Here is a 62305-nt window from a genome sequence, read left to right as displayed (position 1 = left end):
CCATATTTTTGTGGCACTGCCGCTTGGGTCATATTGGTGTAAAGCGCATGAAGAAACTCCATGCTGATGGACTTTTGGAGTCACTTGACTTTGATTCACTTGACACGTGCGAACCATGCCTCATGGGCAAGATGACTAAGACTCCGTTCTCCGGAACAATGGAGCGTGCAAGTGACTTGTTGGAAATCATACATACCGATGTGTGTGGCCCAAAGAGCGTGGAGGCACGCGGCGGATATCGTTATTTCCTCACCTTCACTGACGATTTAAGTAGATATGGTTATGTCTACTTGATGAAGCACAAGTCTGAAACATTTGAAAAGTTCAAGCAATTTCAGAGTGAAGTGGAAAATCATCGTAACAAGAAGATCAAGTTCCTACGGTCTGATCGTGGGGGTGAATATCTGAGTTTCGAGTTTGGTGCTCACTTAAGACAATGTGGAATTGTTTCACAGTTAACACCGCCTGGAACACCACAGCGTAATGGTGTGTCCGAACGTCGTAATCGTACTTTATTAGAGATGGTGCGATCTATGATGTCTCTTACTGATTTGCCGTTGTCATTTTGGGGTTATGCATTAGAAACAATTGCATTCACTTTAAATAGGGCACCATCAAAATCCGTTGAGACGACACCATACGAACTGTGGTATGGCAAAAGACCAAAGTTGTCGTTTCTTAAAGTTTGGGGATGTGATGCTTATGTCAAAAAGCTTCAGCCTGAAAAGCTGGAACCCAAAGCGGAAAAGTGCGTCTTCATAGGTTACCCAAAGGAGATAGTTGGGTACACCTTCTATCTCAAATCCGAGGGCAAAGTGTTTGTTGCTAAAAACGGAACTTTTCTCGAGAAGGAGTTTCTCTCGAGAGAATTGAGTGGGAGGAAGATAGAACTTGACGAGGTTGTCGAACCTCTCATCCCTCTGGATGGTGGCGCAGGGCAAGGGGAAACCTCTGTCGTTGCGACGCCGGTTGAGGAGGAAGTTAATGATGATGATCATGAAACTCCAGTTCAAGTTTCTGTTGAACCACGCAGGTCGACGAGATCACGCGCTGCTCCAGAGTGGTACGGTAATCCCGTCTTGTCAATCATGTTGTTAGACAACAATGAACCTGCAAATTATGAAGAAGCAATGGTGGGCCCAGATTCCAACAAATGGCTAGAAGCCATGAAATCCGAGATAGGATCCATGTATGAGAACAAAGTGTGGACTTTAGAGATACTGCCTGAAGGCCACAAGGCTATTCAGAACAAATGGATCTTTAAGAAGAAAACGGACGCTGACGGTAATGTGACCGTTTATAAAGCTCGACTTGTGGCAAAGGGTTTTTCACAAGTTCCAGGAGTTGACTACGATGAGACCTTCTCACCCGTAGCGATGCTTAAGTCCGTCAGAATCATGTTAGCAATAGCTGCATTTTTCGATTATGAAATCTGGCAGATGGATGTCAAAACGGCATTTCTTAATGGTTTCCTTAAGGAAGAGTTGTATATGATGCAACCCGAAGGTTTTGTCGATCCTAAAAATGCTGACAAGGTGTGCAAGCTCCAGCGATCCATTTATGGACTGGTGCAAGCATCTCGGAGTTGGAACAAGCGCTTTGATGAGGTGATCAAAGCATTTGGGTTTATACAAGTGGTTGGAGAATCTTGTATTTACAAGAAAGTGAGTGGGAGCTCTGTGGCGTTTCTAATATTATATGTGGATGACATATTACTGATTGGAAACAACGTAGAGCTTTTGGAGAGCATAAAAGGTTACTTGAATAAAAGTTTCTCTATGAAGGACCTAGGAGAAGCTGCTTACATTCTAGGTATTAAGATCTATAGGGATAGATCAAAACGCCTGATAGGACTTTCACAAAGCACATACCTTGATAAAGTTTTGAAGAGGTTCAAAATGGAACAGTCCAAGAAAGGGTTCTTGCCGGTGTTACAAGGTACGAGATTGAGTAAGACTCAGTGCCCAGCAACTGATGAAGATAGAGAGCATATGCGCTCCGTCCCCTATGCTTCAGCCGTAGGCTCTATCATGTATGCAATGCTGTGCACTAGACCGGATGTTAGCCTGGCCATAAGCATGGCAGGTAGGTTCCAGAGTAATCCAGGAGTGGATCACTGGACGGCGGTCAAGAATATCCTAAAGTACCTGAAAAGGACTAAGGAGATGTTTCTCGTGTATGGAGGTGACGAAGAGCTCGCCGTAAAAGGTTACGTCGATGCAAGCTTTGACACAGATCCGGACGACTCTAAGTCGCAAACCGGATACGTATTTATTCTTAATGGGGGTGCAGTAAGCTGGTGCAGTTCCAAGCAAAGTGTCGTAGCAGATTCTACATGTGAAGCGGAGTACATGGCTGCCTCGGAGGCGGCTAAGGAGGGTGTCTGGATGATGCAGTTCATGACGGATCTTGGATTGGTGCCAAGTGCACTGGATCCAATAACCTTGTTCTGTGACAACACTGGTGCCATTGCCTTAGCAAAGGAACCAAGGTTTCACAAGAAGACCAGACACATCAAACGACGCTTCAACCTCATCCGCGACTACGTCGAGGAGGAGGACATAAATATATGCAAAGTGCACACGGATCTGAATGTAGCAGACCCGCTGACTAAACCTCTTCCACGGCCAAAACATGTTAGATTTATTACAATGTAATTCACATGGTGATGTGAGGGCTAGATTATTGACTCTAGTGCAAGTGGGAGACTGTTGGAATTATGCCCTAGAGGCAATAATAAATGTATAGTTATTATTATAATTCCTGTATCAAGATAATAGTTTATTATCCATGCTATAATTGTATTGAATGAAGACTCATTTACATGTGTGGATACATAGACAAAACACCGTCCCTAGCATGCCTCTAGTTGGCTAGCCAGTTGATCGATGATAGTCAGTGTCTTCTGATTATGAACAAAGTGTTGTTGCTTGATAACTGGATCACGTCATTGGGAGAATCACGTGATGGACTAGACCCAAACTAATAGACGTAGCATGTTGATCGTGTCATTTTGTTGCTACTCTTTTCTGCGTGTCAAGTATTTATTCCTATGACCATGAGATCATATAACTCACTGACACCGGAGGAATGCTTTATGTGTATCAAACGTCGCAACGTAACTGGGTGACTATAAATATGCTCTACAGGTATCTCCGAAGGTGTTAGTTGAGTTAGTATGGATCAAGACTGGGATTTGTCACTCCGTGTGACGGAGAGGTATCTCAGGGCCCACTCGGTAATACAACATCACACACAAGCCTTGCAAGCAATGTAACTTAGTGTAAGTTGCGGGATCTTGTATTACGGAACGAGTAAAGAGACTTGCCGGTAAACGAGATTGAAATAGGTATGCGGATACTGACGATCGAATCTCGGGCAAGTAACATACCGAAGGACAAAGGGAATGACATACGGGATTATACGAATCCTTGGCACTGAGGTTCAAACGATAAAGATCTTCGTAGAATATGTAGGATCCAATATGGGCATCCAGGTCCCGCTATTGGATATTGACCGAGGAGTCTCTCGGGTCATGTCTACATAGTTCTCGAACCCGCAGGGTCTGCACACTTAAGGTTCGACGTTGTTTTATGCGTATTTGAGTTATATGGTTGGTTACCGAATGTTGTTCGGAGTCCCGGATGAGATCACGGACGTCACGAGGGTTTCCGGAATGGTCCGGAAACGAAGATTGATATATAGGATGACCTCATTTGATTACCGGAAGGTTTTCGGAGTTACCGGGAATGTACCGGGAATGACGAATGGGTTCCGGGAGTTCACCGGAGGGGGGCAACCCACTCCGGGGAAGCCCATAGGCTTTTGGGGGACACACCAGCCCTTAGTGGGCTGGTGGGACAGCCCCAAGGGAGCCTATGCGCCAAGATAAGAAAATCAAAGGAAAAGAAAAAAAAAGAGGGAAGAAGTGGGAAGGGAGGGGGACTCCTCCCACCAAACCAAGTCCAACTCGGTTTGGGGGGGGGGGGGAGAGTCCTCCCCCCTGGCTCGGCCGACCCCTTGGGGATCCCTTGGACCCCAAGGCAAGGTCCCCCTCCCTCCTCCTATATATATGGGGCTTTTAGGGCAGATTTGGGACGACTTTCTCACGGCTGCCCGACCACATACCTCCATAGTTTTTCCTCTAGATCGTGTTTCTGCGGAGCTCGGGCGGAGCCCTGCTGAGACAAGATCATCACCAACCTCCGGAGCGCCGTCACGCTGCCGGAGAACTCTTCTACCTCTCCGTCTCTCTTGCTGGATCAAGAAGGCCGAGATCATCGTCGAGTTGTACGTGTGCTGAACGCGGAGGTGCCGTCCGTTCGGTACTAGATCGTGGGACTGATCGCGGGATTGTTCGCGGGGCAGATCGAGGGACGTGAGGACGTTCCACTACATCAACCGCGTTCTCTAACGCTTCTGCTGTACGATCTACAAGGGTACGTAGATCACTCATCCCCTCTCGTATATGGACATCACCATGATAGGTCTTCGTGCGCGTAGGAAAATTTTTGTTTCCCATGCGACGTTCCCCAACAGAAACTGCTCCTGATCCAGCTGCTTCATCAAAGCAGGCTGATGACTCTGTTCCAGCTGGTTCCTCACAGCCAGCTGAAGAATCTGTTGAGAAAACACCTTCACCAAAAGCTTCAAAGGTGAAGAAATTAATCCCGTGTGCATCAGACGCTAAAAAGACAAGAGCTGCTGAGAAGGAAGCAAAGAAGAGAAAAGCTTCCTCAGCAGAAGAAAAGATTGAGGCAAAACGCCTCAAGGAAACTGAAGAATCTGCCCCTCTGGACCCGGTGCCTCTTAATGTTGCACCCTCATATGAAATGGTCGTCATTGGTGACCACACTACAAGGGCAGATGAGGAAATGAAGGATGCTGCCTCTGAGGAGCATACTGATGAGGAAATACAAATTGATGATAGTCCTCAACCTCATATTCCTCAGAAAGAGACTACTCAAGCTTCAGCTGCAGCAGCTGATGAATCTGCTTCTGCCACAAAGTCAGTTGATGAAAATCAAGCTGAAGAAAATGTCCAGTCTGAGCAGGCTCCTCTCACTGAACAGGCTGACCAAACTCCTCAAGCTGAGAAGGAAGAAGAAATTCCTCAGCCTGATGCTCAGCCAGAGCAAGAAATTCCTCAAACTGAGGAAACTGCTGAAGAAAATGTTCCCGCCCCTGACAATGAATTCATTGTGCTCAACCCAGCGACTGCCATGGTTGTTTCCCCTCCCATTCCTCAGTACAATCTCAATCCAGTTCAACGCCTGCCATTCTCAAAGCAGCCAAAGTTTCAGTGTACTACATGGAACCAGTCCTCAGTGTACTACATGATGCAGGTTTGCTCCCTATGTGCTCCGACATATCAGATTGGAATAGTGAGCTAATTCTTCAGTTCTATTCAACTCTGCACATCTCGGGCAATGCTGATGACATCAACACTTGGGTGTTCGACTGGATGACCCAAAATACTCACTACAAGGCTCCAGCGTCTGAACTCCTCAGAGAACTGCCCGTACCAATTCCTTCAGAAGGGGCAGTGAAGCTTTATGGTGAGCGTGAGCTGCCAAATGGAATGATGGAAGTCCTCATGAAGCCTTTAGCTGCAGGAAAACCCTCAAGAACCACATTCCTCGTCCATGAGCTCAAGTACACACCCCGGTCTGTCTACCGCATTCTCTGCAGTGTGCTAGCGCCAATCAAAGGCCATGATGATGACGAAGATGTCGTCGGCCTCATGAAGAATATCCTCTTCAACATCATTCACGGTATCCCCATGAATATCCATGATTTCTTCTTGAGGACTTTAGCTGACAATGCAATGTGCCCATATGATCACAAAATTTATGCACCATGGATCATGAGATTCCTCAGGACAAGGACAGGCATCAACTTTCACGCAGATTTCCAGAACCATGTTGGTTATATGCCTCCTATCCGGGTCAACAAGAAGACTTTCGAGCCCATTGAGGGAAAAGGAAAGTCTGTAATTGATGAAGGAAGCAGGCCTCTTGATGGTCAATTTAAAGAGCCAGATGCATATTCCTCATGGGACGATACTGAGACTCGTCCGCCAAGCCCAGTTCCTCCTCGCGTGCTAAACACCAGAGAGCTTCTTCTCAGTCTTCATCAGAAGGTGGATCACAACCACAAATGGGTCAAACGCCAGTTTGGTGCCATTGTGAAAACCCTCACTGAGACACAGAACAGTGTGAAGCTTAATCATCACTATCTGCATGAGGTTTTGATCGCACCTGGGCTACCCTTGCACATCTGAAGACCCAGACTGAGCTTGAAGAATTGAACTTTGAGCAGGACTTTGACTGGTCGTGGCCTCCCAAGAAGAAGTTCAGGCCCATTCCTGTGCCATATCTTGAAGACAGCTCCTTCTCGTCCTTCCGCACCGCCGAATCTGATGAGGAACAGCTCGACACCGCAACAGGCCCAAGGAAGAAGACTACACCCAAGAAGCACCAAGGATCTTCATCCACCGCCAAGAAATGAAGTCTTCACGGGCGTTAGTCTTCAGTTTGTCCCTTTTTGTCACTTGATGACAAAGGGGGAGAAACTTGAGAGTTAGTCTTCAAACGGGATTTATTTTTGGGGCTTATGAACTATATTTAAGTTACAAACTCTTGGCTCTTCTGAAGTTTTTATGTAATGAGTTGTAACTTAAGCCCGATGGTACTCTGACGCTTTTTGAACGTTTGTCTTCGCATGCTTATTCCTCAAGTTTTAATGCACGCATGCTGGAATTCGTCAGATACCATTTGCCATCATGCATCTTCATTTTCTTCATGTGATATGTTATATATATGCATGATTTACAAGATTCAGGGGGAGATCTCCATGATATAAATCATCAATGTGCATATGCTATAAAAGCAAAATCCTCAAGGTATGCACATCTTCAGGGGGAGTCTCTGTGAATCTTGTTTTCAAATTCCTCAAATGAGTATTTATACTTCATATTTTTGATCCCTGTTGAAGACTTAACCTAATTGTCATCAACCACCAAAAAGGGGGAGATTGTAAGTGCATCTAGTGCCCCTTAGTGATTTTGGTGGTTTAAAGACTTATAGGTTAAGTATCTATTGTGTTTATAAGTGTACACATGATCTATAAGTCATTGAGGAGTTTGAGATATTTGATGAATATCGATCCCTAAAAATATATGTCTTCGGTTGAAGAAATTGGTCTGAACATGAAGAAATGAATCGCGAAGAATTTGCGATGAAATTGATATTCCTCATGAAGATATTGATATTGAGAAGATCGGTGGTTCCTGAAGAAAATCATTCTGAAGAAATTGAAGCGTGAAGATTTACGTTTTCTGTTTTACTTTCTTCGCATTTGATGAATAGGAACACCGTACTGTTAAAGGGGGTCAAAGTAACGCTATGGAATGAATTTCCTCATGATGCTCAACCCAAGCCAAATCCTACCAAAAGCCTCAAGTGAGGAATATGAGTGTCATGAGGACTCTCACAGTTGAGAGTCCCGACCGTTTCGATAAGCCATGCCAAGTCACTGATCTTATCCACTCCAACGGTCATATTATTTAAGGGCATTAATGTCAAATCATGTCGGGATGCTCCCAGGCTATAAATAGCCGCCCCCCACAACCACTAGCTGGTTGGCTGCTCCGTTAGAAACTGACACTTGTCATAAGAGTAACCCAAACTCCTCAGAGCTTTCGAGAGTAAATCATCAGTGAGGAAATACACCACCCACCGAAACCACAAACCAAACCTAGTGATTGAGCATCAGTGAAGAAGTTGTTCCTGTGTGGGACTGAAGCCTTTGACCTTTGAGGACTGTGCATCCTCCAGACGGTTAGGCGTCGTGGTCTAAAGCAATCCAGCAGTCAATTGTGGATCGCCGGGTGACCGAGTTTGTGAGGGTTTGGAAGTCTGCCCTAAAGACTTACCACGAGTGTTGGGCGAGGACTGTGTGTCCTTAGCTCAAGGAGAATACGGTAGGGACTGTGTGTCCCGGGACTGGGTGTCCTTTGGTTTCAATACCAAGCCGCTCCAAACCAGATGTACAACTGTCACAGTAGTTGGAACTGGGTCATCAACAACAGTCTTCACCAAGAATCGGGTTCTAATTCCTCAACTCTTTACTTTCTCTGTATTATGTGTTGATGACTTTCACTGTGACTGTTTGAAGAATTTGCTGAAGACTTTCTCTGAATTTCCTCAACCCCAAATTATTCACTTGAGTTAATCATCATCTGTATTCTGCGTGCCTGCTTACTGTGCAATCTGTTTTCATAATCTTCACTCTGTAATACTGCTGTTGTGAACGATTGCACGACTGATCCTTAACTGTTTCCGCTGTAAGTTAGTCATCAGTGAGGAATTTCCTCAAAAGGAATTTCCTCAGTGATGAAATTCTAAAAATCTCCTATTCACCCCCCCTCTAGTCGATATAACGCACTTTCAAGTTTCAGCAAGAAGTCAAGAGAAATCAAATGAACGTTTAGGCTGGTTCCAACTTACAAGTATGAATTTTGGTCTTTTATTTTCATCGAAAATATGACATTTTCCTCTCTTTTTTTGGCTGACACCGAAAATCCAGCCGCCAGATAGCCTCACAGAGACCGATTGAGAAAAGTGGTGCCCCCCAGGCCCCCACGTCGCCCTCCCCGAGCGAGGCGACCGAGGCTGTTCCCCCCTCCTCCCACTTCCCGCGAGTTGTCGCCCCCTTCCCCCTCGCCGCTAACGTCGGCGAGCGCGGCCAGGCGTTGCCCGTGCGGCGCCCCACAGTCCCGCGGTGGCGGCTCCCCCTTCTTCCCCCGTTGCTGGACCCTGGCTTGGGCGAGTGGTCTTGGCGGCGGAGCCCTTCGGCTGGCGGCGTTCCGACGCGGATCTGGACGGCGGCGGTGCGGAGGCGTTGCCCCTTGGCGGCGGTGACGGCCCATGGCTTGCGGCGGCCGGGGACGCGTGACTGGCTTAGATTTAGGCCCTATGGGCCCGATCTGGGTTGGGGCGGACCTGCTGGGGGGCTGCGGTGGGTTGTTCTCCGATGGTTCTAGCTATGCCGCGACTGCTGCAGCTTGGGGGCAGAGCTTCATGGGCCCGTTCTGGGCTCGGCCGGACATTTGGTCTGGGGTGCCTCTGCTGCTATGCCCGGTCTGCTACTGCCTAAGCCGGTGGAGGTTGTTTCCTCCCTCGTGGCAGTCATGCTGTCGGTTCTTGTCTACGGGTGTCTCGTTTGGATCCGAGCGGCCTCGCTTCGTTGGTCATGGTGAGATGACGGCGGTGTCCTCGTGACTGTGTTGGCGCATGTTGGTGGAAAGCGGGTGTGGTTGAGACGAAGGTTGGTCCTGGGTGGCGGGTGCGAGGGGTCGGGAGAAATCCATGTCGAGTCTTGCCGGCACCAACGCGGTGACGCATGCGGGCGCCGCCATCCTTCTTGAAGGGCGTCGGGTGACCCTCTCCCCCCACTACCCTCCGTGTACCGGGAGAATTCCTAGGATTCGTTCGGGCAGCTGCGTTGTCATCGTCGCATTCTTTCTTAAAGATGGTGCTTGGTACACGGCAACTCGGTGGCTTTGGAGCGTGGTGGTTATTTTCGGTGGGCACAACGGTCGCGGGGTGCCGTAGCTTTCGTTGATCCGGCGTTGTTGACATTTTTTTCTCTGATTTTCTCTTGTATTTTTTTTGGGCGTGCTTGTGCTGTTAGTCCCAACGTTGATCGGAATATTGTATCACTTGGTTGCTATATCCATATAGCGGGACAAAAGACCATTTCGAGTAAAATCCAGCCACGACACATGAAATTGCTTCGCTCCAAGTCCTTTGAGGCGTAGAATGGCGGCGGCTAGGATGCAAAGCGATGTCGTGCGAGGGATGGCGGTGTGGTATCCTGAAAAGGGGAGTTATCAATTCAGGCTAGAACTCGGTTAAAACAAGTGTGGGAGGCGATGTTTGCGTTTTTAGTTACTAGCAAAAGAGCCCGTGCGTTGCAACGGAAGAAAAAGAATACCATTCATTCTAACTCTATAAATTAAATCAATGACGTCACAATAATTTCATTTTCTTTGAAACCAGTTGATTGCTTTTTAGTTAGCTAGATTTGGTATATCCACCTTGTTGCGGGTATCACGACCAGACGAATTAATACAACATGTAGCCAGTACCTGGGCTCACATATGTATTTTCATGTACAAGGTTTAACCAGCAGCAAACAAAGCCGAGGAGCAGCAAACAAAACCGAGCAACACAAAAGGCAGCAGCATCATGCAACACACACAGAAATCAGCATTGCTATCTGACCATCTTACCGTATGGAGAAAATATGCTTAAATGGATGGGGACAGATGATATTCCCTTTCCATTGCCGGTTTGTGTGTCAGTTTCATTAGCAATCTCCTTCCCCACCATGGCTGCAACGATACAGATTTCATCTTGTGCCAAGTAGCATCAAGATAAACTATAAGAAAATGAATTAAAAGAAGCGTGAAGGGCACTACACTTAGTCGCTCGGAGCTCACAACATTCTTTTCAGCACGTCAGTTAGTCCTTTTTGCACACCAGTTAGTTGACCAGATGACAAAGATAACACCAGAAGAACAACCTCTATCCTAATCATCGTCAAGCTACATATTGTCGAAGATTGTCGTGCTAGAGTGCTGATTTAATTTGACATACACCCTAATGTATGTTCAAAACCACTTTCGAAATGGATCCGAACGATTCTTCAGAAGTGCTTGAACTGTAGATATCTGACCTGCAAGTCTGATCAGAATTTTGAGTTACTTCCCCTGAACTTATGGTACTGAATGTTCAATTTTGTCATGGGACTTGTGTGTGAACCTTCATAGTCCAATTGACTGCAAAATCATAAATGACCTAGTGTAAAATGGAGTACATCCAAGATTGCTTGGAACTATGAATGCTCATGCATTTCACATTCAGAATCATGTGTAATTGGTACTGTTCCAAAATAAAATGTGTAGTTTCTATTGAAAACCATATGACCAAACCTATACGTACCAGGTTTCTGTTTTCTGTCAGCAGCTCTTCACACTGTTAACACAACGGGGAACCAGTGCACCAACACCATTTTCTTTCAGTCTTTCTTGAGAAGAGAGGCTGCACCTCGTGAACATCTTAACTGCGGCACAATTTTGCGGCAGAACATGATCTCGACGGACAAAAGAATTAACATTGCTCGATCAAACCAACATTACAAATTGAAGAGGAGAAAAAAACATCACGGAAGCAGCCATTACAAATTGAAGAGGAGAAAAAACCATCACGGAAGCAGCACGAATCCGTTGCTGCTACCCGCAAGAACTGCTCTCCTAAATCAGCAAGTAACCATTTTTTCTTGCTTCGGTGTCCGTTCCTCCAGAACAGGAACGACACCTTCACATCGCATGACCTGGACACCACCTTGGCGCTGGCGGCGAGCCTGTCCACCGCCATGGCGCACCGCACCGTCACCGGCAGGGCCCACATCCTCACCTCGCCGAGCTGCAGCCGCACGGGAACCGTGATATCCACGTCGAACGGCACCGACTTGAGCCGCTCCGCCGCGGCCATCTGCCCGCGCTCGCGCTCCGAGAACCGTATTCCGACGCCCTTGGCCCTCGCCACGAACACCGTCACGTTCCCAGGCGCCTGGTAGAAGGCCGGCCACGCGCCGTCCGCCAGGCTCACACCCTCGTACGACACGGCGACGCGGCTCCCGGCGCCGTCGTAGTGCACGCCGACCTTGCCGTTGGCGCTGTTGTCGGCGCGGACGATCGCGACGAACCCCGGCGAGATCGCGCCGGGGGCCGAGGCGTTGCCGACGCCGGCGAGGCCCGACACGGCGAGGGACACAACCGAGTACGCCGGCTGCCTGGGCTTGAACGCGAGGTACACGGCCCCGACGGCGGCGGCGAGGAGGACGGCGAGGGAGAGGAGCGCGACGGCGAGGTAGAGGCACGCGCGGAGGCAGGAGCAGCCGGCGCGGCGCTTGGCCTGGCGGCCAGGAGCGGTGTCTTCCCGGCCTCGTTGGCCTCCGCGGCGACGCCCTGGGCGTCGAGGTGCCGGAGCAGCTCCACCACCACCTCGAGGCGGCCCTTCTCCACGACAGCCAGGAGCGGCGTCTCCCGGGCCTCGTTGGCCTCCGCGGCCACGGCGCAGCAGACCGCCTCCAGCCCCTCTCCTACCTCCCCCGCCGCCACGACTAGCGCCGCCTCGTCCAGCGCGCGACGCAGCACTGCGGCGTCCCCGACCGGCGCCGCCATGTGGATCCGAACTTCCTTGCCCTCCTCGCCACGCCGGAGCCCTGCTGCGAAGCTCACATCGTCGGCCAGATCCGCGAGCTCTCTGTTTCTGCACGCGCGTAGGCAGACGAGCCCCAGGTTTAGGGAGGACTGCGGGTTGATTTCGATAAACCTCAGGGGCTTTTTTGCAAAAACGCCGCGACGTACGACAGAAGCCGTCGGTGCTTTATTAGTAGGGAAGATTCGAGTGAGATCAGAATCATCAGATGATGATGCATGACCTTTAGTAATGTATTAGGTTTTTGTACTACATGCAGCTGTTGTTGTTTTATTGGTGGCGTGATTGTGCATATGCAGTTTTTCTCTTTTTTCTTTGAAGATAATTCAAACAAATATAACTATGGTTATTAAATACTTCTTATATTGACGGCAATTGCTCCCTCTGTTTTTAAATATAAGACTTTTTAAAGTTTTAAAACAGACTACATACAAATGTATATAGACATATTTTAAAATATACATTCATTTATTCTTCTTCATATATAGTTTATATTAAAATATTTAAATGGTTTTATATTTAGAAACGGAGGAAGTAGTAAGTTTTAATGATAACTATAAGCAGTATTTAGGATGAATTATAGTCACATACCCTTTTTTAAGGATGTTTGTACATGAAAAATCCTAGTTATATATCATAGATATAACCACGTAACATTGCCTGTCATAAAAAATGCTATCAAATTCTTCACACAGTCAAATGCTATCAAATTCTTCATACAGTCTTGTTGGAAAAAAACTCCACAAACTACTGGCGCTCGCGCGCTGCTGCTGCGGCGCCGCCGCGGCGAGCTCCTTCTGCGGCAGGGAGAGCACGGGTGAGAAGCTTGAGGGGGGAGAGGAGAGGGAAGGGGAGGGGAGGGGAGGGAGGAGGAAGGGAACCTTGTGGGCGAAGGCGACAGAGGTGGCCTTAGCGGCGGCGGAGATGGAGGCCATGGCGACGGCGCGCGGTCGAACACCTTGAGGTCAATAGAGGGATTGTGAGAGGGGGGGGGGGGGTAGTGCGGCCGATGGCGAGCACGAGTCGGGTGTGTGGGCGAAGGGGGGTCACATGCGGAAGGTAATATAAAGGTGTGTGTAGTTACGTGTTCGATTTGGACCGTCCGATTGGGATTGGACGGTGGCGCCTGGGGTTTGAGGTGTCTGTAGCACAACGGGGATTTTGCATTCTATGCGTCGAGTGTCACAAAAAGCCAAATGAGAAATCGAATGAACGTTTAGTGGTTTGTTTGGATTACAAATATTAGCGTTGGGTTTATTGTAAACGAGTTTTTACCTGATTTTAGGGCAGTTCCAATGAAGAATTTTGGCCTTTTTTTACCGGTAATATTCTTTTCTCTTATTTTGAGTTGGCACCAAAAATTCAGTCGCCTAAGGTGAAATTGCGTTGCTCCATGTCCTTTGAGAAATGTGTCAAGAATTATTAATTTTGCGAAGAATCGAAGCTATTAAAAAAGTCACTATAATTATAGGTACAAAACATCTCAAACATAACAAAATTCGAGTACATCGAAATTCCGAGACCAAGGAACGAACATGCTTCTACCGGGGCAGGCTTGACCTTTTAGGTGACAGCCTGACCTTTTAGGTGACAGCCGGAAAGTTTTCGTGCACGTGTCTCTAATGGCTAGTGCTTTGGAACTGCAATCGTCGTCGTTAAACCCTTGAATTGGTTTGAAGCGTTTGGCATCAAATCTCGCCACATGACGACAAATGCTAACATCACTACCTCAAGAAGACGTCAGGAGTTTACACCGGAGCTCCATCGACTACATCCAGACGGAAGTACTCTAAAAGGAGTGGAGCCCAGAAGACAACATCGAAGAAGAAGCGCCGTCATCCGCCCGAACATCGCACCTGCGAGGAGTAAAACCCCTAACCTGAACTACTAACAGAAGTGGAGGCACGGGGCCGCCAGGCAGAGGGGAGGCGAATCCATGGGCTCGACGGAGTAGCAGGTAGAGAGGAGGCGAATCCACGAGCTCGTCGGTGAATTTTGGAGGAGAGAGCTTGCTCTAGTCGTCTAGGTTTAGGGAGGAAGTGTTGGAAATATGCCCCAGAGACAATAATAAATTGTTTATTATTATATTTCTTTGTTCATGATAATTGTTTATTATTCATGCTAGAATTGTATTGATTGGAAATTCAAATACATGTGTAGACACATAGGCAACACACTGTCCCTAGTGATCCTCTAGTTGACTAGCTCGTTGATCAAAGATGGTCAAGGTTTCCTGGCTATAGACAAGGGTTGTCACTTGATAATGGAATCACATCATTAGGAGAATGATGTGATGGACAGGACCCAAACTATGAACGTAGCATATGATCGTGTCAGTTTGTTGCTACTGTTTTATGCATGTCAATGTATTTGTTCCTATGACCATGAGATCATGCAACTCCCAGACACCGGAGGAATACCTTGTGTACAAAATGTCGCAACGTAACTGGGTGACTATAAAGATGCTCTACAGGTATCTCCAAAGGTGTCTGTTGGGTTGGCGTGAATCGAAACTGGGATTTGTCACTCCGTATGACTAAAGAGTTAGAAACGAGATCTTGTATTACGGAACGAGTAAAGAGACTTGTTGGTAACGAGATTGAACTAGGTATGGAGATACCGACGATCAAATCTCGGGCAAGTAACATATCGATGGACAAAGGGAATATCATACAAGATTAACTGAATCCTTGACATAGAGGTTCAAGCGATAAAGATCTTTGTAGAATATGTAGGAGCCAATATGGGCATCCAGGTCCCGGTATTGGTTATTGATGGGAGAGTGTCTCAGGTGATGTCTGCATGGTTCTCGAACCTGCAGGGTCTGCACACTTAAGGTTTGGTGACGTATCTGTATAGTTGAATTATTGATGTTGGTAACTGCTACTTCTTGAGCTTGCGTTGGTTTTCTCTTGAAGAGGAAAGAGTGATGCAGCAAAGTAGATAAGTATTTCCCTTAGTTTGTTGAAAACCAAGGTATAAATCTAGTAGGAGGAACAAGCAAGGCCCTAATCGTAGTACGTACACAAACAATCAAACACTTGCACCAACACTAAAAAGGGGTTGCTAATCCCTTGAGAGTTATTTACAAGGATGATATCTAATAGAGATAGATATAAAAGATTGCGGAAACAAAAGTAAATCAATTGCAACAAGATATTTGTGGTATTTTTAGTTTATCGATGTGGAAGTATAATATGAAAATAGACCCGGGGGCCATAGGTTTCACTAGAGGCTTCTCGCATGTAGGAAAATAATACGGTGGGTAAAAAAATTACTGTCGAGCAATTGGTGAATAATTATGAAGATATGCAAGGCAATGATTATGCATATAGGCATCACGTCGGTGTCAAGTAGACCGAAACGATTCTGCATCTACTACTATTACTCCACACATCGACCGACTCGTGCCTGCATCTAGAGTATTAAGTTCATGAAGAACAGAGTAACACATGAAGTAAGATGACATGATGTAGAGGGATAAACTCAAGCAATATGATGAAAACCTCATCTTTTTATCCTCGATGGCAACAATATAATATGTGCCTCACTACCCCTAGTTTGTCACTCGGTGAGGAAACCGCAAGATTGAACCTAAAACTAAGCACTTCTCCCATTGCAAGAATTACAATCTAGTTGGCCAAACGAAACCAATAACTCGAAAAGACTTGCTAAGATATGAAATCATGCATATAAGAATTCAGAAGAGATTCAAATAATATTCATGGATAATATGAACATAAACTCACAATTCATCGGATCTCAAGAAACACACTGCAAAAGAGTATTACATCGGATATATCTCCATGAAGATTATGAAGAACATGGTATTGAATATCAAAGAGAGAAAAGAAGCCATCTAGCTACTAGCTATGGACCCGTAGGTTTGTGGTGAACTACTCACGCATCATCGGAGGGGCAATGGAGTTGATGTAGATGCCCTCCATGATCAATTCCCTCTCCGACAGATTACCGGAAAAGGCTCCCAGATTGGATCTCACTGGAACAGAGGCTCTCGGCGGCAGAAAAGTATTTTCGTGGCTCCCTTTTGCAATGGGGAACATTTGGGAATTTATAGGCCGAAGAATAGGGTTAGGAGACCTACAGGGGACCCACAAGCCAGGGGTCCACCTCCTTTGTGGGAAGGTGGACTACTTTGAAAGGACTCATCCTTTCCCTTCCTTTTATAAGTTCTTTGCCTTTTATCTCTTCTCCAAGCCGCATGGGTCCTTGAGAGAGGCTTTGGCCAACCCACCAGGGGTTGTTCCACCTCTTCTCGCAGCCCACAAGGCTCTTGGGTCGTCACACCCCTCCCTGTGGTCCCCCGGCACCCTCCCGGCACTCCTGGAACACTACCGATGAGCCCGAAACTTTTTCGGTGATCAAAATAGAAATTCCTATATATCGGTCTTTACCTCTGGACCATTCTGTAGCTCCTTGTGACGTCCAGGATCTCATCCGAGACTCCGAACAACCTTCGGTCACCAACACTTATAACTCAACTATACTGAAACGTCACCGAACCTTAAGTGTGCAGACCCTGCGGGTTCGAGAACTATAAAGACATGACCGAGACACTCTCCCGCCAATATCCAATAGTGGGACATGGACGTCCATATTGGATCCTACATATTTTACGAAGATCTTATCGGTTGAACCTCTATGTCAGGGATTCACACAATCCCGTATATCATTCCCTTTGTCCTTCGGTATGTTACTTGCCCGAGATTCGATCGTCGGTATCAACATACCTATTTCAATCTCATTACCAGCAAGTCTCTTTACTCGTTCTGTAATATAAGATCCCGTGGCTAACTCTTTAGTCACATTGCTTGCAAGGCTTGTTTGTGATGTTGTATTACCGAGTGGGCCCCGAGATACCTCTCCCGGAGTGACAAATCCCAGTCTTGATCCATGCTAACTCAACGGACATCTTCGGAGATACATGTAGTGCACCTTTATAGTCACCCAGTAACGTTGCGACGTTTGATACACGCAAGGCATTCCTCCGGTGTCAGTGAGTTACATGATCTCATGGTCATAGGAATGTATACTTGACATGTAGAAAACAATAGCAACAAAATGACACAATCATATGCTATGTTTATAGTTTGGGTCTTGTCTGTCACATCATTCTCCTAATGATGTGATCTCGTCATCAAGTGACAACACTTGTCTATGGCCAGAAAACCTTAACCATCCTTGATCAACGAGCTAGTCAACTAGAGGCTCACTTGGCTGATATGGATCCGCGTCAACAAACAAACAGAGCGTCGCGTCGCGCCCTCATGGAGCCGCGTAGGCTGATATGGATGCGCACGACCGGATTCTATCAGATCCATATATCCTTGGACAAGATCTTCGGTCGTAGTCCCGGAACACGTCGACGGCCAAATCAAGGAGGACCGACCATGCAGATTGGCGTCGTGATGCGACGAGATCACTAGGACCTCCACCACCTCTCTCCCTCCACCATGCCAACACCATCGCCGCCATGCTGAAGGACACCGGCCCACGCTACCCACAACCCGTGATGTCGGCTGAAGACGGACGCCAAATCGGGATGGATCCCAATCCGCCGTCATCCCCTCGCCTGCAGGATCCGCCACCTCGAAGCTGTTGTGCCCCATTGATCCCGAACAACGCCATCGTGGGGATCCACCGCCACACCACGGTGACCCTCGGTATGGCGGTGTCCCGGCCTAGCCTCGCCGCCCTTGGCGGAGGCCTTGCGCGAGGAGGCGAAACGCCCCGCCGCCGGCCAGGCTTTGCCCGGCCGCGTCCTTTGGCGACGGCGAGGGGGGGGGGGGGGGGGAGATGAGGGAGCTGGTGGCGACGTCTGGGGCGCCAGCCCCGTCGCCTACGGGAGCGACGTGGGAGGTTTCAGATGCGATCTGGAGTGAAGAGCCCGAGAAGCAGCTGAACCAAAAATAGAGTCATTAGTTGAAGGCCGGGGAGCCGTTTGCTCCTTCGTTCTAAACAAAGATCATCACATATATACAGTGGCGTTGTCGTCCCCGTCAGTCAGTCTTTTTAAGTTTGTGCTAATATATCTTACAAACGAAAAAGGGCGAGCAACAAAAACTCCTTCGAGAAGTCATTGGCCAAAGGAGTGAAGAAAACCAGAGGCTGGAATTAAGACCCTTCCATGCGTTGGAATGCCCTTTTCAACTTTCAAGGTCGTCCCCATGACCCAACCCGTGCGAGCCGTAGTGAGAAAGTGACTACTCGACCAGCAATAGCCAACATTAAGCTTGTACAGTAGTAAGTAAATTGATCTAGTCCCCTCCATGACCAATGACCCGTTCTCTTTCTCCGGCACCCGCCCTTAGGAGTCTGCTAGCCAAGTACGTGCCCCGTTGTTTCCTGCTCCTACTTACTTATATATAAACTCGTACGCGTAACGCAAGATCTTTGCACCACCTCGTCGCACGAAATTCTCAGCGCAATTTCATGCACGTCCTTGCACCGCACTCAGCCGGTCCTCCGTTTGCACCGCTACTCGCCGGCCGTCGTGAAGGCAAAGGCATCGCGACCCTGCACGGTGACCAGCTGGGAGGGATGGACGACGTGGTGTCGCAGATCGGCGAGGCTTTCCGGCTCGCCGGGGAGCTCATGGGCGACCTCCCGACGGCGACCCAGAACGACCCGGCCTACCTCGCCGCGCGCTGCTACGGCATTGCCCGCGCCTACAACACGGCCATCCGCATGCTGCAGCACTACGGCGCCGGCGCCGTGCCCGCACAGCGGCCGCTGGACCTCCTGCGCCCGCGCGGCACGGAGGAAGCTGCAGCCGGCGCCGCCAGCCAGGTTCTCGGGGAAGCCGCGACGACGACGCATCTGCAGGAGCCATTCCAGACGCCGGCCGTTGCGCGAGCGCCACCGCACGCGGTGGCGGACGTCGCGGGCACGTCCGGCGGCCCGGTGAGGAGGCTGGCGTCGTCGAGGTCCCCGCCGCCGGCGCAGCCACGCCAGGGCAGGAGGAGGTACGTGCGCGAGCTAGCACAGCACGTACGGTACCGTGCGTCGTCGGTCGTCGTTACGTTTTGGGGGGGTCAAGGGTTCAAACACGGGGACCTTTTACCACGTCATGGCTCGGAAGTTTTCGTAGTCCCGCGCAGCGAACGTTCTCTACGACGGCGACGTCGGGGCTGGTTTCTAGCCAAGTCGTGGGGAAGGTGCGTGCACACCGCACGAGGGTTTAAATTTACACGGCGACCCGGAGCATGCGGTTTTAGTCGTGTCGGGTGTATGGGGAGATTAATATAAGACTGCACTGGGTGAGGATCCATGACTTTGTTAGTCGTGTTGCTTATTCTTCGTGTGCTTGAACAGATTTCACGCGTCGGTCGAATATGTGCAGCCTCCCAGGGAGGTCACCGACGATAATACCATGTCGAGGTTAGGCCTTATACAATGCTAGGTGTTTAGAAAAATTAGCCGGTTTTCTGAAGTGTCATTGTCTATATTTATAGAAGAGATGCCTAATTAAGTGTTTATCTTGTACAAATAAATATCGATGTTAAAAAACCTGATTTATTTCTTCAAGCATCTTTTCTAAACACCTTGCATTGTACAATGGCTTAGAAAAAAGCCTGGGCAGCAGCAACTCAGCTTGGGAGCAGCGAGATGCAAGCTATCGCCACAGGTGACGGGAATAGACTGTTTGACTGACGTGAGGAGAAGAAAGACCATAGGGATATTGTGGGAAATTCGACTAATTTGATTTCTTTTATTCCAATATTAGATAGCCGACCCCGTAATTAATTGATAAAAGACATGCAAGAAATGTTAGTAACTCGTTCGAGTTTCCTAGACTACTAATTGGATGTCGCTAGACCTCAGTCGACTCAGATTTAATCAAATCTTAACCATATGACATAACATTCAAAAGAGAAAAATTTTAAATTTTTTAAAAGAATTTTAATATAAAATCTTACAGATATAGCATCGACCAAGATTTAACAAAGTCTCGTGGACTGAAACTTAGCAAGAGTAAATCAAATAATGTGTCTTTTAGGAGGGACAGCGGGCACAGGGAGACGATGCTGGTGCCGGCGCACCGTGTGGGCAACACCGAGATTCCACCGGACGACGGCTACACGTGGCGCAAGTACGGCCAGAAGGACATCCTCGGCTCCAGGTTCCCCAGGTAATCAAACGGCTACTTATCAACTTCCGTCTCTGCGGGGCCAAATTGACCGATTCAAATTTCAAATCAGTTTGCTACACAATTTTCCGTCTTCTCCACCCCAACGATTACGCTTGGGAGAGCAGCAATGGTGCATGTGCATGATTAGTCAGCAACCCCATTGTTTTTCAAAGAAGGCTGGACATTTCTTCCTTTCCTTATTTGTAAGAAAAATATGCAGTTTTTAGTCGTCTGAGACTAGACATTTCTGGTATTATGAATGCGGTTTTCAGCCCGTTTTTACATACTTAAACTTGCCCAACACTTGTGCAAACTATGTGCGTGTTAGGAAATTAACAAGCTTTGCATGGCATACATGACAATCTGAGCTCGTGATGACCAACAGGAGCTACTACCGTTGCACCCACAAGAACTACTACGGGTGCGACGCCAAGAAGAAGGTGCAGCGCCTGGACGACGACCCCTTCATGTACGAGGTCACGTACTGCGGCAGCCACAGCTGCCTCACCTCCACCACCCCTCTGCTCAACTTCCCCACCGCCACCGCCACCGCTACCAACTCTCCGACCGCCGCGACAGGCTCATCCGGCCTCGCCCGTGCAGACCAATTCATGGCACCGGCCGAGCAGGTGGCCGTGTCGACATCGATGCACCTCGGCGTCGGCTGGATGCCGGTAAGCTTCCAGGGAGTTGTGGCGGGGTCCGGCGCTGGCCGGGGAAGCGGCGCCGACATGCTGACCAACGTGTCCACCGCAGCGAGGGACACAGATTACCCGGCCCTGGACCTCGCCGACGTCATGTTCAACTCCGGCGGTGGTACGGGCATCGGCATGGACGGCATCTTCTCTTCTCATCATCGAAGTGATGGCTAGAAGGACGGCCATATGCAAGGGAGGCTCTGGATTATCCGTTGCTCATCGTTACCTTGATTTATGTACACATAGTTTTTTGTCCTAATGATTTATTTACGCATAGTTGTAGCCTGTGTTAGACTAATTAGATATTTTTGATGAAGTTTATTCAGATATAAAATTACTTTACAGCCGTGCTAGAAATATTGATCACATACACATATGAAAGGGAAACAATTCTTGTCGCTGCGCCGGACGAATCGTTCCATCGAACACCCACTGCGTGTTGGATCAAAATTGATCCAACATATCACGATGCATCTCAGGGAGTAAAGTTTATTTTAAACCTTAAAATTATAGGATTAGTCTGAATTGAACCTTGAACTATCAATCCCTGAAATTCATACCCTAACCTCACTGATCCCGGTCAATCCCGACCTTAGGTCCATGTAGACTTATTTAGGGGGCAGAAAAATAACAATTCAGGTTGGGATCACACTTTGCTCTTGCTGACTATGTGGGTCACAAACCAGCGAGCGTACACGGATGTGCCGCTCGCCGCGTCCTTGTGTCCAGCATCAGAGTACAATATTTGCACAAGAAAGCTCGAGCTTAGATTGATGCGCCCTGGCTCATATGTATGCGACCAAACCGGGAAGGGATCTCGCGCTGCGTTTGAACTTTGACGAAAGGGCAGCAACAGCAACCGGGGCAAGATGAAGATGGCACGACCAAAAGTGCCCCCGTTCCTTCGAAGCGTTTCCATCAGCTGCTGCTCTGCCGACGCTGTGCGCGCGCTGTCGTGGGTATAAGCCTGACAGTAGATGTGTAGGGTACGAAAAGGATGGGCAGAGCCTTAGCTACGGCGAGGTTGTATGAGTTCAGGCCCCTCTGCGGTGGAGGTAATAGCCCTACGTCTCAGTGCTCTGGGAGCTTGTTGTCGAGTGGAATATGGAATACAATGAGTTGCCAACCCCTCTACCAGCGGGGGAGGGTGGCTTATATAGAGTGTGTTGCCCTCCACAATGGTTCCGATACAGGGGTGAAGTAGTGGCGATTGAATGCGTACGTTACAGGTAACGTACGTCCTAAATGCTAATAAATGCACCTGGAAACATACGACCGTTTCCCTCCAGGGGGGTTACGATGTACCGAGTGGTATCCAGTCGGTTAGCTTGATATCCTCCGAATGCTAGTCTCCGACTGGATGATCGAGGACCTGTTACCGACTCGATGATGGAGACTCCTTAATTGAGTCGGAGCTGACTAAGGGCCTTGTCCTTTGTGAGGGGTAGTCCTTGGGTAGGACCTACAGGGCAGGCCTATGACCCTACCCTAGGACTATAACCCCATCATTAGTCCCCGAATGGATTGGGGTTGGAACGATGAAGCGATGCTTGAAGTTTGGATCCGACTGGAACGGACTTGGCTTGGGCGTTGCTTGCCTCGATCCATTTTATCTTTTCTGACCAACGATCCGAGTGGAAATCTCCGTGGAACAAACTGTCGGAAACCGAGTGCTCCCAGGGTATCTCTTGACGTGACCAGTCAACTGACAGTAGCGGATTTTCCGGGATCCTCAAATTCCGGTTTCCGCACGCTCGGCGGGGATGACGCCAGCGAGCTCGAGTAGCGCCTCACGCCTCGATCCTCGCGCCTTCAACTCCTGCACTGATATCGTCGCGGCCGGTCGGGGGATAAGGTTTCGGGGCCACCTGCCAGCAACCCAGTCGGAACCTTACTTAAATCCCGGCGGCAAGGGTTTTTCGTTACGCCCGCCGGATCTTTTGCCATTGCTTCGTGCTCCTCGCCTCCTCCAGCGCACCTAACCTCCCCACTCCTCCTCTCTCTCCACGAACTCGCAACTTCCGCCATGACCAAGGGTCAAACCAACAAGATGGAGGCGAGGAAGAAGAAGGAGAAGGCGGCGGCTCCTGCTCAGCGGCGGCAGCGGCCGTTGCCGGCGGGGTTGATTCAAGGCGACTTCCTCCCCTCCACGGTGACGGAGGGGGATCTGCTACAGCTGGTGGAGGACGGGATGATCGTCCACAAGTCTTGGAGGCTGCCGGCTAAGAATGAGGTCGAGCCGGCACCCCGGGAGGGGGAGCGCGTCTTGCTGCTCAGCCATGTCTACCGAGGTTTCTCCCTGTCCCCGCATCCTTTCTTTAAGGGCATCCTGAACCACTTCGGGGCACAGCTTCACCACTTTCCTCCGAATGCTATTGCCCATCTCTCTGCTTTCATCGTTATGTGCGAGTGTTTCCTCGACTGCCCCCCCATTGGGGGTTGTTCAAACATATATTCTCTGCTAGATCTCAGACTATCAAATGACTCAGCCAGTCGGATGATAAAACGCATCTTCTCCAACTCTGCGGAGGCTTAGGTTTCCAGAAAAAGAGTCGGAATAGTTATCCTGCTCTTCAGCTGAGCGAGTCGGTCAGGAACTGGCAGTCGACGTGGTTCTACTGCCAAGACGTTGCCTGTCTGAATGCCTCTTCTGGGTTACCCCCTTTTAGCCTAGGTCGTCCCGCTCCACCTAAGCAGCTCGCGCTCACGAAGGCGGAGAAGCTCGACATCCAGCCCCTGGTTGACGCACTCATAGACGTCGTCAGGAGGGGAGTCACTGGCATGGATTTGCTGGAGACTTTCCTTGGCCGGCGCATTGAACCACTGCAGGCTCGCGACCACGCCATGTGGAACTACTCGGGGACCGAGGACTCCACTCGGACTAACGTCTTGAGCGTGACCGAGGAGAAGGTGGCGTCGTGGGTGCTCCAAATCACAAGCGCCTGCGAGAACCCCAGGGGGTCTCGGCGAGTGAGGGCTTTTAGTGCGGACAATCCTCCTCCGAATCGGGTGAGTACCATGTGCCGAGTGCACGTATCCGTTTTAGTTTCATTGCTTTCTTGAATCTCTGCCTGTCGCTTGATGTCGCCGACTGTTTTTCACGCAGAAGTGGACCAACTGGTTTTCTCCTGTCTCAAACGGGAACCCGGACGAGGAGGAGGAAGAAGGCAGCCAAGAGGGCAGCGTGGAGAGCGCTGAGTATGTCTCCGACAACGGGGAGTCGGAGGAAGAGACTAGCGAGGAAGAGGAGGAAGACGAGGAGCAGGACTCGCCGCCCCCGCAATTAGAGCATCGGACCAAGCGCCGACACGAGCCTGCCGTTCCCTCGGTCCCTCCGGCATCTTCGAGTGCTCCGCCCACTACCCGAGTGGTCCCGAGTGCTCGGAGCACCAAGAGGGCCAGGGATGCTGCCGCTGAGCTTGCGGGTCAGTCTTCCAAGGCGGCCAAACCGAGTGGGTCCAAGCCTCGGAAGGCTCTGCCGCGGATGAAGGTTGCTGTCCCCGTCACCTCCACGTACGTGTATCGATCTTCTAATTTCTTCTGATATCCGAGTGAACTCCTGTTTATTGGTCGAATGGATTTCGCTCGACAGAGTCGCTACTTCTGCCACCTCTCCGGCGCGCCAGGAGGATGACCCCATGGACACGGACAACGTCGTCTCGTCCCAGCCAGGTGCGTTGTAGTGACTCCGAGTGCTTTATACTATCGCGTCTCGAATTCTATCATAGGTTCCGCTTCTTTCTTTTTCTGAGATCTTGCGCCGTTCGGTCTATCAGGGGCGATTTGCGTGGACGAGGGTGACCAGGGGAGAGCTGAACAAGCTGCGTAGCCTGTTCCTGAGGCTGCTCCGCCTGTTGCTGCTCTCGCCGCCGATGTGCTGCCGACTGAGGCGCTGCCGCCGACTGAACCGGCGCTGGTGGTTGAAGAGCTGACTGGAGCGGACCTTCGGATGCCTCAGGAACTTCCGATGATGCCAGGCTCGTCGAATGTCGAGTTCAACATCCAGCGTCTCCCGGAGGAGCAGGTGGGAGCGGCCAAGGGAGCCATGGTGCAGGCGGAGCTGATGACTGGAGAAGCCAAGAGGGCCTACGACTCCGTCGCATCCTTGTACCAGCGGAGCTTGGAGCTGCGGGATGATATCCGAGTAAGTGGGCTAGTAAGTATTTACTTTTCTCTTGTAACCCGCTGGGTGTTCTTGGATATAGCATCTATTGTTTGCAATGGGTTCACTCTGAGTGAACCCAGTGGGTGTAGTCCCCGAGACTTCTGCGGAGTGCTTGCACCGACAGTTGTCTTTATACATATTGTCTTTGCTTTTTCAGGTCTGTAAATAATATGACCGATTGAGAGCAGTTGTGGCACTCGGAGTGCACTTACTGTAAGAGTCCCCCAGAGTAATTTGTACTCAGGTCGGGTAGTATTGGCCTCGTAGGCGTAGGTGGTAACATGCATCTCAATAGGGCGGGCCTGCTTGAGTTGCATGCCAGTGGGGTCACTCTCAGTGAACCCACTGGGTGTAGTCCCCGAGACCGCTGTCGACTGCTTGCGTCGGCAGGGGTCTGAAGAACTTAGACTTTTATTGTTGAATTATCTGATTGTCTCTTGGTGCTGGCTGACAGAAAACTTGTGAGATGGGTACCGCATATGAGACTCTGAGGGCGGAGAAGATTCAGTTTGCTGGTGAGCGGGATGTGGCACTGCTTGCAATGGATGGTATGAAGGTGGTTCTGGCGGAGCAAGAGAAATCGTTGGAGGAGGCTCGTGAAGCGAACAGAGTGCTGACTGAGGAAGTTGAGAAGATGGGGAAGCAAAGGACTGCTCTGATGGGACAAATGAACGTGTTGAACAAACGATGCAAAGCGCAGGAGAAATATGTCAGCGACTGGGCTCGACAGATGATGACGCGGTTGGCTGGTAAGTCCTGCTTTTTTCCAAGTGCTTGTGTTAAGCGCGTCACACTCGGCGCTTATTGTTTGCTTGTCCTGTTGTCGCAGATTTTTGCTTTGACGCTGAAGCTGAAGCAGCTGATGTGGAGCGGTCGATTCTCGAGAACGTTCCACTCGACGAGGATGCCAACCAAGATCTGCTCCGAGCGCACATCCGCGTGGGCAAGGTTGGTCCTTTCATCGGTCGACTGAGAGAAGTCGTCGGCCGAATCGACAAGGAGCTTTGGCCAGAAGATGAGTCGCCGCAGGAGATGGAGAACCTGATGGCTCGACTGGAGGAGATTCCGAACCGAGTGCAGTCGTGGAAGAAATCTGCAGCTCGTTGTGGTGCAGATGTTGCTTTGTCCCTGGTCCGAGTCCATTGCAAGGAGGTGCGCGAGGAGAAGCTGAAGACATTGAAGGTGGCCAACACGAAGAAACTTCGATTCGAAGACTTCATGGAAACTTTCCTTGAGAGTGCTACCCGCATCGCCGACGGTATTGATCTGGACACGTTCGTAGAGCCCTCCAGTTCCGGCGCCGATCCAAACGACGCGTAAGAAAACATTATCCTCGGTATGCCGAGTGTCGCTTTGTAAGAAACTTTGGCCACTGCTGTTGGCCGTTACATTCTCGTTTCGTTGTGGGTAAGCTTGATCCACACCGAGGCACTATCTTTGGTTGAACTTTGAATCGAATCTTTTGCTCTTCTGTTGCAATTTTGACTCGAGTTTTTGTTTGGCATTTCTTGGTGAAGCCAAAGGCAAACATTCGGAACATGTCAGTTGTCTTGACATATTCATGAGCCTCAATGAGGGTCTGCAGCTCATGAAGTTGTCAGTTGATTACCCGAGTGTACCTGTAGGATACAGTCGAAGGCATGTGGGTTCTTAGGCGATTCTGCATCGCATCTAAGTCCTCGAGTGTGGTGTTAAGTGCACACTCGAAGAAAGTTAATACTTAGGCAATTTGTGATCGCAGCTAAGTCCCCGAGTGTGACATTAAGTGCACACTCGGAAAAAGTTCATACTTAGGCGATTCTGGATCGCAGCTAAGTCCCCGAGTGTGACATTAAGTGCACACTCGGAGAAAATTCATACTTAGGCGATTCTGGATCGCAGCTAAGTCCCCGAGTGTGACGTTAAGTGCACACTCGGAGAAAATTCATACTTAGGCGATTCTGGATCGCAGCTAAGTCCCCGAGTGTGACGTTAAGTGCACACTCGGAGAAAATTCATACTTAGGGGATTCTGGATCGCAGCTAAGTCCCCGAGTGTGACGTTAAGTGCACACTTGGAGAAAGTCCATACTTAGGCGATTCTGGATCGCAGCTAAGTCTCCGAGTGTGACGTTAAGTGCACACTCGGAGAAAATTCATACTTAGGCGATTCTGGATCGCAGCTAAGTCCCCGAGTGTGACGTTAAGTGCACACTCGGAGAAAATTCATACTTAGGCGATTCTGGATCGCAGCTAAGTCCCCGAGTGTGACGTTAAGTGCACACTCGGAGAATATTCATACTTAGATGATTCTGGATCGCAGCTAAGTCCCCGAGTGTGACGTTAAGTGCACACTTCGGAGAAAGTTCATACTTAGGCGATTCTGGATCGCAGCTAAGCCCCCCGAGTGTGACGTTAAGTGCATACTCGGAGAAAGGTAATACTTAGGCGATTCTGGATCGCAGCTAAGCCCCCGAATGTGACGTTGAGTGCACACTCGGAGAAAGTTAATACTTAGGCGATTCTGGATCGCAGCTAAGTTTTTTTTTTGAGACCGGAGTCTGCGACCGTGGAAGAACTTTGAACCTGCAAAAAACTCAATCTGCTTTATATTATTTCACCAATACTTGTTCTTTACACTGCTTCAGTCGACGATCACGTGTAGAAGCGCTTCAGGAGGTCTCCGTTCCATGCACGCGGCTCGTCTGTCTCCCTCTCGATGTTGTAGAGTCTGTATGCTCCGTTGTTCAGCACCTTGGAGATGATGAAGGGTCCTTCCCAGGCCGGAGCCAACTTATGAGGTCTTTGCTGATCCACTCGGAGCACCAGGTCGCCTGCTTGGAACGTGCGACTTCTGACATGGCGTGCATGAAAACGCCGCAGATTTTGTTGATAAATGGTTGAGCGAGTCAGTGCCATCTCGCGCTCCTCCTCCAGAAGGTCCACTCCATCTTGCCTTGCTTGTTCAGCTTTAGCTTCGGAGAAGAGTTCGACTCGTGGCGCATTGTGAAGCAAGTCACTCGGAAGGACTGCTTCTGCTCCATAAACGAGGAAGAACGATGATCGCCCTGTAGATCTGTTCGGGGTTGTGCGGAGATCCCAAAGTACTGAAGGTAACTCGGTGACCCATGCGCCAGCGGCGTGTCCCACCTCTCGCAGGAGTCGGGGCTTCAAACCTTGAAGAATAAGCCCATTCGCCCGCTCTGCTTGTCCATTGGATTGAGGATGTGCTACGGAAGCAAAATCCACTCGGATACCTTGGCTTGCACAGAAACCTTTGAATCTGTCCGAGTAAAAGTTTGTCCCGTTGTCCGTGATTATGCTGTGAGGTACACCGGATCTGGAGATGATGTCCCTGATAAACTTGACGGCTGTTGAGGCGTCGAGTTTCTTGATGGGCTTGGCTTCGATCCATTTCGTGAACTTGTCGACTCCTACCAACAAATGTGTGTATCCCCCTTGGCCTGTCTTGAATGGTCCGACTGTATCTAATCCCCAAACTGCAAACGGCCACACAAGAGGGATTGTCTTCAACGCAGATGTCGGCTTGTGGGACTTGTTGGAGTAGAACTGACAGCCCTCACATCGGTCGACCATATCTTTAGCCATCCCGTTTGCCTGCAACCAGAAAAAACCAGCCCTGAATGCCTTGGCGATGATTGCTCTCGAAGAGACGTGATGACCGCAGGTTCCCGAGTGAATATCTTCCAGGATCAGCTGCCCCTCCTCTGGGGAGATGCATCGTTGGAGAACGCCTGAAACGCTCTCCTTGTACAATTGGCCATCAATGACAGTGAATGACTTCGATCTGCGGACTATCTGCCTGGCCTGGACTTCATCTTCTGGTAGTTCTTGTCTCAGGATATAAGCAATGATCGGCACAGTCCAATCGGGGATGACAGTAAGAATCTCCATGACCAGATCAACCACAGCAGGTACATCGACTTCAGTCGGATCTGTTGAACTCTTTGGTTGTACTGGTTCTTCTGTAAAAGGATCTTCTTTGACTGAAGGGAGGTGAAGGTGCTCGAGGCAGACGTCACTCGGGACTGGTCTCCGAGTGGATCCGAGTTTTGCCAACTCATCCGCTGCTTGGTTCTTCAGTCTCGGAACATGGTGAAGTTCTAGACCTTCAAACTTCTCAAGCTTCCTCACTGCATTGCAGTATGTGGTCATGGTGGGGTTCCTGACGTCCCACTCTTTCATCACTTGATTGACCACCAAATCCGAATCGCCGTAGACCATCAGGCGACGGACGCCGAGTGAGATGGCCATACGCAACCCGTAGAGGAGAGCTTCATACCCTGCCTCGTTGTTGGAGGAATCGAAGTGTATATGTAGCACGTACTTGAGCTTGTCGCCCTTTGGTGATATGATCACAACGCCAGCGCCGGAGCCATTCAACATCTTGGACCCATCGAAGAACATTGTCCAATGGGCCGAGCAGATGTGGGTCGGTTGCTGTTGTTTTACCCATTCTGCTATGAAGTCAGCCAGAGCTTGAGACTTAATAGCTTTCTTGGCCTCGAACTTGATATCGCAGTACAACATCTCCATTGCCCATTTCGCCACTCAGCCTGACGCATCTCGATTGTGGAGAATTTCCGACAACGGAGCATCAGAATCGACAGATACCGAATGGTCTTGGAAATAATGAGCCACCTTCTTCGAAGTCATGTAAATCCCGTAGATAAGTTTTTGATAGTGGGGATACCTCTGCTTGGAAGGAGTCAGGACCTCGGAGATGTAGTACACTGGCCGCTGAATTTTGTATGCTTTGCCTTCTTCTTCTCGTTCGACTGTAAGAACAGTACTGACGACTTGATTTGTAGCCGCGATATACAAAAGAAGGGGCTCTTTACTGAGCGGAGCAGTAAGAACCGGCTGGGTGGAAAGTAGGACTTTGAGGTCGTCGAATGCGACTTGGGCTTCGTCTGTCCACTCGAAAGTATCTGATTTCTTCATGAGTCGGTACAAAGGAAGTGCTTTCTTGCCGAGTCGACTGATGAACCTGCTCAAAGCCGCTAGGCAACCTGTGAGCCGTTGAACATCGTGTATTCTGACCGGTCTCTCCATTCGGACGATGGTCCCGATCTTTTCGGGGTTGACATCGATCCCTCGTTCGGAAACGAAGAAACCGAGTAACTTTCTGCTGGGAACACCAAATGAACATTTGGTGGGGTTGAGCTTGATATCGTACCTACGAAGGTTGGCGAATGTTTCTGCCAAGTCAGTCAGCAGGTCGGAACCTTTGCGTGACTTGACTATGATATCATCCATATACGCCTCCACATTCCGACCGATCTGGTCGAGGAGACATTTTTGGATCATGCGCATAAAGGTAGCTCCTGCATTCTTCAAAACGAATGGCATAGTGATGTAGCATAAGCACCCGAATGGGATGATGAAGGCTGTTTTTAACTCATCGGGACCATACAGACGGATGTGATGATAGCCCGAGTAGGCATCAAGAAACGACAGACGCTCGCAACCCGCAGTCGAATCGACAATTTGATCTATGCGGGGGAGCGGGAAATGGTCTTTTGGGCAGACCTTATTGAGATGCTTGAAGTCGATGCACATTCGGAGCGACTTGTCCTTCTTGGGCACCATGACAACATTGGCGAGCCACTCGGAGTGGTGAACCTCGCGAATGAAGTTGGCTGCCAGCAGCTTGGCCACCTCTTCCCCGATTGCCTTCCTATTGTGCGCGGCGGACCGGCGCAGGCGCTCTCGGACGGGCCGAGCGGTGGAATCCACGTGCAGTCGGTGCTCAGCCAACTCCCTGGGTACACCTGGCATGTCAGAGGGTTTCCATGCGAAGATGTCCCAGTTCTCACGAAGGAATTGGGTGAGCTCGGCTTCCTATTTAGGATCGAGGGTGGTGGAGATGTTCGTCGGGGCAACAGTGTCGTCCGTCGGGTGAATGCTGACCTTCTTCGTCTCTCCCACCGACTGGAATGCGGATTCAGAAGCTGGCTTCTTTGAGCGCATCAGGTCGGCGTGGTCGACTGTTTTCTTGTACTCGTCGAGCTCGAGGACGGCCATCTGCTGGTCGGCGATTCTTGATCCCTGCTGCAGGCACTCTTCGGCTCGCTGTCGATTTCCCGTGATGGTGATCACACCCTTCGGGCCTGGCATCTTCAGCTTCAGGTATACGTAACATGGACGGGCCATGAAACGCGCATACGCTGGGCGACCCAGAATTGCGTGATAAGCGCTCTGGAAGTCGACCACTTTGAACGTCAACTTTTCCTTGCGGAAGTTCTTGTCGGAGTCGAAAACGACGTCCAATGCGATCTGGCCGAGTGACTTGGCCTTCCGTCCAGGGACGACTCCATGGAACTGCATGCTGCTCTCGCTGAGTTTGGACATCGGGATGCCCATCCCCTTGAGTGTGTCGGCGTACATGATGTTCAAGCCGCTGCCGTCATCCATGAGGACTTTGCGCAGTCGGACTCCTTCCACCACCGGGTCGACGACCAGAGCCTGTCTCCCCGGGGTGGGTACATGTGCCGGATGATCCGACTGGTCGAAGGTGATCGCAGTCTGAGACCATTTGAGGAACTTGGGGTTGGTAGGGGTGGCCATGTTCACCTCTCTGTTTACCAGCTTCAGTCGACTCTTGCTCTCGACGTCAGCAAAAATCATCAGGGTTGCATGGACTTGGGGGAACGGATCCTCCTTATCCTCCTCATCCTGTTCATGGTCCTTCTCACTCGGTTGCCCTTCGCTGAACCCCTGGATCAGGAGGCGACACTGTCGAGTGGTATGCTTCGCATATATGGGGTTGCCCTCTTCATCCATCTTCGTATGAACCGGACATGGCTGGTCCAGGATGGGGTTATTGAACTGCTTCTTCTTGGGGGTGAACTGAGCCTTCCCTTTGCCCTTGAACTTGGCATTGGTTACGGCTGCAGCTTCTGCTTGCGGAGCAGTCGGAGCTTTCTGCTTCTGCTTCCGAGTGTTGCCCCCATCTCCATCAGCGACTGTTTTGTGCTTGCCGCTTCAGATGCGGTCCTCTTCTTCGCCATTAGCATAGCGCGTCGCTATTTCCATCATCTTGCTCATGGAGATATCGCCTGTTCGGCCGAACTTTAGGTACAGATCCCTGTACCGCACGCCTGCCTTGAAGGCGCAGACTGCTTGATGCTCGGTGACGTTCTCCACCGTGTGGTAGAGAGTCGTCCAACGCTGGATGAAGTCGCGCACGGGCTCATTTTGCTTCTGGACGCAGTGCTGGAGCTCCACGAGGCCAGCAGGGCGTTTGCACGTCCCCTCGAAGGTCTTGATGAACACTCGGGCAAGATCTGCCCAACTGTAGATGCTTGAGGGGGCCAACTGATTCAGCCACGCTCGCGCCGAGCCGTCGAGCATCAGAGGGAGGTGCTTCATGGCGACATGGTCGTCCCCTCCTCCGATCTGGACCGCCACTCGGTAGTCATCTAGCCACGTTTCCGGCTTGGACTCTCCTGTAAACTTGCTGATTCCCGTCGCCAATCGGAAGTTGGGCGGGATGTCAGCCGAGCGGATGGCTCGACTAAAACACTCGGGACCAGACACGATGGTCCTGCTTCCACTTGGGCGGTCCATATCGTGACCATCGCGGTGGGCTCGGCCCCTGTCGACCCTTCGTTGGGCGATACGCCCTCTTGCGTCAGGCCTCGGGTCGTAAGTGTCACCGACTGAACGCCGATCATCATGATGTCGGGGCCCGTAGGGCCCACCCCGCGGAGGGGTGCGTAAACGGCGGCAATCTTCGTGATTTATGGAACGGCTGCCTCCTCTGTGCCGCTGATGGGAACCAGGGCTGTGAACCGACCGATGCGTATTCGCATGAACGGAACTATTATGGATCCTGTTATGCGACTGGGAGACTGCCGAATTCTGCTGTTGCGCCGTGTGCAACAGGGCTCGGATCTGCTCGATTCCCCTACCAGCCTGTGAATCAGTCGGCTCGAGGGAATCGGCTATCTTGGCAGCTGCAGCCAAGTTGAGGAGGGGCGTGCGGAACAACTCCACGTTGCTCCGCCGAGTGTGTCGACTGGCGGAACGGCGAGGCGGACGACGTGCGCCGGACGTTTCGCCGATCTCGTGCTCGTTCCGGCCAACTTGACGGGGATCTTCATGGGAGTTGGCCATGTGTACTTCTACTGTAGGCCCGCGACCCGCATACTCGGAAGGAAACTCAGTCGGAACCGAGTCCGAGCGCTGAGACCGCGGGGCAACCAAAACGGACTCTAGAACCGCCACTTGTGAAGACGCGTTCTGGCGCGCCTGGGCGTGTTGCACCCAACGCTGGAGCCGCGGACGGCGAGACCGCTTGCTGCGGCGCGTGACGGCGGTGCAGGTCGACACCGGAGCCGACTGTTGGAGAAGAAGAATGCCGCGGGCGCCGGCACGGAAGTGTGTAGCCCCACGACGGGGAAGCGCCTCGACGTCGAGAGGAGCATCCCGAAGCCACGCCGAATCGTCGATGATGAAGGAGAGAGCGCCGAAGAAGATCTGGTGACCCATGCTCGAATCTCCACTGAACGACATGACGAAAGGAAGTAGTCGCAAACTCGCCGGAAGTCGCTTAGACGCCTGCCCCAAGGTGGGCGCCAACTGTCGTGGGTATAAGCCTGACAGTAGATGTGTAGGGTACGAAAAGGATGGGCAGAGCCTTAGCTACAACGAGGTTGTATGAGTTCAGGCCCCTCTGCGGTGGAGGTAATAGCCCTACGTCTCAGTGCTCTGGGAGCTTGTTGTCGAGTGGAATATGGAATACAATGAGTTGCCAACCCCTCTACCAGCGGGGGAGGGTGGCTTATATAGAGTGCGCTGCCCTCCACAACGGTTCCGGTACAGGGGTGGAGTAGTGGCGATTGAATGCGTACGTTACAGGTAACGTACGTCCTAAATGCTAATAAATGCACCTGGAAACGTACGACCGTTTCTCTCCACGGGGGTTACGATGTACCGAGTGGTATCCAGTCGGTTAGCTTGATATCCTCTGAATGCTAGTCTCCGACTGGATGATCGAGGACCTGTTACCGACTGGATGATGGAGACTCCTTACTTCAGTCGGAGCTGACTAAGGGCCTTGTCCTTTGTGAGGGGTAGTCCTTAGGTAGGACCTACAGGGCAGGCCTATGACCCTACCCTAGGACTATAACCCCATCACGCGCCCTGTCGCGCCATGCTGAAGCTGCCTGATGCTCGAGAACAATTTCTCCGGCGAAATTCCGGCCGCGTACGCGAGCTGCACCACGCTGCTGAGGTTCAGGATCAGCAAGAACTTGCTCACCGGCGACGTGCCCGAGGGACTCTGGGCGCTTCCCAAAGCCGAGATCATCGACCTCGAGGGGAACCAGTTCACCGGCAGCATCGGCGACGGCATCGGGAAGGCCGCGTCGCTCACCAGCCTCTTCCTCGCCGGCAACAAATTCTCCGGCGTGATCCCGTCGTCGATAGGCGACGCCGCGAATCTACAGAGCATGGACGTGTCATCGAACGAGCTGTCCGGCGAGATACCGCGCTCTTGGCGGCCGTGTCGACGCCGGCTCCTCGTGGGACAAATGGGTCAGCGTGGCCAACATCTACGGACGTCGGTAGCCGTGTGGTGTCGGGGTCGCGTTCTTCGGTCGGGGCAGCTCACTACAGTGCTGAACAACGCGCGCAAGACGTATACCATGTCCGGCTTCTGAGAGCTCAAGCAAGTATGGGGCCTTCATACCGTTATGGGCGCCGGCGCTCAGCGGTCTCGTGACGTGGCGACGGCGAGCGCGGGGGAGGCGGGAGATGGCGGAGGACGAGATAGCAGCATGGATGCAAACCAAGCTCGGTGCCTTCCAGTATTCGTCAAGTATGGATACTAAACAAGAAGCTCATATGTTAGTCAGTTCGTTGTGTTCCCTGGATCATGCTGATGTGTTCTAGTAATACCCGTTCGCAGTGCTAGCATCAAATGAGATAAGTGAGTGATCCCCGTCGGGATCTTTCCTTTCCAGGAGCGGCAAACAGATCCAAGGTTGAAATTGAGTGGGATCAGTAAATACAAGGTATGAATTTCAGGGATTTAAAATTCAGGGTTTAGTTTTGATCATACGTACAACTTCAAGGTCTAAAATAGACTTCACTCCATCTCAGGGCCATGCATGGCTTTATGGTCAATCTTAACGCTTTTATTGTTGCTCTCCACCACTCGTTCTCTTCCCGTGACCTTCCTCTTCGCTCATCTCCTCTCCATACATCTTGTTCTCATCTATTTCTTCCTACCTCCTTCCCTTCGCCATGAGAGAAGAACCACATAGCTCGGCGCATGCATGAGCATGCTCTTCCTCAGGGATTGGCGATGGCGACAAGTGCTGCAACCAGCATCCATTGGTGCTGAAAGATGACCGATACAAGTACTGGAGACCCTGCGGCGGCCGACGTTCAAGATCTTGACCAGTTTTTATTTTGCTGGAACCAAGTTTTTTTTTGGCTGGAACCACAGTCCACGAGAATTGCAACGATGGTCCGGTGGAGCTGCATGGTCACCACGGGCACCACTGTCATCATCAATTTTGTTACAACCGGTGTCAAAATTTGCTACAACTAGTGTTCAAATTTGCTACAACCGGCATTTGCATTTTTGCTACATTGCACAAGCCATCGCGAGGAATTGTTGCTATAGCCGGTGTCAAAATTTGCTACAACGAGTGTCCAAATTTGCTACAACCGGCATTTGCATTTTTGTTACACTGCACAAGCGAGCATCAGGAATTGTTGCTACAATCGATGTCCAAATTTGTTACAACCAGTGTCCAAATTTTCTACAACCGCTATTTGTATTTTTGATACATTGCACAAGCCAGCGTCAGGAATTTTTTGCAACCATGGTGCGTGGGGAGTTTTGGGACCGGCGTTGCTGCTATCATGATTCCTGCATACTGGAACCAAGTGGCAGCAGAGTTGCAATGTTAGCAGCAAAAGCTTTTTTTGCGAATCCACGAGGGATATGTCTCAACCGCCACCGGCTGCTGCCGAAGGCCTGAGGCGACGGTCCCGCTCTTGTGGTGTTGGATGTGCGTGACGAGTAGAGGGCAGCGACAACTTCGGCGAGTCAAGTCACGGGAGCTCGTGAGACAGATGCGGCCAGTGCAGCAGAAGGAGGACTACTGTAGGCCTTCATCGGATTCAGGGTGAAACGGTTTGGGGAAGAAGATAGGAGGTCGTTGTTTTGGAATGTCGCATGGCAAACAAAAAATTTCCTACGCTCACCAAGATCAATCTATGAAGACTAACATCTACGAGAGGTGGGAGTGCATCTACATACCCTTGTAGATCGCTAACCGAAAGCGTATATATAACACGGTTGATGTAGTCGAACGTCATCACGACCAATTACGATCCATCCCGCGATCTCATCACGACATGTCCCGCGATCCCATCACGATCCTTCCCGATCTAGTGCCGAACGGACGGCACCTCCGCATTCAGCACACGTACAACTCCATGACGATCTCCACCTCCTTGATCTAGCAAGCAAGGGTGGAGAGGAGTCCTCTGTGACACCCCGGTAGTTGAGCTACAGCAACCATGATGATTAGGCCATTCCATTTTTCTACTCCATGCTTGATCACAATGGGATCAAGCCTCGTTTCTTTTTCCTAGTGTTTTTCAAAAATAATTTGAAAAGTGGTTTTAATAACCTTGCAAAGCTGAAATCAAAAATCATATTGGGGTTGCAAATAATCCCATGATATTTACAAGATCATAAAAAACATTTTTATCAATTGTTTAAGTGCCTCAAAATCATTAAAACCGAGGCCAAAACTATTATTGAAATGCCTTTCTAATTTATAGAAATTCCAAGACCACTTCAATTAAATCACAAAATTTTGTGGCGTCATCTATTAATGCATTATAATTATTGGTATAATTTATATATTTTATAAAACTAAGATATTATTATAACCGAAACACAAAAAAAGAAAATAAAAAAGGAACTAAAGCCTCCCTACCCCTGGGTCGAGGACCAGCCTGGCCTCCCCGGCGCCGGCCCAACTGGGGGAATAACCTCCCCCTGACCTAGCCCACCTCCTAACCCTAAAGCGCCCCACGCCCCCGCTACTCCCTTTCCAGCGCCGCCACCCCACGAGGCCCCCGTCGCCCGACCCCACTCCCCACGAGCGGCTCTGTTTCCCCTCGCTAACTCCCTCCTCTCACGATCTCCCCCCACGACGAGAGCCCTCCCCACCTCGTCTATCCTAGAGGGACTGAGTCCCACCTCGTCTCCCACCTCGCCTCCCGATTCCCCCGAGGCACCAGACCCCCCCAGGTCGACCCCAACGCTCGTAGAAGAACCCTAGCGCCACACTTCCCCTCTCCCTCTCTGATTGTTCATGCTCGAGACGCAGTCGTCGCCGCCTTCGTCGATTCCGCAGCCACCGCGCACCTCGTCGCCCGAGAAGACGTCCAGGAGAATCGCCATGGTACCCTTCGTCCATTCCAAGCACTGAATCGACCGGGGCGCCGTCGAGCTTCGGGATTGAGCTGTCTTCCCCACCATGTCCGCTGCCCCTCGTCGTCGTGTTCATTGCGTCCGGCCACCCCCACGCCCCCTAACCATGTCCACGAGCTCCGCGGTGAGTTACTCGCCCGATCCCCCTCGTTTACCGGCTCGATTCGTCGCCATTTGCACCTGTCCCCGAGTGTACGCGTACGTGTGTGTGTTGTGTGTCTCACTGGGTGTGTGCAGCGTGTGTGAGTGTTGTGTGTGTCCGTGAGTGGAGTAGTACTTAGGTTAGTTTGACTTAGGATTAGATTAGTGCTAAGTTAGTTTAGTTGTACAGTTAAAGAAAAGTTAGTTTAGTTGTAGATGACCTGTAGTATCCTACAGAGTATTAAATAAGTTAGATTTATTTGCTTAGGTATAGTCTATGACATGTGGACCCCATGCCTCATTTGACTTGTTAATCTTTGACTCGGTCAACCCAAGCCCATGGCCCACTGTCATACACACAGGCTAGAGTAACGCTAGGTAACAAAAGTTTTGCTATTTTATTTTCGGATCAAAAGAATTCCAGAAAATACAGAAAATCATTTATACTTTGAAAAATCATATAAAATGAACCGTAGGTCGGTTGAAAATATTTTATACATGAAAGTTGTTTAGAAAAATCCCACAAATTCGATTATGCTATCCGTTCACCTGTCACATGCCTTTAACATGATGAACATGGAACTTTTCCCCTCCGGATCGTCTGTCCGATAAATCCAAGACCCGGGGAATATCGTGAGATATTTTCCCGCTTCGTCTGTAACGTTTAGTTTTGCGTTAGGTCACCCCTAGCTCGGTGTATTACCTTGTCTTGCTTTGTGGTGTGTTTGCTTGCTCTCTTATTTATTGTGTTTTCCCTTCGTTATCTTTCCTTTCCGGTAGACCCCGAGACTGACGCTGCTGCCGGGTACATCTACGACCCTGCCGATCAGTCCTTTGCCGCAGAGCACCAAGGCAAGCAAACCCCCCCTTGATCATTCCTATATCGCCTATGTCTTTCTTCCTACTGCTTGCATTAGTATTTTGCTACTGTTGTAGTTAGCTCCTATATCTGATGCATAGCCTATTTTTGATGAACTGCTACTTTCAGTCATGTACCTTTAATATGCTTAGTATAGGTGGAGTAGTCATCCCCTCTGACCCTGTAGTCCAGTTGCCCCGCTTGTTTTCAAATCTCGATCTCTGATCGACGAGCCAGACCCGACACAACACATACACCCCCTTCCTTGTACGACGCTACAGAGATACTATCGGGTACCGAGGGTGACACCTCGCTAAGTACTCCTGATGATATCTCTGTAGTATAGCTAGTCGGTCGTGGTTATCGAGGGTGATTCCTCTTTCACCATTCCCGATGACGCCTCTGTCATGCAACCCCTCAAGTGTGGGACCCCCGAGGGTGATTCCTCTAAGCCCACCTTGACGGGTACATCGTTCGGAATCCAACGAGGGTGATACCTCGGATTCCCCCCCGATGTTACAACCACACAGTTACTCGACCATGTTACTTGGATCATTGGTGATTAGTTGTAAGACGGGTGGATTCCCGTGAGACTGTTTTGATGGCCTAATTAAAATGTTAATGGATTTGGGTATTTTGATCTGGGTTGGTCGGAGACCTTTTCGCACTAACCGGCTACGCGGGAAGAATTATGGGTACTCGGCGTCGCGGTATCAGCCGAAGCTTTTCAGATGCCAGCAATGTAGCGGCGCGCGCCCGAGTGGTCCCGAGATGCATCGCTCTTGTGATTAAGGGATGCTAGGACTGATGTCAGCCGCCCACGCCACGTGTAGGAGCACGAAGGGGAACTGGGCCCACGAACCCTTTGTGCTTAGGAGTTAGACCGGCGGGCTGGCCTCTCTGATTAGTCTTAGGTGGGGCTGCGACGTGTCGATATTCCGAGGCCGGGCAGGACCCAGAAAAGTATGTCCGGCCAGAGTGTTATCGAGCGTGACAGGACATGTGGTGCACCCCTGCAGGGATGAAAATTAACTATTCGGATAGCCGTGTCCACGGTTACAGGACGACTTGGAGTTGTGCCCTGATCTTATACAACTACAATTGTTACTTAACTCGAATTCGTTTGCCTCGGGATTGCTTCCTCGCAGGGAGTCGAGGGAGGATCTTTAGGCGTGACCTCACTTTAATATTGCTGCAACAATATGACTATTATTGTTTTACCCCAGTTCTACTCTCGTCTATTGCTGCAAGACCCTGAAGATGCTAGTCTTCGATAGGACTAGGCCTTCTCTCTCTATTCTCGCATTGCTGCAGTCAGTCCACATATAAACACCCACTTCTTTGATACTGATGCATACTTAGAATAGATCTGATGTAAGACTTGCGAGTACTTTGGATGAGTACTCACCGCTGCTTTGCTCCCCCTTCGCCCCCTTGATTCGTGCTGCGACCAGATGATGGAGCCCAAGAGTGGAGTTTCCTGTCGATGTCTGTCATCCCGTTGGTGTCATCTTCATGGAGGCCACTGAAGATAGGAGTAGTTAGGAGGTTCCCAGGCAGGAGGCCTCGCCTCGTTCGATCGTGTTTCTTTTGTGCTAGCCTTCTCTAAGGCACCCCATGTTTTATGTCTGTACTCAGATATTGTTGCTTCCGCTGACTCGTGTGTTTATTGAGCTTCTGTATTCTAGCCCTCGAGGCCCCTGGCTTGTAATAAGAAGCTTGTATTATTTTATTTGTGTCTAGAGTTGTGTTGTGATATCTTCCCGTGAGTCCTTGGGTTTGATCGTACGCATTTGCGTGTATGATTAGCGTACGATTAAACCGAGGGCGTCACAAGTTGGTATCAGAGCCGACTGCCTGTAGGTAGCCCCCTTTCCAACTCCTTGGCCGAAGTTGAGTCTAGTGTTTGAAAAACTTTACTAACATTTATGTTGTGGCTTACGGGCCCACATCTCAATTGGGTGGTATTAGTATCTTTTACTCCTTTCCTATACTCTGGGTTCTACTCTCTCTTCTCTTTCGGGATAAATATTTTGCTAACTCTAACATTAGGTCCTCGTAAATATTTCCTCCCGGAGAGCCCTGTACTTTACCGGTAATGCCAAAACATATCCGGAACCCGTGTACCTGTTTTCTATATATCAATCTTCGTTTCCGGACCATTTCGAAACTCCTCGTGACGTCCCGGATCTCATTCGGGGTCACCAACATACATAACTCAACTATACCAAAATGTCATCGAACCTTAAGTGTGCAGACCCTGCGGGTTCGAGAACTATGTAGACCCGACTTGAGACTCTCCCTGATCAATAACCAATAGCGGGACCTATATGCCCATATTGGCTCCTACATATTCTACGAAGATCTTTATCGGTCGAACCACGATGTCAATGATTCAATCAATCCCATATCCGGTTCCCTTTGCCTATTGGTATGTTACTTGCCTGAGATTCGATTGTCGGTATCTCCATACCTAGTTCAATCTCGTTACCGGCAAGTCTCTTTACTCGTTCCGTAATACAAGATCACGTGAATAACTCCTTAGTCACATTGCTTGCAAGCTCATTTGATGTTGTATTACCAAGTGGGCTCACAGATACCTCTTCGTCGTACTGAGTGACAAATCCCAGTCTTGATTCACGCCAACCCAACAGACACGTTCGGTGATACGTGTAAAGCACATTTATAGTCACCCAGTTACGTTGTGGCGTTTCATACAGACAAGGCATTCCTCCGGTGCCCGGGAGTCACATGATATCCTGGTCATAGAAACAGATACTTCGACATGTAGAAAACAGTAGCAATAAACTGATGTGGTCACATGCTACGCTCATAGTTTGGGTCTTGTCCATCACATCATTCTCATAATTAATGATGTGATCCCGTTATCAAATGACAACTCATGTCTATGGTCAGGAAACATTGACCATCTTTGATCAACGAGCTACTTGCCTACTCCTTAAAGGCTCACTAGGGACATTGTGTTGTCTATGTATCCACACATGTATTTGAGTTTCCAATCAATACAATTATAGCATGGATAATAAATGATTATCACGAACAAGGAATATAATAATAACTAATTTATCATTGCCTTTAGGGCATATTTCCAACAGTCGTGGGGTAAGGAGATCGAGCGGCTATGGGAGGCCAAATCTGACGGTCTTTTTGGGGTCGGCTGATACGTCTCAAACGTATCTAAATTTTTTGATGGTTTCACGCTGTTATCTTGTCTTTTTTGGTTGTTTTATGTACCTTTTATATCTTTTTTGGGACTAACTTATTAATTCAGTGCCAAGTGCCAGTTCCTGTTTTTTCCGTGTTTTTGACTCTTTTCAGATCTGATTTTGGAACGGAGTCCAAACGGAAGAAAAACCCCGAAATAAATTTTTCCCGAACAGAAGAAGACCAGGGGGTTTTGGGCCAAGCCAGGTGGGCTCCAGGGAGCCCACAAGCCCCCACTCCGCCACCAGGGGGGAGGCGGCGGTGGGCAGGCTTGTGGCCTCCCTGGCCGTTCCCTGACCTAGATCTTTGGCCTATATATTCCCAAATATTCCGCAAAAAATCAGGGGAGCCTCGAAAATACTTTTCCGCCGCCGCAAGCTTCCGTTTCCGCGAGACCTCATCTGGAGACCCTTCCCGGTGCCCTGCCGGAGGGGACTTTGGAGTTGGAGGGCTTCTTCATCATCATCATCGCCCCTCCAATGACTCGTGAGTAGTTCACTTGAGACCTACGGGTCCGTAGTTAGTAGCTAGATGGCTTCTTCTCTCTCTTGGATCTTCAATACAAAGTTCTCCATGATCTTCATGGAGATCTATCCAATGTAATCTTCTTTGGCGGTGTGTTTGTCGAGATCCGATGAATTGTGGATTTGTGATCAGATTATCTATGATATATATTTGAGTCTTTGCTGATTTCTTATATGCATGATTTGATATCCTTGTAAGTCTCTCCGAGTCTTGGGTTTTGTTTGGCCAACTAGATCTATCATTCTTGCAATGGGAGAAGTTGCTTGGTTTTGGGTTCTTCCATGTGGTGACCTTTCCGAGTGACAGTGGGGGCAGCAAGGCACACATCAAGTAGTTTCCATCAAGGGTAAAAAGATGGGGTTTTTATCATTGGTTTGAGATTATCCCTCTACATCATGTCATCTTGCTTAAGGCGTTACTCTGTTCTGATGGACTTAATACACTAGATGCATGCTGGATAGCGGTCGACGTGTGGAGTAATAGTAGTAGATGCATAAAGTATCTGTCTACTTGTTTCGGACATGATGCCTACAGAAACAATCATTGCATAGATATCATCACGACTTTGCACAGTTCTATCAATTGCTCGATAGTAATTTGTTCACCCACCGTCTACTTGCTTTCATGAGAGAAGCCACTAGTAAACACTACGGCCCCCGGGTCTATGCACATCCATCGTTTACACCTCCGCTTTTACTTTGCTTTATTACTTTGTTGCTTTCAGTTCTCACTTGGCAAACAATCTATAAGGGATTGACAACCCCTTCATAGCGTTGGGAGCAAGTTTTTGTGTTTGTGCAGGATCTTGAGATACTCCTCCACTGGATTGATATCTTGGTTCTCAAACTAAGGGAAGTACTTACCACCGCTATGCTACATCACCCTTTCCGCTTCGAGGGAACACCAACGCAAGGCTCCAAGTCCACGGGGGAAATCCTTTGTATACTTGCCTAGGAAGTCCCTTAAGGCGTAGCCGCAGCTGAAGGATTCCTGGTGCCGTTGCTGACGAGTATCAAGCAACACTCCTATTTTTGGCGCCGTTGGAAGGTCTTCTTTTGCCCGTTGCACTCTCTCTTCCTTCTCGTTTGTGTGTGAGATAGTCCATCAATGGCTAGACCCACCACTCCAAACGACACCGTGAAAATGAAGTTCTCAATTTTAGGCAGAATGAGGAAGAAAATTTGAAGGACGCTTGGTACAGGATTTGCAATGCTCAAAGTAGATCTACTCGTAAGCAATCCACTACTGTCCTCCTTCACAGTTTCTATGTTGGAATTTCTCCTTGGAATAGGTATATCCTTGATACCATTGTAGGCGGGAACTTTTTTGGGGAGCCATACTGTTGACTCCTATAGAGCTATCATTAATTTGGTAGGCTCACCCCCGCTCATGGTTAATGGTACTATCTTGACCTTGGAACACGTGATGCAAAGGCTTGACGCTATTGAAAACAAAATTGCCACAGTTGAACTTATTGAGGGTTTGGATAGAAAGATCCACAATCAAATTACTCAGTACGGATCCAAAGTGGGAAACTTTTTGAAAAATTTAAAGGAGAAGGAACTTATAGTTAATGATTCTTCTAGAATTGGAAAATTAGAAGATGTCATAACCAACTTGGGCTCCGCTTTTGCCGCTGTGCAAAATACTCCAAACCTTACTCTCAAAAAGACCGTCAAGCCTGTTTTTGTTCCTAGAGCTAGTGGTGAGTCATCTAATAAATATGAAAATCTTAAGATGATAAATGATCATGCTACCTATGGTTTGAGCACCAAAGATGACTATACGTGATTCCATCACTTTCGCCTAGCTAAGGGCGTTAAACAAAAGCGCTTGTTGGGAGGCAACCCAACGAATCTATCCTTTTTCTTTCCATTTTGTGTTTTCCACACTTTCATAATTCTGTTATGATTGTGTTTTTTGTGTTTCTTTTTGCGTTTGTGCCAAGCAAAACCGTTATGATTAGTCTTGGGGATGATCGTTTGGTCATGCTGGAAAAGACAGAAACTTTCTGCTCACGAAAAGAATTTTCATTTTTTTCTGTAAGAGCTTTTGAGTTGATTCTTTTTTCTTCTGATTGCTACGGAAGTTCTTCAGACTGTCATAATTTTTAAAAAGTTTTGAAGTACCAGAGGTATACGAAACATACAGATTGCTACAGACTGGTCTGCTGTTACATATTCTGTTTTTGTTGTGTTGGTTGCTTATTTTGATGAAACTATGGATAGTATCGGGGGTATTAGCCCTGGAAGATTGAAAGTAAAGTAACCCAACATCAGCACAAGTAGAATTTAAGTTGCTACAGTACCTAAGGAAGTAGTGGTTTGCTTTCTTGTACTAATGTTATCACGAGTTTCTGTTTAAGTTTCGTGTTGTGAAGTTTTCAAGTTTTGGGTGAAGTTCTTATGGACAAAGAGATAAAGAGTGGCAAGAGCTCAAGCTTGGGGATTCCCAAGGCACCCCAAGAGATTCAAGGATGTCGTAAAAGCCTAAGCTTGGGGATGCCCCGGGAAGGCATTCCCTCTCTCGTCTTCAATCCATCGTTAACGTTACTTGGGGCTATATTTTTATTCACCACATGTTATGTGTTTTTGCTTGGAACGTCTTGTATCGTAGGAGTCTTTTATTTTTGTTGTGTCACAATCATCCTTGCTGCACACCTAGAGAGAGAGACATGCACACACCGTGATTATTCGAGCTTCACTTATATCTTTTGGTAGACAATTCAGCTCACATGTGCTTCACTTATATCTTTTGAGCTAGATACTTTTGCTCTATGAGCTTCATTTATATATTTTAGAGCGCAGCGGTGCGTGGCTTGGTAGTTGATCTATGCTTTGAAAGTAGTCTCAAAAGGGGTAGTTATCCAAAGGGATACGAAAACTTCCACCTTCATTTGCATTGAATAGTTAGAGAAGTTTGATTCATCTCAATTAGTTTTGAGTTATGGTTATGGTAATATTGAAGTCATGCTAGTAAGGTGTTGTGGATCTAGAAATACTTGTGTTGAAGTTAGTGATTCCCGTAGCATGCACGTATGGTGAACCGCTATATGATGAAATCTGAGCATGATTAGTATATTGATTGTCATCCTTTGCGTGGCGGTCGGGATCGTGCCATGGTTTATACCTACCAACCCTCCCCTAGGAGTATGCGTTGAATGCTTTGTTTCGGTTACTAATAAAACTTTTGCAACAAGTATATGAGTTCTTCATGACTAATGTTGAGTCCATGGTTTAGATGCACTTTCACCTTCCACCATCACTATCTTCTTAGTGCCGTGCAACCTTCGCCGGTGCACAAAACCCACCATTAGACTCCCTCAAAACAGCCACAATACCTACCTATTATGGCTTTTTCAAAGTCATTCCGAGATATAATGCCATGCAACTACCACCATGATATGTGCCACCACGTCTACATTGCCATTGCATGATCGTAAGATAGCTAGCATGATGTTTCCATTGATGTCTATGCCATGCTAGATCATTGCCACGGTACACTACCGAAGGCATTCCATATAGAGTCATCATTACTCTAAGTTTTGAGTTGAAAGTGTGATGATCATCATTAATGGAGCATTGTCCCATGTGAGGAAATAAAAGAGGCCAAAGAAGCCCACACAAAAAACAAGAGGCCAAAGAGCCCACCATATAAAAAAATGAATGAGAGAAAAAGAGAGAAGGGACAATGCTACCACTTTTTCCACACTTGTGCATATTGAGCACCATGATCTTCATGATTGAGAGTCTCTCGTTTTGTCACCACCATGTAGCTAGTGGGAAATTTTCATTATATGACTTGGCTTGTATATTCCAATGATAGGCTTTCTCAAAATTGCCTTAGGTCTTCGTGAGCAAGCAAGTTGGATGCACACCCACTAGTTTTCTTTAAGAGCGTTCACATACTCGTAGCACTAGTGCATCATTTGTATGGCAATTCCTACTCATTCACATTGATATCTATTGATGAGCATCTCCACAGCTCAATTATATGCCTAGTTAATGTGACTATGTTCTCTTTTTTATTGTCTTGCAACCTCCACCACATTCCACACCATCTATAGTGCTATAACCATGGCTCACGCTCATGTATTGCGTGAGAGTTGAAAAGGTTTGAGAAAGTAAAGGTGTGAAACAATTACTTGGCCAATACCAGGGTTGTGCATGGTTTAAATTCGTTGTGCAATGATGATAGAGCATAGCCAGACTATATGCTTTTGTAGGGATAACTTTCTTTTGGCCTTGTTATTTTTAAAGTTCATGATTACTTTGCTAGTTTGCTTGAATTATTATTTTTTCCACGTCAATAGCAAACTATTGTTTTGAATCTAATGGATCTGAACATTCACGTCACATAAGAGGAATTACAAAGGACACCTATGCTAGGTAGCATGAAAGCATCAAAAATTCATTCTTATCACTTCCCTACTCGAGGACGAGCAGGAGTTAAGCTTGGGGATGCTTGATACGTCTCAAACGTATCTATAATTTTTGATGGTTTCACGCTGCTATCTTGTCTTCTTTGGTTGTTTTATGTACCTTTTATATCTTTTTTGGGACTAACTTATTAATTCAGTGCCAAGTGCCAGTTCCTGTTTTTTTCGTGTTTTTGACTCTTTTCAGATCTGATTTTGGAACGGAGTCCAAACGGAAGAAAAACCCCGAAATGATTTTTTCCCGAACGGAAGAAGACCAGGGGGCTTTTGGGCCAAGCCAGGTGGGCTCCAGGGAGCCCACAAGCCCCCACTCCGCCACCAGGGGGGATGCGGCGGTGGGCAGGCTTGTGGCCTCCCTGGCCGCCCCTGACCTAGATCTTTGGCCTATATATTCCCAAATATTCCGCAAAAAATCAGGGGAGCCTCGAAAATACTTTTCCGCCGCCGCAAGCTTCTGTTTCCGCGAGACCTCATCTGGAGACCCTTCCCGGTACCCTGCCGGAGGGGACTTTGGAGTTGGAGGGCTTCTTCATCATCATCATCGCCCCTCCAATGACTCGTGAGTAGTTCACTTGAGACCTACGGGTCCGTAGTTAGTAGCTAGATGGCTTCTTCTCTCTCTTGGATCTTCAATACAAAGTTCTCCATGATCTTCATGGAGATCTATCCGATGTAATCTTCTTTGGCGGTGTGTTTGTCGAGATCCGATGAATTGTGGATTTGTGATCAGATTATCTATGATATATATTTGAGTCTTTGCTGATTTCTTATATGCATGATTTGATATCCTTGTAAGTCTCTCCGAGTCTTGGGTTTTGTTTGGCCAACTAGATCTATGATTCTTGCAATGGGAGAAGTTGCTTGGTTTTGGGTTCTTCCATGTGGTGACCTTTCCGAGTGACAGTAGGGGCAACAAGGCACACATCAAGTAGTTGCCATCAATGGTAAAAAGATGGGGTTTTTTATCATTGGTTTGTGATTATCCCTCTACATCATGTCATCTTGCTTAAGGCGTTACTCTGCTCTTATGAACTTAATACACTAGATGCATGCTGGATAGCGGTGGACGTGTGGAGTAATAGTAGTAGATGCAGAAAGTATCGGTCTACTTGTTTCGGACGTGATGCCTATAGAAACAATCATTGCATAGATATCGTCACGACTTTGCACAGTTCTATCAATTGCTCGACAGTAATTTGTTCACCCACCGTCTACTTGCTTTCATGAGAGAAGCCACTAGTAAACACTACGGCCCCCGGGTCTATTCACATCCATCGTTTACACCTCCGCTTTTACTTTGCTTTGTTACTTTGTTGCTTTCAGTTCTCACTTGGCAAACAATCTATAAGGGATTGACAACCCCTTCATAGCGTTGGGAGCAAGTTTTTGTGTTTGTGCAGGATCTTGAGATACTCCTCCACTGGATTGATACCTTGGTTCTCAAACTGAGGGAAGTACTTACCACCGCTATGCTACATCACCCTTTCCACTTCGAGGGAACACCAATGCAAGGCTCCAAGGCCACGGGGGAAATCATTTGCATACTTGCCTAGGAAGTCCCTTAAGGCGTAGCCGCAGCTGAAGGATTCCTGGTGCCGTTGCGGAGGAGTATCAAGCAACACTCCTATTTGTGGCGCCGTTGGAAGGTCTTTTGTTGCAGTAGCATCGGCCAAAACCTAGGTCCGGTCCGCCGCCGGCTAGTACTCGCCCATATGAAATACTAAACTAGCACATGTACGATATTTGCAAGAACAAGCGTACGAAACAATAATAGGGTTATTAGAACATAGGAGCCTTGGCTGTATTGCACCCTTTCCCTGGCATTTCAAAAACTCAATAAAGGCAAGGGCACCAATGTAATATGGCCGGTGGATCCCATGTAATTTCCAAAACTATTTGTCCTACAAATCAAAGTGCCCACAATCACTTGGATAAGACCTATGCTACACCTATAAAGACCAAATATACAAAATAAAAGCTACATGATGTGGTGGCTATATATAATGCGAAAGAGAAGAGAAGGAGAGGACCACACTCTCAAATTCAGGGAGGGGATTAGTGAGGATAAGGCAGTCCATAGGACCATATCCCACTTAGGGCATCTCCAAGGGGACTCATCAAATAAACCCCATACAGACTTCTAGATTTCCAGAACGACTCACCAAATTGGGCAGACCAATCCAGACGTCTGAAGTCCCTTAGGATGGCTCCAAATTGGTGGGAGCTCCAAGGAACTCCAGACGTTGACCACGTCAGATTCTTACACCCATCTCCCACCTAAACCCCAGTCGGAGACGCATTTTCATAATCATGCCCTTCTCCTCCGCTCTCAATCTCTGCTCACAGATGCCGTTGTTGTCGTCATAACCCGACCTTCCTCACCCTCTCCCCCGATAATGCCAAGCTTTGCAGGCCGCCACCTAGACCATGCTAGGTGTTATCGACGTACTACCCCGGATCTGATCATTGCCTAGTGAGGGTGTCGTGTAGTAGGGGATCCTAACTTAGTCGGCCCCGACTCTTTGGGTTGGGCTGGGGGCTCCCCCACCCTCTCAAGATGGACTACGGACACTGCAGGACGGAACTACCAAGACTGCACCTGTCGAATACTTGACGTATATTCCAAGACTTCTCATGCCACTTCTATACTAGGATACCGACCTTGTAACCCAAGGTACCCTATCGGGCGTGTATATAATCCATGGGGTTTCACCCGTAGAAGGTATCTGAACACAACATTACCCATCTAGCTCTAGGGTTAGAACACGACTTACGATCTCGAGGTAGATCAACTCTTTACTCGATACTTCACCATCAATATAAACAAGAGCAGTACATAGGTTTTACCTCCATCAAAAGGACCCGAACCTGGGCAAACATCATCTCCCTTGTTCTTGTTACCATCCATCCGAGATCCACAACTCGGGGCCCCCTACCCTAAGGTCTACCGGTTTTCACACCCACACCTAGGTACCCTCTTCCCCTACCAACTCCATCCAAGGCAGCACACCCCACAAATGTCAGAACAAATGCCATAGTGCATTTTACACCGCCGGATAGCATTGACACGTTGTTTGGGACGTGACTAAATGGGGTTGAATTAACTTATGCAAGACATATTCGTGTAGGAGTATGTGCATTAATTTGGGCTATACGGAACTGCAGGAATGATGTCACCTTTAACACATTATCAAATATAAATTTATTGCAGGTACTCTACAGGACATCGGTGATGATCCGTACATGATCGTTACTAACTCCTGCGAAGACCAGGGAGCCTTTGGTTACTGGGTCTATCCGATGGGAGATGGTAGCTCGGGATATCTACAACCGGTTTGGATGACGGTCCAGTAATAGGATAGATGGATAGGCATCTAGACCTATGTTCGCCGGTTGTGCCATATTTTGTTCTATTTTTGCTTGTTGTAATGAATATTTGGAGCTTGCTAGGAACCTTTGGACGTTTGTTGGATTTCTTAAATAAAGTGGCTGCATGCATCGTTTTGATGCAGAGGCCGGAGAGAATCCTTCTTTTCTAAAAAAAATAGTGCATTTTTACGCTTTCTTCGTTTACTCTGAAGAAAACACAGTGGAAGAAAACACATTGCATTTTTACACAATATTCACCCAGAACTCATTTGAGCTCGGGGCTGACAAACATCACGTCCGGGAAGGACATGCTTTTATCTTTGTATTTACGATTAATATAGCCACGCGTCATGTCAAAATTCATAAAAATATAACGATACGTCCCTCCTGTTATATTTGTGTCGAATATTATGTATGCAAGGGGTTACGTGGACTTGGAGTTGTAATTGTTGTGGATAGGTACAAGTCGTGTAGGAGTCGGACACGTTGTATCCTAGGCCTCTTATATATCGAGGGGCACCAAACGTTGTAACCTATGACAATCGGATAGCAATAGGTACGCAGGGGAGCCGACGACTTGTGCCGGCACCCGGGCGGCCGATGTTGCGGTATCTTGGGGAGGAGCGCCCGTAGTCATGCCCTAGGGATGTAGCCATATCGGTGAACCTCGTTAACAAATATCGTGCCTCGGTATGTCGTCTATGATCTTGCATTATCGTTTTATTCTAACAAGTGGTATTAGAGCCCAGGTGCCCGGAATAGATCTCGGTAGACTCACGGGTGGTCGGTCATGGTTGGTGGGCTGGAGACGCTGGTATTAGCGGGCCCATGGGTGACTGATGTGTGAGGGGGAGATTGTTGGGTTTAGTCCTACATCGGTTGTGGGAGGCATAACACGACTTATAAGGGTGAGGGTGTCCCCTCCTAACAGGCTAGTCTTTTGGGGGGAGAGGGCCCAATGCCTGTCATAAGTCGGTGTTGCTCTCCGGTTGGGCCTGTTGACGCATGTGGGTCGGAAACGCTGGTGTTAGCGGACCCGGGATTGCATAACAAGTTGGGTTTAGTCCCACATCGGTTATGGAGAAGTAACACGACTTATAAGGGTGAGGGTGTCCCCTCCTCACATGCTAGTCTTTTGGGGGGAGAGGGCGCAAGGCTTGTCATAAGTCGGTGTTGCTTTTCGATTGGGTCTGTTGACGCATGTGGGTCGGAAATGCTGGTGTTAGCGGACCCGGAATTGCGTAACCAGTGGTATCAGAGCCCAGGTTCCCGGATTATATCTCCCATGGTGACCGATGTGTGAGGGGGAGATTATTGGGTTTAGTCCCACATTGGTTGTGGAGAAGTAACGCGACTTATAAGGGTGAGGGTGTCCCCTCCTAACAGGCTAGTCTTTTGGGGGAAGAGGGCCCAAGGCCTGTCATCAGTCGGCGTTGCTTTCCGATTGGGTCTGTTGACGCATGTGGGTCGAAAACGCTGATGTTAGCGGACCCGGGATTGCGTAACAAGTGGTATCAGAGCCCAGATGGCCAGAACTGAAGGGCGAGGCTAGTGCTAACCTGTCTACTCATGGTGGTGACTCAGACAGCATTAGTGATGCCCTCGTAGTATCAGACAGACGGTCAACTAAAACTGAAGCGTGGATGTTTGATTGAGCTTGCTCTTTTCATGCGACGCCCAACAGGGAGTGGTTCTCTTCGTACAAGTCTGGTGAGTTTGGTTTCGCCTATGTGGGCGATAACACTCGCTATCGTGTTGCTGGAATAGGTAACATCAAAATCAAGATGTTTGACGGAGTTGAGCGGATGCTTCGGGGAGTCAGGTATGTGCCAGGGCTAAGGAGGAATCTAATTTTGCTTGGTGTTCTTCATGATGATGGTATGGAATTCCGTTGTGATCGGGATAAGAAGATCATGGAAATCATAGAAGATGGGATGACTGTGATGATAGGAGAGAGGACGGCTTCGCATCTTTACAAGTTGCAAGGGAGCACTATTGCAGGTGGAGTCATGAAGAGTGGAGCTGGAGGAGTAGCAGTGGAGTGTGAGGGTGGCGGCGGGTTAGACCCGTCGGGTAGCTCTAAGTAAGCTACAAAGAAGACAACTCAAGTCCGGAGTACATGGAGGCTCGATGCATGGACGACTTCTAGGTGGTGGAGAATATTCGCCAAGGTGGAGTTTGTTATATTTGTGTCGAATATTATGTATGCAAGGGGTTACGTGGACTTGGAGTTGTAATTGGTGTGGATAGGTACAAGTCGTGTAGGAGTCGGACACGTTGTATCCTAGGCCTCTTATATATCGAGGGGCACCACACGTTGTAACCCATAACGATCGGATAACAATAGGTACGCAGGGGAGCCGGCGACTTGTGTCGGTGCCCGGGCGGCCGGTGTTGTGGTATCTTGAGAAGGAGCGCCCGTAGTCATGCCCTGGGGATGTAGCCATATCGGTGAACATCGTTAACAAATATCGTGCCTCGGTGTGTCGTCTATGATCTTGCATTAGCGTTTTATTCTAACACCTCCACATGATTAAGTGTTGTACTTATACAATAAATAAAACGTGATCAAGCAACTAGCCAACTAGGCGTTGCGATATTCTTATTAATACAGGAGAAGAGAAAACACACACCACGCTCACTTGTTCCATACGTGGGAATGGGATAGGGAAGCTTCATTATGCCTGTACGTCAAATTAGCTGGGTAGCTAGCCGATGACGGGTATGGTTGCAACGCGGCGGCCGAGCTCATCCTGCGTATGGTAGAAGACGACGACGCGGTCCGACCGGAAGCCTGGCGGGGTGGGGGTGGTGCCCTCCGGCAGCTGGTCGATGGAGACCTCCGGTCTCTCGTTCTTCACCGTGAGCATCGCCGGCCTTACCGGCCAGCCAAGCAGCTCCGGCCACGACGACTTCCCTGAGGTGCTCATCACCTGCAGCTGAGTTAATTTATACTTCGATCATAGAACAAAAAAACCATCACCATGCACGGATGCACCTACCAATCGACTCGTAACTACCAATCGACTCATAAGTAGAGAATTACTCCCTCCGTCCTACGTCCGAAATGACAAGCTCTCTTGCTCGTGAAGCATTTTGAGCGACAAGTAATTCGGGACGGAGGGAGTATTAATTTTACAAAACTAAACAAGGAAATGAATCTGACCTGTAAATCTGAAAGCCAGTTTTAGTACCGACATCTCTCTTGTTTTGGACTGAATTTATAGGCAGCTCGATCGGGTTGCAGTGTTCAGCTTAAGCTTGGAGCGATAACTATAGCAAATTGCCGGCCGGCCGGCATGCCGGCCATCCATGTACTTTTGGATATATCGATATGCTAGCAGAACTGCTGGACAAGCTAACTGATGATTTGCTACTTCAGTAGTTTGAATTGGTCAATCAAGCTGTACATTTTTATGAATTTTCTCATTTTTCATATTTGAATTGGTTGAATTGGTCAACCAATTTAAATGATTTTTCTCAAATTTGATGAATCTTTTTTACAATTGATAATCATTTTTCAAATTCGATGAAATCTTGTCATTTTTTCCTAAATTGATGAACTTTATTTCTAAAAATCAATGAAATTTTCTTAAAATAGATGAACTTTCTTAAAATTTGTGAGGATATTTTCAAAATTGCCTAAGTATTTTAAAAATTCAATGAACTTTTTTTCAAGGTTAGAACTTTCTTTTTAAGATTATTAACTAATTTTCTAAAATCGATGCTTTTGGAATTTTGTAAAGTTTACGTTTTTTTTCATATTTATTAAAAAGTCAACGGTTAAACTGGTATTAGCGCTGAATAGGAGTTCCCTTGGTTGTTTATACGGGGACGTCCAATGTGACGCGTTGTGTATCAATTAGGTGCGGTTTCGCACAGAGGTAAGGATGGCAATTTTACCCGCGGGTACCGTACCCGCATGGGCAGGATATGGACACACTTTTATATCCATGGGTAGTACCCATACCTTACCAGTTAAATCATGGGTAGGGTATGAGTATAACCTTGTACATGTGGGTATACCCATACCCTACCCATTTGTGAACTAATGTTATGTTGTCATCAATTAAACATTAATTTGTCATGTGACTCATCTACTCCTATTAACTTATGAGTATGTTGTGATTTCTCAATTTTTCTCATGGTCATGTACTCATCTACCTCTTACCAAGCCAAGATAATTCAATTTTGTATCAAATGTGCTATCAGTGAGTGTAAAATTGCGAACAACTTGTGTACTATTTGTTCTGCCCGCTGGGTACCCAATGGTACAGGTAATCGTCAGGTATGGGTATGGGTAAAGTTTTATACCCGTGGGTATAAGTACGGGTAGAATTTTATAATCATTAACTATATGGGTATGGGTACGGTATTGCTCTACCCTACCCATACCCTACCCATTGCCATCCGTACACAAAGGAGCTGATTGGTGCGCATTCTGGGCCGTTTTACTGTTTCTATTTTTACTCATGTTCTACGGTAGCTCCAAAAAGATTCAAACTTGCACGGAATCAAACAACCGATCTTGTGTTACAGACCACACACTGCAACCAGCTGGACTAGCCTTTCCTGTTTCACTAGTGGTTGGGGTCCGTCGTTGCGTGTCGCTTGAGTGGAAATTATGGCACCATACCTTTATCTCGAAATTAAAAAAATCTTATATCATTGAACGTCACACCCATCTCAAAAAGAAAAAAAACTAAAAAAACTTTTCCTAAAAAGAACAAAAAAGTATCACTTTTATTTTGAAAAGAACTCTAAAAAGATCAAAAAAAATCTCATTGTGGCCAACCAGCATACGTCACTTGGCATAGCTGGTTAGCTTTTGAGAAGAACCCTAAAGAAATTAAAAACTTTCTCACCGCGGCCAACCAGCATGCGCGACATGGCGTAGCTGGTTGACCATCATTGTGGCTAGGCTTAATGTGTTTGATTAGCAGCATCAACATTTAAGAACCAAACAACAAGGCAAATCTAAATTATTTATAGAATTTTGGACCCATTTATAAAAAAACAGAGTGTTTTGTGAAACGCACACAATTTTAAAAATATGATAATAGTTACCTAAGGATTAAAATATTTTAGAAACGCATGAACATTTTTCCAAATCATGAACACTTTTTAAATGGGAATATTTTTTGAAATTCCAAAACAAAACTGGGCAAAAGCAAACTTTTTTGAACTCCTGAATCAAATTATTAAACACAATTTTTTTGAAACTTCACAAAACGTGAACATCTTGTGAAATGGGAACATTTTTTGAAAACATGAACATGTTTTGAAATAGGAACATGCTTTGAAAAATTGTGACATTTTGGAGCAGAAACATTCCATTTTTTTCGAAAAACACAAAACATTTTTTGAATAAGACAATATTTGTTTTTCAATTTATGAACAAAATTTTAAAACATGAATGTTTTTTGAAATTTCTGTTTTTTTAAATTGGAACATTTTTTAAACTTCAAAAAAAATGAAAACGTGAACATCTTTTGAAACGGAAACATTTTTTGAATATATAAACATTTTTTGAAAGGGGAACATGTTTTGAAAAGTTGTGAAATTTCGAAGAAAAAACCTTCTGAACCTTTGTTGCAAAAACACAAACTTTATTTTGAATAAGAATTTTTTTAAATGGATAACGTTTACAAATTTGTGAACATTTTTTTAAATGGGAACATTATTTTAAAAAGCCAGAATTACTGAACATTAATTCAAAATGCAAACATTTTAAAAATTGCTGAACATGTGTTAAAAAATGAAAGAAACTTGAAAAAGAAAAGAAATGAAAAGAAAAGGAGAAACAAAAAAGCACGAGTTCAGGTGCAATTTCAACTACTTCATTCATGAAAATAGAAAATCGTTAGGAAAATCAGTGAACTGTGGTGCATTCAGGATAATAGGCACTTCCTTTGCTGGAACAAAATGTGCCGCTTCTATGGTTTGGCTCCACCACCTCTCTGGTTTGGCTCCATCGCCTCATCGCGCTCTCGACGCCAACGTCGTTGCAAATGGCGTTGGCACCGACGCACCGTCGCCGCGGCGGCGGGAAGGAAAGCGCTTGGCGCACCGTTAAGCTGAGTAGTATGTAGTGTGTGTCCATGTCCGTCCACGTATGTTCTCATGGGTCATGAGATGCTTGTTGCGAAGCTGGAAGGCGAGTGGTTTCTCTGGGTTTTATTCGTGTAACCAAATGAGTTACCTATCGCTAATCAGCATGGGCACAACCAGAACTAGGAGGAACTACTACCACTGAACATGAATCACATATGAACACCAACAGAAACAAACCACAATGCGAAGGACCATGTGGGCCCAAAAACCCTAACCACAATTTCACGGTACTAGGGGTCGTCCTCGCTGAGAGGGGGACGATGAAGTCATCAGGGTCTCACCTACACTGCGGCATTCTCGTCGGTTCGTCGACGAAGAGGTTCATCCATACTCCACCAAAGATCAATGTTGTCGTCGTCGCGTGGGACTAATCGGGAAGGATAGACGGAGATGAGACGTGGGTTGCCGATCGCTCAGGCCATTTTCCCAGCAGGGGGAAATTTCACACGAGGGTTTATGTTTCGCGGGCACTGATCTAAAACCTTCCCTTCTCCTATGGAGTGGGCCCTGTGTCATGTCATCTTTCCACGTCATCACGAAAACGGCATGCTACGTCGAATTGACCAAACATGCACCGTACACACACGTTTTTTGAGCCAAAAACTGTATTTTGCAACTTTGTGACTTATTTGAACATAATGCGCAATTTTATGTATGAGTGGTGTTTTACCTCACTCAGAAATATACATCACATACACCCCCAATCCTCCTAATAATGCTAGGGTGTTAATTACATAACAAGCACAATACAACACTAACTAAGCGCCATGTGTGATAAAGGATCACACATATGGATAAACCATAAGTAAATTATCATTAGAGATCACACAAAACAAAAGTAAATTATAAAACTAGTCTTATATAGAAGTAATATGAGTTGAATACTTATGTTCACAACTATTTCGAAGCATAAAAGCAATGTCAATGAACTTAGCCCATTAATGGAACTAGGATTTAGATCTGTTTTTAATTGTTTAAGGCAAGAGCAAGATAGACCAATACAAATTACATAGACATGTTAACCAACAATAGAGATACCCGATGATGAAATAGTACCAACACAGTATGTGTTAGCCTTAGTAAAGTAATAGATAATGTTACAAAACGAATTCCATATTAAGCCATGTACCCAATTATGACATATGTATATAATAACCTAGCAATTGAACCATAGTTTAGAAGTAAAGATCCTATAATACGGTAGCAAACCTTGAACAGTAAATATTGGATAGAAGCCATAATGAAATGCTTAGATATTGGATACCTCCTAACAAATCCACATTTTTATTGCTTTCATGTATTATTTTCACTCTATATGCAAGTTCAAGGTTTGCTATTATTTCATAGGGTCTTTAATTCTAATGGTTCAATTGCTATGTTATTATATACATATGCTAAGAGCGAGCTGATGTTTTATAGTGCCTTTGGTTTATGAAAAATACTTTATTTTCGACATGGGAATAATATGTAAAAACACAAGATGAAGTTTTACATAAACACTTGAGTCCATAGGTCACAAGTGATGCGGAACGGCTAAGTGTGACCGGCAGCAAGTTGTCGCATGTGTCACTTCCGACTAGCCGGTAGTGGGCTAGCCTAGCAACAACATGGCCTAGCTAATGTCATGCTGAAGCCACGCTTGTTTTTTTCCTTTTGTTTACAGACATTATGAAATCATTTTTAGTAAATGAAATGTCCAAATATGTAAAATGTAGTATACAAAAAATGTTAGCTCCACAGATGGAAAATGTTTCTACCATTCGACAAAAGTATGAAGATTTCAACTTTGAGAAATATGAAATTTTTTCTTAGAAATTTCATACAATGCCATGTTCAGGAATTCGTTCGATTAACCAGTTAAATGGCTGACTAATTCTTCCTTGTATAGTAATTGAGTAGGCGATAAATTGATGAATGAGCAAATTAATTAATTAATTGAATGATTAACTTGCATATTAGCCTCCTAATCCCCTACTCACTAGCCATGCGAGTAGCTATTAGTTAATGATTTCCTCAACAGTGATATAATGTTAAAAGAATTTCATATAATTCTAAAGAAAAATGTTTTGTTTCATTCAATAAATGTATGTTGCATTTAGAAAAATATTCACGCTTATCAAACAAAATGTTTGCAACATTTATAAAAAATATATTTATCCAATGTAAAAAAATGTTAGCATAGTTCAAAACAAATGTTCCTTAACATGCAAAAAAATGTTTCAACGTGTATTTGAAAAACTGTTTAACACATATTAGAGAAAATATGCAAAAAAGTATTTAAGAAAATGTGAAACCTTATTTTTAAAGACATTAAACATATATAAAACATGTTCTAGATGTATCCAGAAAATGTTTGATGTGTATGAAAAACAGTTTGACATATATTTTTTAAAAATGTTAATCACACATTTGATAAATATCAAACAAGTAGAACAAAAACTTTCCTCCTATATACGAAAAGTGTATAGCGCTTGTGAAAAATGTTGACATGTGTTGAAAATAGGAAATAGATAAAAAAATGAAGAAAACCAATGAAAACTGAAGAAAAAACAAAATAATAAAAATAAAAAGGAAAACTAAAGACCTGAAAACCCCGAGAGAAAAACCATAGAGAACCCAGGAAAACTGCAGTACAAGCATTGGAAAAATCGGGAATGGAAAACAAAAACAAGAAAACTCATGCTCGCTAGAGTGTTGCAGTCTCAGTAATCTCCCACTGTAGGTGATTCATAATACGATAATATAAGGCAACAGATAGCCTTGCCGCACGTGATGGGGCAGGGTTAAATACGCTAGTACATGATGTCAACACGAATTGTAACCTTAGTTGTGCTCCTAATTGGCACTTCACGCGCTGATTTGGAGCTCGAACAGTCAATACCATTCCAGTTAGGCGGGAACATACTCTCTGCTGCATGCCTCAGTCGCTTATATTCAATCACTTGTTGCATGCCTCAGTCGCTTATATGGGCCGGGCCGGTTAGTTTAGCGTTCGAAGGTGGGGCTGCCATACGAGGATGATGGTGACGAGTGGTATATGTGTTCAATGGGATATCAAAAACCTTAGTTAAGAATTAGAGGTTCACAAATCTTGCCTGGTACTTCCCAAAACATGTTTGGTAGTAATGTTACATGTTAAGGCTATTGTACACGACCATATGCACAGCTAGTACTAGAACGGTGACCATCAAGTTAACTCCGGGATTACCAGACTAATTGCAGTTGTAGTAATTGTGACTCACGAACCATGGAGCAAGTGACGTGTAAATGGAGAGCAGTCTTGGGAGCCTGCTCATTGCCGTAAGAAGCGGCATATGCAGTTGGACATCAGGCAGTTGCTTCTTTAAACGAAGCCATAGGGCTGCTGCAACAACGGGGAGGGGGTGTGGAGGGGGGTGAGCGACTTGAGATGGATCTACATGTACATGCTTATGGGGTTTCACTCTCCAGCATAGAAGCAAAATTTTCATTTGTATCTCCTAACTTAAGACGATGAAGCAATGTAATAAGACGAAGAAGTACGAGAAGCCAGCTATTTTCGTTTGTTGCACACTAGTAAGGAAAGAAACACGATAGATTCTTTCAAATTGAGCAAGACTGAAATGACATCCCTAATACGAGAAAATCACTCCTAAAAGGGATAGCTATTATTTCGGGTAAATATCATACACTCGATGCCAACCAAAACCTTGTAATTTAGCATTAATGCCTTCCGTCCTGCCATCAAAGGGCCCTACAAACCTTCCGATTTGGCTCTAGGGAATTGTCACCTTGCCTCCATATATAGCCGAGTCATGGTCCGACGAAAAAAGCATGTACCAAATTATGGTTGACGCCGGCCACCACCAACCCGCCGCTGCACAAGGGTTCGCCACGGGTACCTCTATCGTTGCTATGCCTATGAGTGGGCATTGCTACGGTGTTGCAGTGCCGAGCCAGCGGGGACACACGTCGTATATGGGCTTCGCAACATCGTCGGTGTCGCCGGTAGCCCTCAAGATCGACGATGGTCAGGAATGATCCACCAACAAGCGGAAGCGCGACTAGCAGTCGTCGGTGCTTAGTGTAGCCCAGGCGCAACAACAGTCCATCGTCGTCGGTCCCAACCTTCACAACCATGTAAGTCCATCGATCAAATCGTCACCATGCATGTACCTATCCATACTTTGATTTTGAGGCTTATTAGGATTTTTGTTAACGGTGATCGATGACGCAGGAGGCGAAGATGTGGACAACTTTGAGAGAGCAGAGGCATAGGCACATCAATAGGATGATACCCACAATCGAGGCTAGGGTGGCGAAGGAGATCAAGGCTAAGGACCAGGAGATACGGTGGATCAGGAGCATGAATTGGGCACTCGAGGCACGCATCAAGAACCTCTACATGAGGCTCACGCATGGCGCAACATCGCACAGTCCAATGAGATCGTGGCAAATGTTCTCCGCGCCGACCTACAAATGGTGCTCGAGCAACAAGAGGACCGTGGAGGTGGCAGTGACGATGGTGTGGAGGATGCTAGATCGTGCTCTTTGAAGAAGAAGCATGTCGCATTTTGTAGGGAGGAAGAGGAGGCGGATGAGACAGCGGTAGTGGAGACCCTGGTGATAGAAGTCAAAATATGCAAGGGGTGTAGCTAGAGCGCCCCCGTTGTGCTGTTATTGCCGTGCCGACATCTCTGCATTTGTGCGCCGTGCGCAGAAGCGGCAAGGGTATGCCCATCGTGCAAACGTGTCAAGACTAGCAGCATCATTATCAACTTGTGATGCAAGGAAGGCATTGTTTTGGAAGGTAGCAACTAATGAATCGGCCCCACCACATCAAGCTGTTACTGTGGCGCATCATGCTACACTAGTAACGAACCATCGATTGTCCGGTCGTTATTATTTTTATAGTTTTAGAATCTACAATTCCTTTCCTTCTAAGATTTTTTAGAGTCGACTATTTTTAGTTTTATTTTATTTTGATGGAGATGCTTGCACAATGGTCGAATGATGTCAACATGAGAGTATGTGTTCCCCCTCTTTTATTCAGTTTAGATTTTTTTCTCAAGATGTTGGAAAAGGTGTTCAACATAAGAAGAAAAATTATTTGTACTATTACATTAAATGCATATATTGGAAAATAAGCAAAATATATGTGTTGAGGATGAGGTTTGCGGCAAGTAAGGTCATCGCTGCTTTGGAGCGGTAGGAGATCGTGTGGATATTGTACCCAATTACGTACAAAATGAGAGAAACAAGGGCAAGAGGATATAGGGTGTGTGGTGGCGCCTGGCAGCACATTTGAGGAATTAGTGGGGTGTCTAGTTTAGGTTTAAGAATAAAGATAGCAAGGGGCCTGTGTGAGATCTGACAGTCAAAAATATTTGTTTAGTTATATAAAAAAATACATTGATGACAAAGGTGGGTTGCATAAAATCTTTCAGTCGACTACATAAAATGATTATTTTTTACTAACATTCATTTGGGGATGAAGTGGACATTCACCTCCTAGAGGTGCATCGGACGGTGTGCATCTCATTGTGGATGCCATTATTTTTGCAGTTTTAGAGTTGACATTATGTTTCCTTACAATACTTATAAAAGCAGACATTTGTTATAGTTTGTTTCTCCTCATTTTTTTGATTGATGATGGTGATGCTAACGTGATGGTTGATTGGTGTTAACATAAGAGGATGGCTACCCACCTTTCCATTTTGGTATGCCTTTTACTCAAGTAGTTGGATGAATACTTCAACAAGAAGAAAAATAGTATGCACCATCACATTGAATACAATAGAAGTTAAACATCAAATGCAAGATGTTTAGAGGGTATCCATATATTTATGTGATCGCGACAACGGAGAGGTGGGAGATGGTGA

At 47.4% G+C, this 62305-nt stretch overlaps 2 protein-coding genes across 2 annotated transcripts; one reads left to right on the top strand and one right to left on the bottom strand.

Moving 5' to 3' along the window:
- Positions 1–11065: 11065 nt before the first annotated feature.
- On the bottom strand, positions 11066–13225 carry LOC123404990. Its single transcript, XM_045098872.1, has 4 exons — positions 13172–13225; positions 13011–13087; positions 11270–12441; positions 11066–11227 (listed from the first exon to the last, which is right to left on the bottom strand). The coding sequence occupies exons 1-4, from the start codon at positions 13223–13225 to the stop codon at positions 11178–11180; spliced, it is 1353 nt and encodes a 450-aa protein (XP_044954807.1). The 3' UTR covers positions 11066–11177.
- A 5258-nt stretch (positions 13226–18483) lies between these two features.
- LOC123404622 (WRKY transcription factor SUSIBA2-like) lies at positions 18484–21486 on the top strand. The gene is made up of 3 exons (XM_045098563.1): positions 18484–19276; positions 20311–20442; positions 20828–21486. Exons 1-3 carry the CDS (start codon positions 18744–18746, stop codon positions 21312–21314), a joined length of 1152 nt encoding a protein of 383 aa, XP_044954498.1. The 5' UTR covers positions 18484–18743; the 3' UTR covers positions 21315–21486.
- Positions 21487–62305: the final 40819 nt, after the last annotated feature.

The sequence above is a fragment of the Hordeum vulgare genome, chromosome 6H, assembly GCF_904849725.1.
Source record: "Hordeum vulgare subsp. vulgare chromosome 6H, MorexV3_pseudomolecules_assembly, whole genome shotgun sequence".
Classification (NCBI taxonomy): Eukaryota; Viridiplantae; Streptophyta; class Magnoliopsida; order Poales; family Poaceae; genus Hordeum; species Hordeum vulgare.
This window is presented reverse-complemented; position numbering and strand designations above follow the sequence as displayed.

Excerpts from the sequence above, each read along its gene's own strand:
- LOC123404622 (XM_045098563.1), top strand. The coding sequence starts at position 18,744 with ATGCACGTCCTTGCACCGCACTCAGCCGGTCCTCCGTTTGCACCGCTA. Across the intron at positions 19,277-20,310 it reads CCACGCCAGGGCAGGAGGAG|GAGGGACAGCGGGCACAGGG; the intron begins GTACGTGCGCGA and ends TGTGTCTTTTAG. Across the intron at positions 20,443-20,827 it reads CTCGGCTCCAGGTTCCCCAG|GAGCTACTACCGTTGCACCC; the intron begins GTAATCAAACGG and ends GATGACCAACAG.
- LOC123404990 (XM_045098872.1), bottom strand. The coding sequence starts at position 13,225 with ATGGCCTCCATCTCCGCCGCCGCTAAGGCCACCTCTGTCGCCTTCGCC. Across the intron at positions 13,088-13,171 it reads CTGTCGCCTTCGCCCACAAG|AAGGAGCTCGCCGCGGCGGC; the intron begins GTTCCCTTCCTC and ends TCCCTGCCGCAG. Across the intron at positions 12,442-13,010 it reads AGTTTTTTTCCAACAAGACT|TCGTACGTCGCGGCGTTTTT; the intron begins GTATGAAGAATT and ends CGACGGCTTCTG.